This window comes from Staurois parvus, unplaced genomic scaffold (genome assembly GCF_062004578.1).
Source record: "Staurois parvus isolate SC_StPar_1 unplaced genomic scaffold, SC_StPar_1.0 ptg000503l, whole genome shotgun sequence".
In the NCBI taxonomy this organism is placed as follows: domain Eukaryota; kingdom Metazoa; phylum Chordata; class Amphibia; order Anura; family Ranidae; genus Staurois; species Staurois parvus.
The window spans coordinates 3,073,171-3,145,259 of NW_028318299.1; the positions used below are offsets into that span (position 1 = coordinate 3,073,171).

The 72,089-nt window shown below is 43.4% G+C and overlaps 1 long non-coding RNA gene across 1 annotated transcript; it reads right to left on the reverse strand.

Annotated features, from left to right (window-relative positions):
- Positions 1–15,838: 15,838 nt before the first annotated feature.
- On the reverse strand, positions 15,839–30,980 carry LOC149452010 (uncharacterized). Its single transcript, XR_016314956.1, has 4 exons — positions 30,940–30,980; positions 20,897–20,938; positions 19,563–19,601; positions 15,839–16,145 (listed from the first exon to the last, which is right to left on the reverse strand). It is a non-coding gene; the product is annotated as an uncharacterized LOC149452010 (long non-coding RNA).
- Positions 30,981–72,089: the final 41,109 nt, after the last annotated feature.

Here is a 72,089-nt window from a genome sequence, read left to right on the forward strand (position 1 = left end):
AAAACTCCAAATTTCAGAGAAATCCATCTGAAAGACATCAAGAGAAAAATATATGTAACAACTCATGTTCAATATGTTCTAGCAGATACTAAATGTTCTCCAAATATTAGAAAGCTGCAACCTGATAGAAATGTGAGGCTAGAATCATGTGCTACGGAGGTGGATGACAACCCCCCCCCCCCACACACACACACACACACACACTTTCCCCAGGGAGGATCTTCTCCAGATCTTCCATTTCTGATCTGTTGGTGGAGTGAGTTCTGTTACTGAGAAGACACCAAACTGTGACCCCAATTATTACAATGTAGCAGCCCCAGGGCTAAATAGAGACCCCATCTGTTTTTCTTGATATGAGATATGAAGAGATCCCTGTACAGATTTATCACCAGTAACTCAACCATAAGTTTAGATCACTGAGGGTCAACTTACTTGAAGTAGAGGGCTTCAAATATGGTGCCTGACATCACCAAAGGGCCACAGATAATATTCAGTAAATGTAACTATACAAAGAACTATCAGAGACTTCAGACTGTTCTGCCTTTAGCAGGGAAATTCATTATGTTTGTCCTCCCTGCAATATTAAGTGTGGCCACTAGATGGAGCCCAAATTAAATTTACTGTCTTGCAGAAACTGTTTAGGTAATAAAAGCTCCCATAATCCTTCAATCTAAAAAATGGAAACGGGTACATCTTGGAAGCTCAGACTCCATCTTAAGAACTGAGGCAGAGGAAATCAGTCATCATCCCTGATGCACATGTTGTGCAATGAACTTACAATCCCTGCAGGCAGCATCGCAAGAGAGCATGGACCTATTGCCAACCGCAGCCTACTTATTTCATGGTGTATTGTATGTTTCATACATTGATTGTATGTATTTCTCATCTGTTTTTTTCCCAATAGTTTCACCCCACATTGTTTTGTCAGAAAGCTTCAAGATTACATTCATCCTGGCTTTTTGCAGAATAGGAGGGTTTAGCTGTATATCGAGTTACACACAGGGAAATGTGTAGCGAGTACAGAACACAGACATACTACAGGAAATGGTCAGAGACTGCAAACATACTACAGGAGATGGTCAGAGACTGCAGACATACTACAGGCGATGGTCAGAGACTGCAGACATACTACAGAAGATGGTCAGAGACTGCAGACATACTACAGGTGATTGTCAGAGATTGCAGACATACTACAGGAGATGGTCAGAAACTGCAGAAATGCTACAGGAGGTGGCCAGAGACTGCAGACATAGTGCAGGAGATGGTCAGTGACTACAGACACACTATAGGAGATGGTCGGAGACAGCAGACAGACTACAGGAGACGGCCAGAGACTGAAGACATACTACAGGAGATGGTCAGAGATTGCAGACATACTACAGGAGATGGTCAGAGATTGCAGACATACTACAGGAGATGGTTAGAGACTGCAGACAGACTACAGGTGACAGGGTCTGCATTCCTCTAATGTTAATTCCCTTTGGGAGTATCTCACCCAAAATCACATTCTTCGGATATCAATAAACCAATCACACAAGAAGGAATTTAGATACCTGGAGGGCGTTCTGTATACTATCTGTGTACAGAACTCCTCCAGGTTGCCATATTGAATTTTACAGAAATTTACGGCAGCTGCAGATTGACAAGGAAGGGGAATTTTTAATAGTATTTGATTTAAATATGACTTGTGTCGCAATTGTATTTGCTATATATATAATTTTTTAATTTGCTATTTTTTCCCCCAAGAACATGGAGGTACCATTTAAATAACCTGGTTGGAGGATATCTTCTACCTACACATGAAGTTGCAGAGTAGTAGGACGTACACCTTTATAAGTGACTTCTTTTTACAAACAGTGGCCAGGGAACTGCCATTTATCAGTGGTAGCACTTCCTGCACTAAATGACAGATCCCTGCCAGATAAACAAATGGGCCGGGGATCCTGGGTGACGTCACGGATCAAATATCATCAAAACTGCAAAACTCAACCTAATTCCTCTAAATAAAGCCCTACAGATCAAATAACCAACATTCCTCACCTTGAATATAAAACTCCAGATTATAAAGAAAGCCATCTGAAAGACAAAAAGAGAAATATATATATAACAATTCATGTTCAATCTGTCCAGCAGATACTAAATGTTCTCCAAATATTAGAAAGCTGCAACCTGATAGAAATGTGAGGCTAGAATCATGTTCTACGGAGGTGGATGACAACCCCCCCCCACACACACACTTTTCCTGGGGAGGATCTTCTCCAGATCTTCCATTTCTGATCTGTTGGTGGAGTGAGTTCTGTTACTGAGAAGACACCAAACTGTGACCCCAATTATTACAATGTAGCAGCCCCAGGGCTAAATAGAGACCCCATTTGTTTTTCTTGATATGAGATATGAAGAGATCCCGGTACAGATTTATCACCAGTAACTCAACCATAAGTTTAGATCACTGAGGGTCAACTTGCTTGAAGTAGAGGGCTTCAAATATGGTCCCTGACATCACCAAAGGGCCACAGATAATATTACGTAAATGTAACTATACAAAGAACTGTCAGAGACTGCAGACTGTTCTGCCTTCAGCAGGGAAATTCATTATGTTTGTCCTCTTTGCAATATTAAGTGTGGCCACTGGGTGGAGCCCAAATTAAATGTACTGTCTTGCAGAAAGCAGAAACTGATTAGGTAATAAAAGCTCCCATCATCCTTCATTCTAATAAAAGGAAACTGGTGCATCTTGTAAGCTCAGACTCTGTCTAAAGAACTGAGGCAGAGGAAATCAGTCATCATCTCTGATGCACATGTTGTGAAATGAACTTACAACCCATGCAGGCAGCATCACTGGAGAGCATGGACCTACTGCCAACCGCAACCTACTTATTTCATGGTGTATTGTATGTTTCATACATTGATTGTAAGTATTTCTCATCTGTTTTTCCTCAATAGTTTCACCTCACATTGTTTTGTCAGAAAGCTCAGAAAGCTTCAAGATTACATTCATCCTGGCTTATTGCAGAATAGGAGGGTTTAGCTGCATATCGAGTTACACACAGGGAAATGTGTAATGAGGACAGAACACAGACATACTACAGGAGATGGTCAGAGACTGCAGACATGCTACAGGAGATGGTCAGAGACTGCAGACATGCTACAGGAGACGGTCAGAGACTGCAGACATAGTACAGGAGATGGTCAGAAACAACAGACACACTACAAGAGATGGTTAGAGACTGCAGACATACTACAGGAGATGGTCAGAGACTGCAGACAGACTACAGGAGATGGTCAGAGACTGCAGACAGACTACAGGAGATGGTCAGAGACTGCAGACAGACTACAGGAGATGGTCAGAGACTGCAGACATATTACAGGAGATGGTTAGATACTGCATACATATTACAGGAGATGATCAGAGACTGCATACATATTACAGGAGATGGTCAGAGACTGCAGACATACTACAGGACATTGTCAAAATTGGACTTCTGGGACTTGTGGTGCACCCCTGACATGAGTTTGATACTGGAGGAGCTTCTGGGGCCACATTAGCTCCAGCAATGGTTACTTTCATGTCAGGGGAGCACCACAAGTCCCAATGTCCAGATAGCTGGAATGGGACTACCAGTTTACTATGTTTCAGCTATAAATGAACACAGTGAATGATTAGCACTGGTCACTCGCTGTGTTCATTTAGAAAAGGAAGGGATTGTAAATTTAATATTTACCAATCCCTTCCCCCATTCTACATCCTGAAGGGGGCACACAGAGGAGCTCAGACAGCAGGAGAATCACATGTAGACAGGAGGGGGTGATCTGTGTGCCAGGCAGGGGACATTACTAGAACTGATCTTTTGTGGCTCTCCTGGCTTTCAGGTGTTGCAGTGAAAGCCACATAGAAGATTGGTTCCAGTAATATCTCCCACCTACTGCACTGATTGCCCCCTCCTGTCCACATGGGATTTCTCCTGCTGGGAGGGACTGTAGGGCCCCCCCATGTACCTGTGGCCCCTTGACAGTGCCCAGGGGTGCCTGTGTAAAAATATGGCCTTGGTTGGCTGACTCTAGCTGTCATTAAACCAGAACAAAGTCTATGTGTAAGTCCAGTAGATTTTATTTCCCTCCAACAACAGAAGATCAGAAGAAAAAGCCAACATATGACAGGAGGTCTTCAGATAAAATGGAGAGCAATTTCAACTTACCAAATAAACAATTCCTTTAATGCTTGATCCTGATACAAACAAAAACAAATTAGAATCATTATTCCAGTATCAGTATTATTTATCCTCATTCCATGGCCAGAACCACACCCAGAACCACTGGTGTATAAAGCCAATATAGCTCAACATTATAAAGCTCTTTATTCCAAACTGCATGCGGCTTTGTGGCCATCATCAGTGCAGTGTATGGGAACCATGGCTTCTATGGGGATGGGCTTGGTGCCCAACAAGACAGAACAACAATACCGGTCATGGTGAGAAGGCAATACATGAATCCAAAAGCCCTCCAACCAATTCAGTGTATAGTACAGTAAAGACTTCTTAGAACTGAAGGCATTTTCATGTCTCATTCCCAAAAATTAAAGCATTATTACTCATTTCATGAAAATCAGCAGAGTTTGTTTTTTTTGAAAAAGAGGAATACTCCTTTTAGTTGTATGAAGAATTATTATAAAATTTTTGGGATATGTGAGGCATGTGAATATTTCTGTTGTAAGGAGGCTTTACTGTGCTACATACAGATGGAGGTCTTATTGATTCCTTCAGTGCCTTCTCACAACAAACTGTACGCTTATACACTTTTCAATAAAAATATTTCCAACTCATATCCTCTGTCACTGGCATCTTGACCACGCCCACTCCTGCCTTCCCGCTCACCTACCATTCAGTAGTAGCATGCATACTCCTAGCAGCCAAGTCAGATATAACTAAACACTGGAATAGAGACTTAGCCCCAAACGATTCCGAGTTGTAGCTTCAATTGAGCTTACCTTTGAATATGAAAGAGCTTTATCATTAAGGTTTGATTCATACACCAAATGTGATTGTTTTTTGAAACCCTGGATTATATGGAGCAACACCTGAATTCAAGCCAAGTATTCTAGAACACTTATGTTATATGTAGACCATACTGTACATGGCCCCAGTACTGCAAATTCCTTTATTGTCATTGTGAGATGGGGAAACAGCTCTCATTGTTTTAACACTGTTTGTGTGGAAGTAAATTATTGTGTGGAGTAAATTAAATGTGTTGACTGACATTCTGCGGTTTAGGCACAAGATGTCACTGTTTTTCTAACACAGCCTCGGACTGCATAGATATTTGTATATTCATGAAGAGGTTGAGTTTTGCACACAGAGTTGAGAGAGAACAGGAAGAAGGGAGAGAAGCCATGTTTTGGAGCATGGGGAATAAGGGGCCTTGTGGGCTGAGAATCTGATGACATCCAGGTGTGAAAGCATCCCTCAGTAACCAAAGCTGCAGCTAGGTGAAGCTGATCGTATTCAAGACCCTGATCCTGTTCAGAGAAAGGAAGATTGCTGCCAGAAATTCTGATGAGAGCAGAGGAACTAAGCAGCATATACTGCGATATCGCATGCTTGTTGGAGAGACATTTTTTCTGCTCAAAGTCACCAGTGGATGAAAAGCAGACCCGGGTCAGTAAGATGGTGCAATCACCTCATTTCAGTGTTGGCACCTTGAGACTGAGTCCAGGCCTATAGTTAGATAGTTAGGGTCTCTGTTTGTGTCAGGCTACAAGTGTTGTTACTGATTATTGGAAGAACTCCACAACTTAAAGTGACATTTCACATTGGAGAGCTGATAAAATCCTACAAACTCAAGCCGGACTGGCGTTTTGCTCAGAAGGAATACTCAGGCACATGCTACAGGACCAGTTATAGGAGGGGGAATACTGTAGATTTGTGTAAGATTGTAAGCTGTTGTGCTGCACCGCAGGCTAGCCCATACCATACACCCATACACTGATTCTTGCTCTTTTAGGGTAATAACAGGTAAGGTGTGGCAGCTTAGTTGTGCCCCCAGTAGGTAAATTACTACACCTTCTACCTTCATCCATCAGAAGGCGCCGTGCTGTGCAGCACAAGGGTCTCAGCCTTTGGGCTGGGTGTATGTAAATATATTGTATGTTCCCAGAGCATTTGTGGTTTTGTTTATTTGCCACATCTAAGTAAAATTCTGTTGTGACAAAAGCTGGTGTTGGGGTTGCTTTCCTTGTTCGTGACTTCACTGTATCCAGGGGAGCCCACCCTCAGTAACCAAAGCTGCAGCTAGGTGAAGCTGATCATATTCAAGACCCTGATCCTGTTTAGAGAAAGGAGGATTGCTGCCAGGAATTCTGATAAGAGCAGAGGAACTAAGCAGCATATGCTGCGATATCGCATGCTTGTTGGAGAGACATTTGTTCTGTTCAGAGTCAACAGCGGATGAAAAAGAGATCCAGGTCAGTAAGATCGTGTACACACCTCATTTCAGTGGTAGAGCCAATAGGGACTGGGGGACCATAACATGTTGAGGCGTTGTAATTTTGATGAACCAGTGTGCGCGGAGGGGATGGCTCCTCCTGCTCAGAGTACAGAGCAAATCCCCTTAGAGGAGGGGGAGGAATGGTGGGTTGTCCCTGCCCCGGTACCCAAAGAGGCTCCAACCATAGCAAGTTTGCCATCGAGGGAAAGTGTTGAGCGGTCAGCAGCTCCTCTCCCATTAAATGTGCCTGACGTCCCCAGTGTTTCTGAGCCTGTCACTCTACGAAGGTCAACAAGGCCCAATGCTGGTGTGCCCCCACAGCGTTATGGCCAGAATGAGTTTGTATGGCGAGGGTTGCCGAGGAAGACAACCTCTACTGGGGTGGCATGTGAGATGGGGAAACAGCTCTCATTGTTTTAACACTGTGTGGAAGTAAATTATTGTGTGGAATAAATTAACTGTGTTGACTGACATTCTGTGGTTTAGCCACAAGATGTCACTGTTTTTCTAACACAGCATAGATATTTGTATATTCATGAAGAGGTTGAGTTTTACACACAGAGTTGAGAGAGAACAGGAAGAAGGGAGAGAAGCCATGTTTTGAAGCATGGTGAATAAGGGGCCTTGTGGGCTGAGAATCTGATGACATCCAGGTGTGAAAACATCCCTCAGTAACCAAAGCTGCAGCTAGGTGAAGCTGATCGTATTCAAGACCCTGATCCTGTTCAGAGAAAGGAGGATTGCTGCCAGGAATTCTGATGAGAGCAGAGGAACTAAGCAGCATATGCTGAGATATAGCATGCTTGTTGGAGAGACATTTGTTCTGTTCAGAGTCACCAGTGGATGTAAAAAGAGATCCGGGTCAGTAAGATCGTGTACACACCTCATTTCAGTGTTGGTGCCTTGAGACTGAGTCCAGGCCTATAGTTAGTTAGTTAGGGTCTCTGTTTGTGTCAGGCCACAAGTGTTGTTACTGATTATTGGAAGGACTCCACAACTTAAAGTGACATTTCACATTGGAGAGCTGATAAAATCCTACAAACTCAAGCCAGACTGGTGTTTTGCTCAGAAGGAATACTCAGGCATGTGCTACAGGACCAGTTATGGGAGAGGGAATACTGTAGATTTGTGTAAGATTGTAAGCTGTTGTGCTGCACCGCAGGCTAGCCCATACCGTACCCCCATACACTGATTCCTGCTCTGTAGGGTAATAACAGGTAAGGTGTGGCAGCTTAGTTGTGCCCCCAGTAGGTAAATTACTACACTTTCTACCTTCCTCCATCAGAAGGCGCCGTGCTGTGCAGCACAAGGGTCTCAGCCTTTGGGCTGGGTGTATGTAAATTTATTGTCTATTCCAGCATTTGTGGTTGTGTTTATTTGCCACATCTAAGTAAAATTCTGTTGTGGCAAAAGCTGGTGTTGGGATTGCTTTCCTCGTTCGTGACTTCACTGTATCCTGGGGAGCCCACCCCGGTACATGGCTTACATCATCTCAGTCACTCTGATGTACCATTTACTGTTTTCCTCTATTTTACTCTGAAAACATTTGTAAAAATTACTGACATAAAAGTTGCTGTTGCCCTCAAATCTACCTTGCACTTAAAACAATATAAATACAAGGAACTTACTGCAAAAGAAAATGATTAATAAAAAAAGAAAGAAAAAGAAAAAAAACAGTTAAGGTATTAACTGATCAAAAGCTACAAATGATTCACTTGCTGATAGTTATTAGACCTTAAAAAGACATTTTTGTTCAACAAAGCTCTGTGAACAAAGGCAAGGGAGGGCAGATGAAGAAGAGTCCTTCAACACCACATTACACAGAACTGCTATATAGACCCTGGGATATCTATCTAGCACTGGATTTGATGTACAGCCCTGTTTAAACACAGCAAGTTCCGGAGTATATTTCCATAGACACAAATGGAGCCATTATTTCAAGAACTGAGATTTACCTTTACAAATGTTGGTGGCTATCTGTGATATTATTTCCATTATCTTCTCTGCTGTCTCTTCTTTAAATGTAATCTTGTCTTTTCTGAAGAGAATGAGGTCTCTGGCATTTTCCCGGATGAGAGGTTGGCTGTTGAGTATCTTCTCCTTGTCTTTTGGAGTGTTGGAGTCCAGGTCATCGACCACCACAAGCACATTCTCCTTACCTGCAAGAACACAATGGACATCTCACTATTATAGACCAAATCAATAACTGAGAATATCTTTAAAGCTAACCCATCATCACAGATCAATGGGTTCTGCCATTTCTTACCTTCTTTTAAAAATTTTAGTTACTTGGGTCGTATGCTAAACTACTAGCTCCACTACATTATAGCTACCTGACCCAAAACAAGAATGCCGATCATCATGCAGGAAAAGAGGCAGAGTCAAAGTATCATCTTGTCCCCCTTTGTAAAGTACAGCGCTGAGTGAACTATTGGCACTTTATAAATACTGTATAATAATAAAAATAATAATCTTGGGATTTATACGTTTGGAAATAAGGTCATTTTTAGGTGTTTTGGGAAGTGTTCCTACTGTTCTGGCATTTTTAACAGAAAGTGAAACCTTTGTTTTTTCCACAACATTTGGTCTGTTTTCCTTTTCTATAGTAGAAAATGAAAAACCCAACAGCTATTAAATACCATGAAAAAAAAGCTCTATCTTTACCAAAATATTATATAAAATGTAGTGGTTCCAGTGTTGCATGACCGAGAAATTGGAGCATAGTGGAGATCTTTTGGACAGCTTGACACAGAATCCTCAGATATGATACACTGGAGACTGGGAAGGCTTAACTTTTAAAAGGCCCCTGGGTTTTCCTTGCCATTGCAGACACTGGATCCACTGTTTAGAAAGTCCTCCTTTCCCTCTCCCTTACTTTTTTTTCCCTCATGGTTCCTCTCCTGAGAAGGGGTATGTTTTTTAGCCTGTAGATTGCAGCACCTGCCACATGCATGGTATGACTATATGGAAAGTACTCTCGGTTCCTGAAGAATCTTATACGTGAAATGCGCCAGCATGGTGGAGATCTTTGGGGCAGCTTAACACAAATACATTGGACATTATATATTGGCTACTAGGAATGCCTAACATTTAAAAGGCTCCTGGGTATCTTATTGCCACTGTTGATACTGGATCCCCTGTTTAGCAAGGCCCCCTTTCTCTTTCACTCTTTCGAGCTTCTTTTTCCTCCTCTTCTCCTCATGGTTCATCTCCTGGGGAGGGGTGAGTTTTGTTTAGCCCCCTTTCCTCTCTCTGATCACAACCTCATCACCTTCTCCGTCTCCTCGTCCTCAAACACTTATCCCTCCAAATGGCAAACAATTACCAACAGAAACCTCCGGAACTGGAACCCGGCTCCCTTCCACTCTGCAACTGACTAACTCTACAACACCATCCATCCCCTGTCCTGCCCTGACCTAGCCACTACTGCCTACAACAACTCGCTTTCAGCCACTCTAGACTCGCTCGCACCCCCAACACTAAGCATTAGACCCCGACCGCTACAACCCTGGCAGACCGACCACACCAGAAACCTCAAATGACATAGTCATGCACTGGAGCGACTATGGCATAAAACCAAATCCCAACAAGCGTTCACCCGCTACAAATCTTCCTTCTTAGCGTACACTTCCTCCCTTCACGCTGCCAAACAGGCCTACTTTATTACCCTCATCAATACCTTCTCCTCCAATCCTCACCGGCTCTTCTCCACTTTTAACTCCCTACTTTCTCCGCCTCCACCTCCGCCCAGTACCTCACTTACTGCCCATGAGATTGCCATCCACTTCAAAAACAAAATTGACGCAATTCGTAGGGACTTCGCCACTGCTCAGACACCCATCCCACTTAGCACTCCTCACACAATAACACCCTCAACACTTTGCTCCCTTGACCTCACTACCACTGAAGAGGTCACTAAGATTTTCTCCGGCGCCCGTTTTACCATCTGCCCCCTGGACCCTGTCCCCTCACAACTCCTGCGGCCCCCCTCCTCTTCCATCCTATGCTCCCTCACTCACATCTTCAATCTTACCCTCTGTACTGGTGCCTTCCCCTCCCCTCTAAAGCACGCACATATCACTCCCATGCTTAAGAAACCCTGCCTGGACCCCACCAACCTGAACAACCTAAGATCCATCTCCCTACTGCCATTTACCTCTAAACTCCTAGAACGCTTAGTCTACAATCGCCTAAGCTCCCATTTCACCGATAACAACCTTCTCAACCCCTTACAGTCCAGCTTCCGTCCCCTACACTCCACCAAAACTACCCTACTCAAACTCACCAATGACCTGCTAACCGCCAAAACTAATGACCACTATACTATACTCCTACCACTTGACCTCTCTGTGGCTTTTGATACAGTTGACCATCCCCTCCTCCTCAAAAAAAAGCACTCTCTTGGTCTCAGAGTCTCCGCTCTCTCCTGGTTCTCCTCTTATCTATCGCAGCGCTCCTTCAGTGTTACCTATAATGCTGCCACCTCCCCTTCACTCCCCCTCTCTGTCAGGGGCCCTCAAGGCTCTGTCCTCGGACCCCTCCTCTTCTCCATCTACACCTCCTCCCTTAGCCAATTGATAAACTCCCACGGCTTCAACTGCCATCTCTATGCCGACGACACGCAAATCTATCTCTCTACTCCTCACCTCACCCCTTCAGTCTCCAAATGCATCACTAGCCTAATAAGTGACATATCGGACTGGATGTCACTCCACTTCCTCAAACTCAACCTTTCCAAAACTGAACTTCTAGTATTCCCCCCAGCCCGCGCCCCTCACTCCCCCGACTTCTCCATCAATAACACTACCATCAATCCCACCCCTCACGCCAGGGTACTAGGTGTAATCCTAGACTCCAATTTGTCCTTTCAGCCCCAGGTCCAATCACTGACAAACTCATGTAGACTTCACCTCCGCAACATCTCCAAGATACGACCGTTCCTAACCTCAGAAACCACTAAGCAACTTATTCACTCCCTCATTATATACGACTTGACTACTGTAACTCCCTCCTCACTGGCTTACCTCATCGCAGGCTATCCCCACTACAGTCCATCATGAATGCTGCTGCCAGACTCATCCACCTTACTAACCACTCTATATCTGCCACCCCTCTCTGCCAATCCCTCCACTGGTTTCCAATTGCCCAGCGGATAAAATTCAAAACACTAACACTGACGTACAAAGCCGTTCATAACACTGCGCCTAACTACATCACCAATCTTGTCTCTAAATACCACCCAAACCGTACTCTCCGCTCCTCGCAAGACCTCCTACTCTCTAGCTCCCTTGTCTCCTCCTCCCATGCTCTTCTCCAGGATTTCTCACGGGATTCACCCATCCTCTGGAACTCCCTACCTCAAGCTAACAAGCCTATGGTTCCACTGCTTGGGAGGGGGAGTTGTGTTAGCTTGTGGATTTCAGCACCTGTCACTAGCACGATATTTCTATATGGAAAATACCTTCTGGGTCTTGAAGAAGCTAAATGGCAAAATGCGTTGAACTGAACATTCTTACAATAGGATCTTTGTATCAATATAAGATGGTTATCTTCTGGTTATTGTTTTTATGACAATATTGGATGTGTCGCCGTTTTGATAACTTTTCAATCCAAATATTTTATGTAAAGGATGAAGTCATTGTAAGTTAAACTATCATAGAACTGGAAACTGAAAAATGTCCTAGTAATGAAGGGGAATTACAGGCGGGGGCTAAAGTAGTTAAACAGCCTCAGAATTCACACAATACAAACACTAGAGTGAATGGTAAAGAGTCAAGGTTTGACCCATTCTGAACAGAAACAATTGAGTCCTGTCCGTGATACTTTTTTTATTTGCACTAACATACAGTTTTGAGGACAAGCTTTCGGGGTATGTCCCCTTCTGCAAGGTCTAAGCAGTACTATTACAAATCACAAAGTTTAAGCAGAATGTTAGAAGGGATTGAGAAAAAAAAAAAAAAAAAGGGCTACAGATAAGATACATCAAAAGCGATGGGGGAGGGGGGGGATACTACACTCACACAGAGGGGGTCAAGCTTTAGCTAATAGATAGTCATAAAACTGTCGGATAATGGTTGAGGAATCCTATGTTCAAATTAAGACCGTTATCTTTTGTGTCAAATAGAATTACACGGTTGTTTATTTTGTTTCTCTTTGTACTGAAGCAGATTTTCCCTTCGGTTCCTCAAGGCTGTGTTTATGGCGGTGTTGATAGTATACATCAGGGATGATACGCTTCACACCTCAATATACAGGAAACCCACTGACAGATGCAACTACCTCCACAGTTCTAGCTTCCACCCCCAACACACGAAACGTGCCATCATACACAGTCAGGCCATTAGATACCACTGAGTATGTTCTGACCCAAGAGACAGAGATAAAGCTTGACCCCCTCTGTGTGAGTGTAGTATCCCCCCCCTCCCCCCCTCGCTTTTGATGTATCTTATCTGTAGCTCTCTTTTTTTTCTTAATCCCTTCTAACATTCTGCTTAAACTTTGTGATTTGTAATAGTACTGCTTAGACCTTGAAGAAGGGGACATACCCCGAAAGCTTGTCCTCAAAACTGTATGTTAGTGCAAATAAAAAAAGTATCACGGACAGGACTCAATTGTTTCTGTCGCAAATGCACTAATACAGCTACAATCACCTCAAGCACCCATTCTGAAGATATTTGTCAGGGATCTCCACGATCCCCGCAGCGATGGTCCCGGCGCAGGCGCAGTGCGCCGCCCTGTGCAGGGACGCGGGCACTAGGTCCGGGCCGGCCGCGGCGTTCGAGTTTGCGCATGCGCAGTAGAAGCCGCGGTCGCCCGCTGGGCACCAATGGCAGCGCAGGGCGGGATATTTAAATGGCCCTGAGCTGTCATTCAGTGCCTTCCTGGTCTTACCTGCATCCTGTATCCTGCGAACCTGTGCCCTGTATGTTTTGACCCGGATTGTACCTGACCTTGCTATATTCTCCTGTCCTGACCCTTGCTTTGTCTGACCTCTCTCCTGGATGCCCCCTATTGGATCTGACCTGCTGTTGCTGATCTGGCGTGTGACCTGACTATTCTCTGCCCGCTGCCTTGTACCATACTGTCCTCTCTGTTACCGACCCGGCCTGTCTGACCTTGCTCATCCATCCATCCCTCGCAGTGGGGTCTTCAGACCTCCTCATATCAGACTCTTTCCCGTGGGAGCCCTCGGCGCATACCACTACCACTGACAGACGTACCCAGTAGCCACGACCTGGTCTCGGGGTGCTCCAAGTCCATCCCCACCATCAGGGGCCCTGGTGAACAAGCACTCTGGGACTTAGATTCCGTGCGCTTGGGACGCCTATTCAGTGGAGTGCTAGTGGTATATATTCTGGTGATTCTGCCTTTTTGAGTCCTTTACCAACAAAAAATATACAGACCCTGATGAAGGGAGATTAAAACGCATTACTGTACATGTTTTATGGGACCATATAATTCATTCTTTAAGTTTGGACTCTTTCACCATTCACTTTAATGCTCCTGTTAAAGTAGAATTTCATACAAAACCTAAATACTCTTAAAATGCTCCCTCCCCCACCCAACAGCTAATCTGACTAATCTGTGTAAGAGAAATCTGTTACTTACCTATTTTCAGGCCACTTTTGGTCCAGATCCATCATGATCCAGATCCCCTGTGTCAGTCAGCGGCAATTGCAGGGGAGAGGAGGACATGTCATAGGAGCCTTTCTTTGGAGTCCAGTGGTGAAACACCAGGGCCACAAGAACATCCTTGCTGACCCTGGTAGTTCCAGCACTAGTGTCAGTAGGTGTTTATTTTTATTTTTTACTATTTTATATATTTATTTTTTTTTTACATTTTTTTGTAGGAGCCCCACTGGAGAGTTTTGGTGAGAGGGACGAAAGAAAGAAAGAAAGAAAGAAAGAAAGAAAGAAAGAGAGAAAGAAAGAAAGAGAGAAAGAAAGAAAGAAAGAAAGAAAGAAAGAAAGAAAGAAAGAAAGAAAGAAAGAAAGAAAGAAAGAGAGAGAAAGAAAAAGAGAAAGAAAGAAGAAGGGTGGAGAGAAGACAAAAGACTGCCGGTGAGTGTGGGCGGGGCAGACACAGGAGGAGGGTGGGGGGAGGAGGGGCAGAACCAGCTTTCTATCTCCTTTCCTGTCTGTGGTAGTGGGGGGAACTGTCAACACTGGGGGCAGTCTATCCTGACAGAACCTGACGGCACTGCTTCAGGAGATGAGGGGGGCTGGCCGCAAAGGGGCATACAGGAGCCCATGGCAGCAGGAGATGGATAGAGGAACCAGAGTGTGCCACTGAATGCCTGCAGGAGGGAGAGGAGGAGAGTTAGGCATTCAGTGGCAGCAGGTGAGAAATTCACAGCCTGGTTCCTCTATGTGCCGCCCGGCCACCCCTCCTATCCCCAGCTCACTTGGCAAATTCCCACTGTGCCCTATGGCCAGTCCGGGCCTAGCTAAGTATACAGGTCTTTGCTACACAGGTAAGTTATAAGTTATAATGGGTGTTAGGAGGGGGCATTTTAGAGAAGAATTTAGATTTTGCATTGAATTCTATTTAGGCAGGTGCAATCCAGTTTCTCCACTGTAGGGGGCACTAGACCCAAGCGGTACCACAGCCTGGAGAGTCAGGAGAATCCTGGTTCCTCTATGGTTTCCTGGTCCCTGAATGCAGTATGCTGATTGGCTTCACTGCATCCAGATGACTTCTAGCAGCCATCTTGCGTCAACAGAGGCTTTATACGTCCCTGCCCCAGGTTTTGGCACTCTTTAGCACTGTGGTTACAGTAGGACACCCATATGTGAGGGGAAGTATTAGCAGCAGGGAAAGGTTCCTGATGAGTAGGAGCAGGCTAGTGACACCCAATCCTGCTATGGAAGCCTCCCCTTTGAGATTAGGTCAGCCAGGCTGCATTCCACCCCCTGAAAACAGATGCTATCGGTACATCTTTACCCGCTGTACCTCTGCATTACACAGAACTGTGAGTCTCACCCAAAGCAGCGTTCTCCTGATAGGGTTGTTTGTAGCTGAGCATACTCTGCAATACAAGTGTTGAGGTATCTAAAACCAGACTGTGTGTCATTACCGCACCACACTGCACCTCCCTACATCTACTTTAAATATGTAATTTATGTATGTTTTAAGCCACTCTCTGGGTACCCAATGAAGAGGAGTCTTGTTTTACATGAGTTGCCTCACCGGAGCCAGTTAGCTCCATTTTACTAAAATAACTTTTGAAGCCCCAGTGCCCATTGGATGTTTACCTTCTGGAAGTTTAAACCGCCAAAAGGTTGCTACACCTCCAGGAATCCACCCAAAATAGTTTGCCCCTTAGGAATATAAGTGCCTTGGTCTTACCTAGTGTTTGGGAAAGATGGCAGAATTCCCGGTCATAGAGGGAATCTGTAACATCTGTGATGTTGATTCTCCCTTGGTTCTTGGAATGATACAAAATGGCAAAGTCACATCGGGATGCCTCCTCCCTGAAACCGGACCATCCATTGTTTGTTATGAGGGTTGTTCGAACTTCTCTGATCAGTAAATTGTGCAATCTGAGGTCATCATAGAGGAAACCGTAAGAGTACTCATCTTCCCAGGAAAATATACCGACTACTTTTCCCGGGCAGATTTTTGTAATCAAACTAAAAACTACATTTTTGGGTTGACTCCAGACCTGGGAAACAAAGTGAAATACAGCCATGGTAAGAACTCTGGGAGAAATAAATAAAAGATACACATGATGCAGTCTGTCAGTAACACTAACACAAAGGGTGCACTTATGAGGAATTTGCAATTTTCCCAGTGACAAATCAGGTACGTTTGTTCTTTGTGAGATGGGGAACCTCCCCCCCAATGTTATTAGGTTATTTCCTGTGTTGGACGGATGTCTTTTAATTGATTTAATATGGAAAATACCACATTAGGTCACTAGATGACAAAACATTGAAAGAACTTTCATAAGCTCTATCCAGGAGGATGTCAAACTCAATTACATTGCTGGCTACAATAGCATTAGGATTGCTCTCAAGGCGCCGGTTGTAGCTGGAAGACTAGATGTCCAGAGCTCCACCCCCCCTTACATCAGATGTCCAGAGCTCCAACCCCACCATCAGAAGTCAAGAGTTCCCTCACTTCCTTACATCACAGTGCACCCCTCTTACCTTCTGCTACTGCCAGGAAGAAGCTGGGGGTGGAGCTGGGAAGCAGAGTGCAGTGTCTGGAGGAGGACCACAGGAGTAAGGAGTCTGCTGAATGCTGAGACATGGGGTGACAGAGACAAGGGGGTGCTGTGTCTGTACAGAGACTCAGCACCTTTAGAGGAGCTCTGTCCTCTCTGCTGCTGACTGCTGGGATGGACAAGCCTCTTCATGGCTGCATTAAGAAGCACAGGATCTGGTGGAGGAGTTCTGTCCTCTTCTCTGCTACCGACTGCTGAGACAAGGTGGGGCAGAGACAAGGGAGGGGGGTGGGTGCTGCAGCAGCAGGAGAGGTGCTAGGGCCACATGAAATGACCTGGCGGGTCAGATTCCATGTATTTGACACAAGTGCTCTATCTACTGGACAAATGCTGTATTTTACTCTTTAAATTAATACAAATATTTGTCCATCACAGCAAACAGTATATTAATATTGATCTGTTACCCTGTTCACAGAGAACACGTACAAAACTTGAACTGCATGAACTGCTATGCAAATGATTGATAACCAATATATTGGATAATAGAGGTATTTTTAGATATAATGCTCCCTAATGTATCCTCCAGTTTTTAGGATTTTGTTCCAATGTTGAATAGGACTTTAAAGTTCAGTACTTTGGAACAAAACCCCCCAAAAGTACAACACATTTTAATTTATCAATATAGAAAATATATAAAACAAAAACAAATCAAACAATCTCCTGCGCTCAAGTGTGGCAACAATGTAATGGGAAGAAACTCCCTACTGCATGTATCTCAAGTCCATGGACGTGGTCTTGGTCCTCAAAGATGCACTGAGCCCTGCTGCCCTCCCCAGGCCATGGCAATATATAAGCACTAGATGCAGAAAGACAAAAGAGGGAGCACCAGTCCAGTGTGTTAAGGGACAATAAATGAAATATGTGTTGTGTTTATTCATTATATTCTATTCTTTTATTCATGCTGATCTATTATTCATTGTTTTATATGTTTTGCAGCCCTGATGAAGGCGGAGTTTTTCCTCCTGAAACATGTTGGCTGTCTATGTTTGCTCATATTCTGAATAATAAAAGGCATCTCTGGACTCTTTCAGTTTTGGTCTGGTGATTGTTATTTCTATAATATGCTTTACTTTTATACTTTGGGATGCCCCTGAAAGAAGGGGGGAGGGGCAATTTGATAGCTGACTTACCCAAGCCAGTAAATTTACTTGCAAACCTTCTTGCATTATGAACAAACATCGAACTCCCAGCACTAAGCTGAAGCTCCTTTCACGGCTCCTTAGAAATCTATGTATTCGCTGTGCTTTTCTATGCATGGGAGGGCATATTCTGTTGGTTATTTTTAGGGAGAGAACAGGACAGAGTTCTGTTTGCAGGAGGTTCAACCGTCTCAGCAAACAAATTGGTTAAGCCTGAATCCCAATATCATCTATGGGAGTGTTAGGACCAGGACCTGAACCCACAACCTCTGTTGCATCGGGCAGTAGATTTTTATGCTGAGCCACCTGAGATACTGGGCAGCTCTTCGCATGCTTCCTTAGGTAAAGGCACTTTCTAACTTGTTTCTTGAGAGCCTTGAACTCCTTGCTCCTCCCACAATCTTCCTATTTAGGCCATGCCTTTGCACTTCCTGTTTGCCAGATGATTGTGCTCTTCTCCAGCCAATATCTTGCTCCTTTTGCTGTCTGTATCTTTACTACAACTCATTACTGACCTTAGCTTGTTCCTCGGCTACACTTCTGCTTGATTCCAACCTGCAACCACTTGTTACTGACCTTCGGCTTGCTTTCTCACTGCTCTTCTGCTTGATCCTTACCTGCTATATCTGCTACTGAACCCCAGCTTGCTCATCTCCTGGTGGTGCGATCTTGAGGACCACAACCTGGTACTAACATGCAGTTAACCCATCTCCACCATCAGGAGCTCTGGGGCAAACCAGTTAGTGCTTAGATCCTGTGTCTCTGGTGAGCCCGCATCATTAGCCAGGGTGACCTGCTTGTTTACTTATCTCCACTTTTGTGGAGAAAAAAACCCTCCCCTCTGGGTGACCTGTGCACGTTGCAAGGTACATTGCAAACTTTGTTAAAGATTTCTACATTTTGTTATTCTGAAGAAAGGGATGTTTGTTTTTCTGTGTCCATGTGCAAAGTGAATCTGTATGGGAGTGACTTCATAATTATCAATCAGCTGCTGTACCTGCAGAGCTCTAATGAGGAAAGTGGCAGGGTCTGCATCCCTTTACAGTTGAATTCCCTTTGGGAGTATCTCACCAAAAATTTTATTTTTATTGCAGGGGATGTCCAAAATCTGATTTGAGCAGACTTCTGGGAAAATCAGTGCACCAATCACACAAACAGGAAATTGCATACCCGGGGGCGTTCTACATACTGTGTACAGAACTCCTCCAGGTTGCCATATTGAATTTTGCAGAAATTTACAGTGGCTGCAGATTGACGAGGAAGGGGAATTTTTAATAGCATTTGATGTAAATATGACTTGTGTCACAATTGTATTTGATATATATATATATATATATATATATATATATATAATTTTTTTCCACACTTTGTATTTTGTATTTGCTATATATATATTAGTTTGCTATTTTTTCCCCCCAAGAACATGGAGGTACCCTTTAAATAACATGGTTGGAGGATATCTTCCACCTACACATGAAGTTGCAGAGTAGTAGGACGTACACCTTTATAAGTGACTTCTTTTTACAAACAGTGGCCAGGGAACTGTCATTTATCAGTGTTAGCACTTCCTGCACTAAATGACAGATCCCTGCCAGATAAACAAATGGGCCGGGGATCCTGGGTGACGTCACGGATCAAATATGATCAAAACTGCAAAACTCAACCTAATTCATCTAAAAAAAGCCCTATAGATCAATTAACCAACATTCCTCACCTTGTATATAATACTCCAGATTGCAGAGAAGAAATCTATCTGAAAGACAAAAAGAGAAAAATATATATAACAACTCATGTTCAATCTGTACTAGCAGATACTAAATGTTCTCCAAATATTAGAAAGCTGCAACCTGATAGAAATGTGAGACTAGAATCATGTTCTACAGAGGTGGATGACAACCCTCCCCCCCCACTTTCCCTGGGGAGGATCTTCTCCAGATCTTCCATTTCTGATTTGTTGGTGTGGTGGATCGCTGAGGGTCAACTTACTTGAAGTAGAGGGCTTCAAGTATGGCACCTGGCATCACCAAATGGCCACAGATAATATTCAGTAAATGGAACTATGCAAAGAACTGTCAGAGACTGCAGACTGTTCTGCCTTCAGCAGGGAAATTCATTGTGTTTGTCCTCCCTGCAATATTAAGTGTGGCCACTAGATGGAGCCCAAATTAAATTAACTGTCTTGCAGAAAGCAGAAACTGTTTAGGTAATAAAAGCTCCCATCATCCTGGAAACGTGTGCATCTTGGAAGCTCAGACTATATTAAGAACTGAGGCTGAGGAAATCAGCCATCATTCCTAATGCATATGTTGTACAATGAACTTACAACCCCTGCAGGCAGCATCGCTGAAGAGCATGGACCTATTGCCAACCACAGCCTACTTATTTCATGGTGTATTGTATGTTTCATACATTGATTGTATGCATTTCTCATGTTTTTTTCCCCAATAGTTTCACCCCACATTGTTTGTTAGAAAGCTTCAAGATTACATTCATCCTGGCTTATTGCAGAATAGGAGGGTTTAGCTGCATATCGAGTTATCTTAACCCCTTCACACCTGCGCCTCCCGGCCCTTTAAGGGTTTCAGAAGTCGGGAGGCGGGGTGGGGTTTTAGGGTCATGTAAATGCCGTTATTCGCCGTCACGGTGGTCACATCATCAGGAAAGGTCCCGATCAAATGTGTGCTGGGAGCACGCAGGACACATGTTTTTCTTAATTGCACGCAAATGTTCAGCCGCTCGGCGTCAAGGCCCAGACACCGGGAGGCTGCACATTTGCATGCGGCTGGTGTGAAGAGGTTAAATTTACACATGATGTTGCAGAGTAGTAGGACATACACCTTTATAAGTCACTTCCTTTTACAAACAGTGGCCAGGGAACTGCCATTTATCAGTGGTAGCACTTCCTGCTCTAAATGACAGATCCCTGCCAGATAAACAAATGGGCCGGGGATCCTGGGTGACGTCACGGATCAAATATGATCAAAACTGCAAAACTCAACCCAATTCCTCAAAAAAAGCCCTACAGATCAATTAACCAACATTCCTCACCTTGGATATAATAGACTGGATTTTAGAGAAGAAGGAAACTGTCTGAAAGACAAAAAAGAGAAAAATATATAACATCTCATGTTCAATCTGTTCTAGCAGATACTAAATGTTCTCCAAATATTAGAACGCTGCAACCTGATAGAAATGTAAATATAAACACTCTACAGCGCAAAAACATATATATAAATGTGTAAAAAGTCCAAACAAAAGTCCAAAAGGTGTATACAAATGTGCTCCAATCCCAAAAATAGTGCTCAACAAATATTTTAATCAAAAAATAAAAATAAATACAAATAAATAAAACATTTTTATAAAATGTGATGATGTTTGATTCCAAACCATCAAAGGTTCAAATCTATTCTGGACTGGTAATCTAAAATAGGGTTCACACTCTTGATTATTAACCTCTTTAAATTTAGGCTTAAATGGTGATTTTTTTAAAATTATTTTAGCTTGACTGAGGGGTTCCTTATTTTTGGAAGGAGAAGCGACATTCATAGCTGGAACATCCCTTTCCTCTGCTGAAGCTCTAGATTCCATATTACCTTTTAAATTATCCTCTTGCCATTTATAGACCAAATTTTGTTTGTAGTCCTGTGTGTCTCCACAGTATTTTTTAATTTTCTTTTTTTGTGTATCCTCATCCACTTTTTTAATATATTCCTGTAACTGTTTCATTCTTTCTTTATAATCTGTTGTATCCTCAAATCTTATCATTTTCTCTTTCAGTATATTCATTTTTTATTCTATAGATCTTAATTTCTTTTTTCTCCTTTGGATGATGAGCTCCAAAAGTTTTTTCTCCACGTGATTAAAAAATAAAACCATTCATCTAATTCCTTACTCGTTAAATCATCATTGGGGGCTTCCCAATGTGTTACAATATCCCACCAAGCTCTAATCTGTTTATCTAAATGATTCCTCAAATTTATTTCATGTGGTAATCATCATGTAACTTATCCTCTGGAATGTCCTTATCACCTTCAATACGTAGGGAGAACAACGAGAAAGTTATCTGTAAGACTTGGTGAGCACATTAGAAATATTAGAAAAGGTTTTAGGCTTCATAGTTTGTCCTACCATTTTAGAAAGTGCCACAACAGGGATCCATCTTTGCTCAGGTCCTGTGGGATCAACAAAGTTGAGCCCCATTGGCGTGGTGGCAATATAACTAGGTCAATTTCACAGAATGAGACAAGGTGGATCCTGAAATTGAATACTTTTTCCCCTAAGGGGTTGAATATAGACATTGATCTTAATTGTTTCTAATCCAATTAGTAGTGTCTAAAAACAATAAAAAAAATTATTTTTAATTTTTAAATCTTGTGAATTTTTAATTTTTACTTTTATATTAATTTTAATTTTTAATTTTTTAATTTTTATTTTATTTTATTTATTTATTATTTTTTGTTTTATTTTTAATTTTTGATTTTTATTTTATATTTATTTTTATTATTTATTTTCATTTAAATTTTTTGATTAAAATATATTTCTTTTTTTTAGAGGTTTTTAAACAATGATTGCTGATTTTATTAAAGGTTGTTTACTTATATTATGATGAAGAGAGTCTTGTAGTGTTAGATGAATTAAACATTCAATATTGTATTATGAATGATGGCCTTTAGATTGTGATTGGGGAGGAGTACTGGGGAGGTATAAATGATGAGAGGAGCCGGAAAATAGTGTCTTGGATAACGCCCTGGAGGAGCGAAATGCGTCAACGTATTTCCGGTTCCGGTGGATGCGTAGTGACGTCACGTCTGGTGAGTGGAGCGCACGCTGGTTTGCGGCGCTCCGGAGTGACTTCCTGCTTTCCTTAAGGGGAGATTGTAATTCATATTATGTACTGTCAGTCCACTTCTGTAAAGGAGGAATTTATGGATTTTTGTCATAATGATGAGCCTCTCAGCTTATTATAGAAGTGTGAACACAATTTATATCCTGTGAGTGCAATAAAGGCAGCTTTTTGCAAAGAGTTTTTTATAGTATAGCACTATTTGTGTTCTTTATTTGTTTCTCATTGCCATTTAATGGTGGGAATTGTTTTTGGTGGATATGAAGTGCAGATGTATCTGGGAGGATACACCCCGTCTTTAAAGCTTGTTTGACTCTTTAGCCATACCAGCAAAGAGTCCACTGCATCTGCTGAGTGGGGATTGGATGGTCAATCACGGATGGTGTGAGCACACTTTGGTTGAAGATTTTGTTGAGCACTATTCTTGGGATTGGAGCACATTTTTATATACCTTTGGGACTTTTGTTTGGACTTTTTACACATTTATATTCAAATATTTTTATTGAAAGATTTTAACAAACATATAATAATATACGAGCATTGGCATAGGAAGGTTCAGAATTGGGAGGTACAGTGTAAGGAGAGAAGAAGAGGAGGGATCCCCACCAGTTGGCTGGGGAACCTGTACATTTATGTTACATTTACATGAGAGGTATACTCAGTATGTTGTGAACCGTATTGGTAAGTAAAGAGGGGAGGCACCAGTTCGATAAGGAAGGATCATACTGTGGCCAATAGTAATCAGTTTATTGAGCAATTAGGGTTTCTTAACCATCGAGACCACTGAATTTTAAATTTGTGGTAGGAGGAGTTGTTGAAGGCTGTCCTTTTTTCCATCTCACATTGAAGGTTTATGTCAGATATGAGACGTGATAGAGAAGGAGTGTTGATGGATCGCCAAAGTTTAGTGATGTTGATTTTTGCAGCTGCTGGAATGTGAATAATAATGGTACGTGAATCTGTGGGAAATTTGTCTATTCCGATATGGAGGAGGGCCAAAGCGGGATTGGGGGTTAGTGGTGTTCTTGTAATTGAAGAGATTATCTGGAAAACTTTGTTCCAGTAGGATTTGAGGGACTTACATGTCCAGAGTAGGTGAAGAAGTGAACCTGTTTCTCCGCATTGTCTCCAACAGGTATGTGAGTGTTGGGGGTAGTACTGTATAAAGACAGTTTAACAGGGGTTAGGTACCACTGATGTAGGATTTTCAGGTATGTTTCCCAGTGAGAACTGCATTTCGAAGCTTTGTAGGTGATGGTGAATATTCTTTCCCAGGTATGTGGGCTTATCGGTTGGAGAACATTTTTTTCCCAATTGATTAGGGAAGATGTATATGTGGTGAATTGTGCTTCCGTTATAATCGTGTAGAAGGTTGAGATTCCTTGCTTTGGATGTTTTGTTTTATGAAAAAAATGATTTGCGGTTGCAGGTATTGTTATTTCATGACGTATATTTGTTTTGTGCAATGAGTGGGCTATTTGCATGTAAGTAAAGTTTTCTTTGTCTGGGAGGTGGAATTCCTTTTGAATAGTGGAGAAGGAGTCTATTTTGTGCTCATTGTATATGTCCTGGATATGAAGTATGCCGAGATCTTCCCAACTTGTTAGGTTTAAATGAGGAGTTATGAAGTGTATGGCTGACAGAGGTGTAGGGATTCGTATATTGTTTTTATTTAGCTGGTTGTACACCAAAAAGTCAAACCAGGCACTTAGGGAAGCTTGTATGCAAGGATGTTTGTATAGGGATTTAGGTTGGGCCGATCGGGGTAGGAATAGCATGTTTGTCACTGTGTGTGGAAGGTGCATGGAAGTTTCCATAGTGGTCCAAATTTTCTCAGTGGTAGGATGCCACCAGAAATAGAGTTGGTCCAGCATGACGGCTTGGTAATATGATTTTAGATGTGGGAGGCCAGCTCCTCCCTTGGAGGGTGGACGTATTAGGAGACGTGTGGTACATCTGGGTTTCTTTGAGTTCCAAATTAATCTGTTTAGTATTGCTTGAAGTTTGGAGAAGAAGGTGCAGGGAACAGGGATAGGGAGTGTATGAAAAATGTAGAGAATCTTAGGTAGTATGCACATTTTTATAGTTGCTGTTCTGCCTAGTGTCGACAATGTGGATGTGCGTAGGTTCTTTATTTCTTGTGGGATGGTTTTGAATAGTGGTTTGAAGTTGGCAGTATAAAGTTGGTTAGTAGAGGCAGTGAGTTTGATCCCCAGGTAAGGGATGCTATGTTGTTCCCAGGTGAACGGGAAGTGTTTAGAGAGTAAATTTTTGGTTTTGATGGGTGTATAAAGATTTAATATAGCTGATTTGGGTTCATTGAGTTTGTATTAGGAGACTTCCACATACCTGTGGATATGCGTGCGTATTGATTGAAGCGACTTATAGGGATTTGTAATCATTAGAATGATGTCGTCTGCGAAGAGACTGATTTTGTGTTCTCTTTTAAAGAGATTAATTCCCGTGAAAGTTGGGTCATTTCTGAGGTTTGACGCTAATGGTTCAATAAGTAGGGCGAAAATTATGGGGGATAGGGGGCAACCTTGTCTGGTTCCGTTAGATATATAGAAGGGTTGTGAAAGCATACCATTTGTTAGGACTTTGGCAGAAGGGTTGGAATAGAGGGATAAAATTGCCGATAATATCCAATCTGTGATTCCAATTTTTTGGAGTGTAAGTTTCATGAATTGCCAGTGAATTCGGTCAAATGCTTTTTCCGCATCTAATGATAAGAGTAAGGAGGGTTGGTTATCGGATTCAAGATAGTGTAGGAGGGATACAATTCGTCTAGTAGCATCTGGAGCTTGTCTACCAGGTAAAAATCCCACTTGATCTGGGTGGATTAATGTGGGTAAATAGGGGAGTAGTCTTTGGGCAATTAGTTTGGCGTAAAGCTTTATATCGGTGTTTAGTAGCGAGATCGGTCTATAGTTCTGGACCAATTGGGGATCTTTACCTGGCTTTGGGATAGTGGTGATTATTGATTGTAGCATGTCAGCGGGAAATACCCTGTTAGAGGCGACATGGTTGTATAGGGCAGATAGATGTGGCGTAAGATTGGGTGCAAGTGTTTTGTAAAACTCATTAGTAAAGCCATCGTTCCCTGGTGATTTGTGTAAGGGTAGAGTTTTTATAATTTTTTCAATTTCTATGGGTGAGATCGGTATGGAGAGAGATTCGAGTTGAGACGGGGTAATTTGGGGCAAGTTGGTGTTAGCTAGAAAGTTTTTGATAGATATAGTCGTTGGTTGGGTTGTATTTGGGTCATCTCTTATATTGTACAATTTTTGGTAATAAGACGCAAAAGCGTTGGCTATGTCTTCTGGGTTTGTCAGTGGTGTGTGTGTAGTAGGGTGTTGGATTGTGGAGATTTTGGTCTTAAGTCGTTTTTGTTTAATAAGCTTAGTTAGGAGGGAGTTTGCTTTGTTACCCAGAGCGTAAAATTTAGATTTAGTTTTTTGAAGGTTAATGTCATAATTATGGAGTAAGATGGTGCGTAGTTTGTTTCTGTCTAGGGTTAGAGCCGCGGATGTGGCGGGATTTGGGTTCTTTTTGTTAGTTTCTTCGTTTAATTTGATGGAAGTTAGTCGTTGGTCGATTTGTTGGGACCGTTGTCTATTGATACGGGAGTTTAGTTGTATGAGGATACCTCTCATGTAGGCCTTGTAGGTTAGCCAAAGTGTGGTAATAGAGATATCAGGGGTAGAGATAGTGTCAAAAAAGAGATTGTGCGCTTCTAGTAGATGTTTCTGATTTTCTGGATTTTTCTGGATTGAAGAGTTTAGTCTCCATATGGGCGGGATTGCTGAGCGTCGGTTGTCGTCTAAGGATATGTTGATTGAAGCGTGGTCTTATGGTGTTTGATGATGTGACATGATGTGACATGTTGTAATGTCCATTTGTCTGTGATGAAAAAATTGATTCTTGAATTATGGAGAATAGTAGGTGTAGTCTCTCTCGGTACCGTGCTGACATCTCCAGATGTCGTAAAGATCATGGTCGTGCAGAAAGTGGTTGAAGTGGAGTTTGGTGGATCTTTTGCTGGATGACGAATCTAGGAGCGGATTGCCAATAACGTTAAAGTCACCACCAAGGATGAGTCTACCTTGTTTATGATTTGAGATGGTTTTGTATAGATTGCGGTAAAATCGCATCTGATTGCTGTTAGGACCGTAGATGTTTGCTAATGTATATGTAATGTCATTTATTTGGCACACTAAGATGCGATAATGTCCATGTGGATCGGCTATTTCTGGTATGGTTCGGAATGAGATAGAGTCATTGATGGCCGTAATGACTCCATTCTTCTTCTTTATATTGGTCGCCATAAATATTTGGGAAAATCGGTGAAGTTGAAGTTTGGGGGATTTTTTTGTAGCAAAGTGGGTTTCTTGTAGGAAAAGTATGTCAGCCTGGGATTTCCGGATTTCTTTAGAGAGCATCGATCTCTTGAAGGGGGAGTTTAGGCTGCGTACGCTGAGAGATGTGATGTTTATCATTGATAGATTTTCTTTTCAGGTGTATATATAGTTGAGCTGTTGTTTGGAAGGATCGTGGTTCAGTGCGTGTCGCTGTGAAAGGGCAGGTGGTATTGTTGCTGTGGTAAGGATTAGGCTCGATTGAAGAGTCAGGGTGAGTATTCCAGGAAAGTTCAAGGATGCTGAGTATTGGGGTGTAAATGATTTGCTGGTGGTGCCGTGGCAGGAAAGAGGTAGGGACACAAAAAAGAGTAAAAAAAGCTTGCATACTATGCAAGCAACCTGAGTAGCTCGAATTGCTACTTCAGAACTGGGGGGTTTGAACAGGCTTTGACCGTAGGAAGGGTCATGCCAACAGATTTCATGTAGAATGAATATTGTCGGGACTAAGCCGATCGCCAGAACATAGTAGGTCAAAATATGGCCTCTAGGGAGAGGTGTACAGTTGTATTAGCATTGAGTGTGCTGCGCTGTTGATTATGATGCTTCCATGTGTTGGATAGAGGTAGATGCATTTTCCTGTATGTCCACGGGTGGAATATTCCAGGTTTTGAGTAGGTCGAGGCCTGCTTCCAAGGTTTTGATCGTATAGATCCTGCCTTGTTGCCGCACTGTTAGCTTTGTGGGGAAACCCCATTGGTAGGGTATGCCGTGGTTTCTTAGGGCTTTGGTAATAGAGATAATTTTCTTTCTGTTGAGAAGTGTGGCTTTTGATAGATCCGCGTATAGTCGGAGATTTGCGTGTGATGGCGGGAGCGGAGGCGGGTTTCTAGCTGCCGTCATAATTTTCTCCTTAATGTGGTAGAAATGTATGCGTGTCAAGACATCTCTTGGAATAGATGCTGACAGAAATGAAGGTTTAGGAAGTCGGTGGGCTCGATCGATCGCAAGCTCTATGTCAGAGAGTGATGGGATGAAGAGTTTGATGTATTGCTGTAAGTAAGGTAGCAGTGTCTCGTTAGTGACCGATTCAGGGATCCCTCTGAATTTAATGTTGTTACGGCTTGATCGATCTTCTAAGTCGGCTAATTTCAATTTGATTTGTTCTATGTCAGATGAATGATCCGCGTGTGCGTCGATCAAATCATTATGTGCCGTGATTACATCTCCCATGTTAGCTTCAATTTGGATTATTCTGCGTTCCTGTTGTTGAACCACGCTGCTGATTTGAGTTAGTGATGTGGAGATGTCTTTATGCAGGGTTTGACGGAGTGAGGAAAGCATGTTTCTCATGCATATTTCCGTTAATGGCTGGTCTGATACAGCAAATGTATCTATGTCAGGCAGGGCTGTGTTAGGTAGCTGAGGTGGGAGATTTAAGGCCTGGTATGAAGGGCCCGGGTCAGGGTCGAGCCGTGGCCAAGACTTAGCTGGGCTGCTAGTGGTGGGGGACAGTGGGGGTGACAACTCACCAGGGTCCCCTGGATATAGTGATTGTCTCAGTCTGGGGTCCGTTTGCTGGGCCATGTAGTCCCCCTCATGATTGCTGCTGTCCCTTTGTCTGTTGCAGCCGGCGCCATCTTGGATTCCCGGCATGACGGCCGGGAAGAAGTGTGTGAGTTTCCCTGGCTGCCCCGGGGTTTTTCTCCTGCGGGGCATGTCTGGAGAGGTGCGGGCACACTACAGGAGGGTAAGTGTGCAGTCGGATTTCCCCTGGGCCGGTGTGAGCCGGGTGGACGGAGCTGCTTTCAAAGCACGTCCATCCGATAGACGGCCGCTCATGCGCCCCCTTTTTACACATTTATATATATGTTTTGCGCTGTGGAGTGTTTATATTTATATTTGATTGTTTTTTTGTTTTTTTTCCTTTCATGAGCAGCAGCATTTAGAATGTGATTATATTATATTTTTTTTTTGTGGCGCAAGTTTTTTTATTTTTATTGATAGAAATGTGAGACTAGAATCATGTTCTATTTAGGTGGATGACAACCCCCCCCCCCCCCCCACACACACACAGACACACACACTTTCCCTGGGGAGAATCTTCTGCAGATCTTCCATTTCTGATCTGTTGGTGGAGTGAGTTCTGTTACTGAGAAGACACCAAACTGTGACCCCAATTATTACAATGTAGCAGCCCCAGGGCTAAATAGAGACCCCATTTGTTTTTCTTGATATGAGATATGAGGAGATCCCTGTACAGATTTATCACCAGTAACTCAGCCATAAGTTTAGATCGCTGAGGGTCAACTTACATGAAGTAGAGGGCTTCAAATATGGTCCCTGACATCACCAAAGGGCCACAGATAATATTACGTAAATGTAACTATACAAAGTACTGTCAGAGACTGCAGACTGTTCTGCCTTCAGCAGGGAAATTCATTATGTTTGTCCTCCCTGTAATATTAAGTGTGGCCACTAGATGGAGCCCACATTAAATTTACTATCTTGCAGAAACCAGAAACTGTTTTGATAATAAAAGCTCCCATCATCCTTCATTCTAAAAAAAGGAAATGGGTGCATCTTGGAAGCTCAGACTCCATCTTAAGAACTGAGGCAGAGGAACTCAGCCATCATCCCTGATGCACATCTTGTGCAATGAACATACAACCCCTGCAGGCAGCATCGCTGGAGAGGATGGACCTATTGCCAACCGCAGCCTACTTATTTCATGGTGTATTGTTTGTTTCATACATTGATTGTATGTATTTCTCATCTGTTTATTTCCCAATAGTTGCACCCCACATTGTTTTGTCAGAAAGCTTCAAGATTAAATTCATCCTGGCTTATAGGAGGGTTTAGCTGCATATCGAGTTACACACAGGGGAATGTGTAGCGAGGACAAAACACAGACATACTACAGGAAATGGTCAGAGACTGCAGACATACTACAGGAGATGGTCAGTGACTGCAGACATACTACAGGAGATGGTCAGAGACTGCAGACATAGTACAGGAGATGGTCAGAGACTGCAGACATGCTACAGAAGACGCCAGAGACTGCAGTCATTCTACAGGAGATGGTCAGAGACTTTAGACATACTACAAGAGATTGTCAGAAACTGCAGACATGCTAAAGGAGATGGCCAGAAACTGCAGAAATGCTACAGGAGATGGTCAAAGACTGCAGACATTATACAGGAAATGGTCAGAGACTGCAGACATACTACTGGAGATGGTCAGAGACTGCAGTCATTATACAGGAGATGGTCAGAGATTTCAGACAGAATACAGGTGGCAGGGTCTGCATTCCTTTAAACGTTAATTCCCTTTGGGAGTATCTCACCAAAAATGACATTCTGGGGATATCAATGAACCAATCACACAAGCAGGAATTTACATACTTGGAGAACGTTCTGTATACTATCTGTGTACAGAACTCCTCCAGGTTGGCATATTGAATTTTACAGAAATTTACAGCGGCTGCAGATTGACGAGAAAGGGGAATTTTTAATAGCATTCATTTTAAATATGACTTGTGTCACAATTGTACTTGCTATATATATGTTTTTTAATTTGCTATTTCCCCCCCCAAGAACGTGGAGGTACCATTTAAATAACTTGGTTGGAGGATATCTTCCACCTACAGGTGAAGTTGCAGAGTAGTAGGACGTACACCTTTATAAGTGACTTCTTTTTACAAACAGTGGCCAGGGAACTGCCATTTATCAGTGGTAGCACTTCCTGCTCTAAATGACAGATCCCTGCCAGATAAACAAATGGGCCGGGGATCCTGGGTGACGTCACGGATCAAATATCATCAAAACTGCAAAACTCAACCTAATTCCTCTAAATAAAGCCCTACAGATCAAATAACCAACATTCCTCACCTTGTATATAATACTCCAGATTACAGAGAGTAAAGCCATCTGAAAGACAAAAAGAGAAAAATATATAACAACTCATGTTCAATTTGTTCTAACAGATACTAAATGTTCTCCAAATATTAGAGAGCTGCAACCTGATAGAAATGTGAGACTAGAATCATGTGCTAATGGAGGTGGTAGACAGCCCCCCCCTCCCCCACACACACACACACACAAACTTTCTCCAGGGAGGATCTTCCATTTCTGATCTGTTGGTGGAGTGAGTTCTGTTACTGAGAAGACACCAAACTGTGACCCCAATTATTACAATGTAGCAGCCCCAGGGCTAAATAGAGACTCCATCTGTTTTGTTCTTGATATGAGATATGAAGAGATCCCTGTACAGATTTATCACCAGTAACTCAACCATAAGTTTAGATCACTGAGGGTCAACTTACTTGAAGTAGAGGGCTTCAAATATGGTCCCTGACATCACCAAAGGGCCACAGATAATATTCAGTAAATGTAACTATACAAAGAACTGTCAGAGACTGCAGACTGTTCTGCCTTCAGCAGGGAAATTCATTATGTTTGTCCTCCCTGTAATATTAAGTGTGGCCACTGGATGGAGCCCAAATTAAATTTACTGTCTTGCAGAAACCAGAAACTGTTTTGATAATAAAAGCTCCCATAATCCTTCATTCTAATAAAAGGAAATGGGTGCATCTTTGAAGCTCAGACTCCATCTTAAGAACTGAGGCAGAGGAACTCAGCCATCATCCCTGATGCACATGTTGTGCAATGAACTTACAACCCCTGCAGGAAGCATTGCAAAAGAGCATGGACCTACTGCCAACCACAGAATACTTATTTCAAGGTGTATTGTATGTTTCATACATTGATTGTATGTATTTCTCATCTGTTTTTTCCCCAATAGTTTCACCCCACATTGTTTTGTAGAGTTACACACAGGGAAATGTGTAGCAAGGACAGAACACAGACATACTACAGGAGATGGTCAGAGACTGCAGACATACTACAGGAGATGGTCAGAGACTGCAGACATACTACAGGAGATGGTCAGAGACTGCAGACATGCAACAGGAGATGAGCAGAGACTGCAGACAGACTACAGGAGATGGTCAGAGACTGCAGACAGACTACAGGAGATGGTCAGAGACTGCAGACATACTACAGGAGATGGTCAGAGACTGCAGACGTAATACAGGAGATGGTCAGAGACTGCAGACATAGTACAGGAGATGGTCAGAGACTGCAGACATACTACAGGAGATGGTCAGAGACTGCAGGCATACTACAGGAGATGGTCAGAGACTGCAGACATACTACAGGAGAGTTGAGTTGTTGTTGTATATTATGCAATTGCAGATAGAAGATCGGTGATATGTTATGTTCATTACATCTTTTCCTATATTTGCATTAGAGAGCATCATTGGGGTTTACATCTATGTTAACTAGTTGCCGACCGCAGATAGCCAAATGACGGCTGCACTGTGGCCGGCCAGTTCTGGGTGGACGTCATATGACATCCTCCCAGAACGCGCTCTCCTGCGCGCCCCAGGGGGCGCGCACCCGGTGATCTCCGTGATCGCTGTGTCCTACGGACACAGCTGATCACGTGATGTGGTAAAAGGCCAATCACAGCGGCCTTTTACCACGTGATCAGCCGTGTCCAATGACACGCTGATCACAGGGAAATGCAATTGCCGGTTCTCGGCTGCACTTTCCTCACGCTGTCAGATCGTGAGGAAAGTACTGCCGAGAACCGGCAGTTGTCAGAGCGGGGATCGGCACCGATCATCAGGGCACTGATGATCAGTGCCCTGATGATCGGTGCCCAGCAGTGCCACCCACAAGTTCTGCCCACCTGTGCCCAGCAGTGCGCCCACTAGCTCCGCCCACCTGTGCCCAGCAGATCACCCACCTGTGCCCAGCAATGCACCCACCTGTGCCACTCTGCAGTGTCACACACCTGTGCCCAGAAGTGCCACCTACCTGTGCCCAGCAGTGCCACCCACCTGTGCCCAGCAGTGCCACCCACCTGTGCCCACCCACCTGTGCCCACCAGTGCCACCCACCTGTGCCCACCCACCAGTGCTGCCCACCAGTGCCACCCACCAGTGCAGCCCAGCAGTGCTGCCAGTCAGTGCCACCAGTCAGTGCACAGCGGTTGTGCCAGTCAGTGCCGCCAGTCAGTGCCCAGCAGTGATGCCAGTCAGTGCCGTCTATCAGCACCCATCATCAGTGTCGCCTATCAGTGCCGCCTATCAGTGCTGCATATTAGTGCCGCCTATCCGTGACACCTCATTAGTGCTGCCTATTAGTGCCGCCTATCCGTGCCACCTCATTAGTGCTGCCTATCAGTGAAAAATTTTATAATAGAAACAAAGAAACTTTTTTTTTTTTTTTCAAATTTTTTGCAATTTTGTTGTTTATAGCGCAAAAAGTAAAGCGCCCAGTGGCAATTAAATACCACCAAAAGAAAGCTCTATTTGTGAGAAAAAAATTATCAAAATTTCATATGGGTACAATGTTGCATGACCGCGCAATTGTCAATCAAAGTGCGGCAGCGCTGAAAGCTGAAAATTGGCCTGGTAAATAAGGGGGTATAAGTGCCTGGTAGGCAAGTGGTTAATCGTGTTTTGAGTGGATTTCACTCATAATACTCACTAGTAGCAGTCATGGATAGAGTTTGGGAACTTTTGGAACACAGGGAGGTTAATTTAGAAGAGATTTGTTTGGATAAGAAGAATAATGAGGGCGATTTACCCACTTTGTTCAAAAGATTAAACACATTATGCATAAGAAAATTAATTTATGGTGGGATTTGGTTACCTTGGAGCATTATATTAAGGATTATATTGTCCCTAGACAATTGAGGTGGGATGTCTCCATCAATGATGGATTGATAGAGGAGGATGATGTTGAGGAATGGTATACATTGTAAAAGGAAAAGAGTTATTGGAATTTTTAATTAAGAGAAAACAAAGGAAGGTGTGCAAAATAGAAATTATCATTAAGGATTATAAAGATAAGATAGACCCATTCAGAAATCATGCATATTTTGACAAATTGACCAATGAGCTGAATAAACATTTGGAGAAACAGGATCAGGATAATAAAATCAAAAAGAAAAAAATATCATAGAGATGCGGGGGATTCTCAGGCCAAGCAGGTCTATAGGTGGCAAAAAATGCACCTGGAGAATGTGGGTGTCTCAGCTAATACCTCGCCAGATAGAAGAAGTTACGTAGACACCCCGCAAGGAAAAAATGTTTTGTTCAGAACCCCCATGGAACAAACATCAAAGAAGTAAATAAGGGGTGCAATCAAACACCACAAAGAGAATACCAAAATGGAGAAAAGGAATATATATCACGGAACTTCTAAACCACCACCTTATAATGGGGTAGACCGTAGTATAATAATTTTAGAAATGAGCAATTTAATTACCAGCAGATAAATCAATATCAGTATGGTCACCAACAAAACCATATTGCAGATTATCATGGACCCCAGAGACCTAGATTCAAGAAACCACCGTACATGCGCAATGATATACCAATTTACAACAGGTTTGCACCATTACAGCAGGGGGAGCATGATGAATACTATTATTCACTGAAACCGTATTCCCCAAGACCTTTTATAGGTCCAAGATGGGGCCCCCAACACAGTAGTAAGATATAGGGAGGGCCATAATACAGCAATAGGATACAGGGAAGAGGAAGGAAGAGAGGCCGTAAGGCAGGGAGGAGAGTCCAACATCAGCAAAAGGAGAGAGTATTAGGAGAAGGTATCTTCAGTTTATGTGGTGTGCCACTTTTGAAGGAGGAGTTGGAGGTTCTTGATAAGGGTCTGAAATATGCCCCTAAAAAGGGTTAAATAAGTTTGAAACATATATAGGTCTACAAAAACTAGTTAGAAATTTGAGCATTAAGAAATTGTATGCACAGAATCCTAGTAATGCGATGAACTTGGTTGATGAAGGGATGCAGTCAAACCTCAGGAACCAATCGAACTTCTATCCTAAAATCGATGATAATAGATATATTGATCTGTTTAAGAAACTGGTAATTGAGGAACTAGTTAATTACCCATTAAAAAAATATCTTGATGAGCGGGTCATTAAAAAAGACGTTAAGTCCCTAGAGACAAGAAAGAATTTGGTGATCCATCCAGTCGAAAAGGGGGGGGGGGTTGTCATTATGAATAAAGAGCAATACACTAATGAAATGGAAAGGCTATTAAGTGATAGCAATACTTATGAGGTGTTGCAGAATAATCCTACTATACAATATAAGAAAAAATTGGAAACAATTATTAACTATGGGGGTTAAGAAAGGAGTATTGAATAAACAAGAGGAAAGATATCTAATACCATCTACATGACGGATGCCAGTAATGTATTGTGTCCCTACAATACATAAAGATAGTCAAAATCCACCAGGGAGATCCAATATTAATGGGATAGATTCCCTGTCTGCACGTTTAGAGGAATATACCAGTTTTTTCTTACAACCCATAGTACAAGGTATGCAGACTTATTTAAAAGACACTAAGCATATACTTCAGCTTTTGCAATCAGCAGAGGTTTCTAATGACACAATCATGGTCACAGCGGATGTATCATATCTTTACACCAATATTAATCATGATGGAGCGGTAGAAGCCATAAAATGGATATTGAATAAGAATACTGGGCTTTCTCGGGCACACAAAAAAATCATTATAATTATAAAACATTTGGATTTTTGTTTAAAGCACAACTATTTTTGGTACAATCATAAATATTATTTACAGAAGGAAGGAGTTGCCATGGGTGCAAAATGTGTGCCCAGTGTTGCCTATACAGTATATATGACAAAATGGAAGGAGGAATGTATCTTCCATTCTCTCAGAGCAGAAATTAAACTATACAGAAGGTTCATTGATGATCTGATCCTCTTCTGGAATAGTAGGCACAATGAGCTTAATACATACATTGATGGTCTTAATAATAATAATAAGAATATTCAGTTAACAGCGGATATTAGTAGGAATAACACACATTTCCTTGATCTGGAAGTAATGGTTAGCGAGAATAAAATTATTACTAAAACGTATTTTAAAAATAGAGATAGAATTCTTATATACTGAACAATAGTCGTCACTATAAGCCATGGTTAAACAATATTCCAAAAGGACAATTTGTAAGAAATAGGAGAAATTGCACTCGATATGAGGATTTTGAAGAACAAACCTATAAGCTCATAAACATGTTTGCCAATAAAGACTATGACACATCGCGTCTTAAGAAGGAAAGGCAATTAGTGAGTAATATGAACAGAATGGACATATTAAGAGATAAAGAAAAAATAAATGAAGATAAAGGATTAGTAGTGGTAATTAATTTTAATGTGAAGTACAGACAAGTAGAGTGGATTAGACATAAATATTGGCCCATTCTTCATTATGATAAACATTTAAAATCTGATATACCCACCAACCCAAGCTTAGTGTATAAAAAAGCACCTACACTTCAGGATGGGCTGGTTCATAATATAATAGATCCTCCTAATAATAATAAAAAATATACTATTTTTGATGGAAATGCCTTTTAAGTTTGTGGCCATTACTATAGTTATATTAGGGTTAAAAACAACAACAAGAGAAGAAAGACGTTCAGTAATCCTAGTACAGGATGAGAGTACATGATAAAGGATTTTATATTTTGTCATACTAAAGGAATAGTTTATGTATTGATGTGTCCATGTGGATATTTTTATGTAGGTATACTATCTGTGTACAGAACTCCTCCAGGTTGCCATATTGAATTTTACAGAAATTTACAATGGCTGCAGAATGAAAAGGAAAGGTAATTTTTAATAGCATTCAATTTAAATATGACTTGTGTTGCAAATGTATTTGAGATTTATATATATATATATATATATATATTTCTATTTGCAATTTTTTCCCCATTAAATAACATGCTTAGAGGATACTGTATCTTAAACTCTTAAACCTACACGTGAAGTTGCAGAGTAGTAGGACGTACACCTTTATAAGTGAATTATTTTTAAAAACAGTAACCAGGGAACTGCCATTTATCAGTGGTAGCACTTCCTGCACTGAATGACAGATCCCTGCCAGTTAAACAAATGGGTCGGGGATCCTGCATGACGCCACGGATCAAATATGGTCAAAACTGCAAAACTCAACCTAATTCCTCTAAAAAAAAGCCCTACAGATCAAATAACCAACATTCCTTACCTTGGGTAAAAAATTGCAGATTATAGAGAGAAACATCTGAAAGACAAAAAGAGAAAAATGTATATAACAACTCATGTTCAAACTGGTCTAGCAGATACTAAATGTTCTCCAAATATTAGAAAGCTGCAACCTGATAGAAATGTGAGACTTAAATCATGTTCTACAGAGGTGGTAGACAACCCCCCAGTTTCCCTGGGGAGGATCTTTTCAAAATCTTACATTTCTGATCTGTTGGTGGAGTGAGTTCTGTTACTGAGAAGGACATACTACAGGAGATGGTCGGAGACTGCAGACATACTATAGAAGAAGGCCAGAGAAAGCAGACATATTACAGGAGATGGTCAGAGACTGCAGACATAGTACAGGGGATGGTCAGAGACTGCAGACATAGTACAGGGGATGGTCAGAGACTGTAGACATACTACAGGAGAGTTGAGGTTGTATATTATGCAATTGCAGATAGAAGATTGGTGATATGTTATGTTCATTACATGTATTTATTTCAGGTACTTATATAGCACCATCAATTTACACAGCGCTGTACATACTGTATATATTGTACATTCACATCAGCCTCTAACCCTCAAGGGGTGTACAATTTAAGGTCCCTAACTCACATTCATACATACACATACTAGGGACAATTTTAGACAGGATCCAATTAACCTACCAGCATGTCTTTGGAGTGTGGGAGGAAACCGGAGTACCCGGAGGAAACCCACGCAGGCACAGGGAGAAATTGCAAACTCCAGGCAGGTGGTACCATGGCTGGGATTCGAACCAACGACCCTAGTACTGCCAGGTGCAAGTGCTAACCATTTAGCTACTGTGCTGCCCTACATAATTTCCTATATTTGCATTAGAGAGCATTATTGGGGTTTACATCTATGTTAATCGTGTTTTGAGTGGATAGTAGTGGTATACATCCACATGGTGATCGATATATGAGGGGGGTGATATTTTACATTAGGTCTAATCGGCAGAGGTAATTTACATGGGGGCTACAAGAAAATGGCCGTGGGTGTGGCTAATTGGCAGACATTAATCACATGGGAGCTACAGGAAAATGGCTGTGGGTGCAGCTAATTGGCAGAGGTAATTCACATGGGAGCAACAAGAAAATGGCCGTGGATGCGGCTAATTGGCACAAGTTAAACACATGGGGACTACAAGAAAATGGTCACGGGCGGTTATATATACTCCTTGAGCGTGGTGATGGCCAATCATATCCCCCTGAGAATGCCACATGACCCTGTGGCGTAGCGCGTAGGGGAGGCTCTTGATGACATTACGATGTTCATGATACACCAATTCACCTACATTGTCACATCAGAGGAGTGGAGGACATTGTTGGATTTATAAATTCAAAAAGAAAAAGAAATATCATAGATATGGAGGATGTGGGGGATTGTAAGGCCAAGCAGGTCTTTAGGTGGCAAAAAATGCACCCGGAGAATGTGTTTGTCTCAAGTAATACCTCGCCAGATAGAAGACGTTATGTAGGCACCCCATATGGAAAAAATGTTTTGTTCAGAACCCCCATGGAACAAACATCAAAAGAAGTAAATAAGGGGTGCAATCAAACACCACAAAGAGAATCCCTCAATGGTCCGATGCACAACACACAGAAAGGTGAAAGGAATATATATCAGGGACATTCTAAACCACCACCTTATAATGGGGTAGACCGCAGTATAATAATTTTAGAAATGAGAAATTTAATTACCAGCAGAGAAATCAATATCAGTATGGTCACCAACAAAACCATAATGCAGATTATCATGGACCCCAGAGACCTAGATTCAAGAAACCACCGTACATGCGCAATGATATACCAATTTACAACAGGTTTGCACCATTACAGCAGGGGGAGCATGATGAATACTATTCATCGAAACGGTATTCCCCAAGACCTTTTTTAGGTCCAAGATGGGGCCCCCAACACAGTAGTAAGATATAGAGAAGAGGGCCATAATACAGCAATAAGATACAGGGAAGAGGAAGGAAGAGAGGCCGTACGGCAGGGAGGAGAGTCCAACAGCAGCAAAAGGAGAGAGTATTAGGAGAAGGTATCTTCAGTTTATGTGGTGTGCCACTTTTGAAGGAGGAGTTGGAGGTTCTTGATAAGGGTCTGAAATATGCCCCTAAAAAGGGTTAAATAAGTTTGAAACATATATAGGTCTACAAAACGTAATTAGAAATTTGAGCATTAAAAAATTTTATGCACAGAATCCTACTAATGCGATGAACTTGGTGGATGAAGGGATGCACTGAAATCTCAGGAACCAATCGAACTTCTAGCCTAAAATCGATGATAATAGACATATTGATATGTTCAAAAAAACTGGTATTTGAGGAACTAGCTAAATTACCCAATAAAAAATATCATGATATCATAAGGGGGTCATTAAGAAAGGCATTAAGTCCCTACAGACAAGAAAGAATTTGGTGATCCATCCAGTCGACAAGGGGGGGGGGGGGGATTGTCATTTTGAATAAAGAGCAATACACTAATGAAATGGAAAGGCTTTTAAGTGATAGCAATACTTATGAGGTGTTGCAGAATAATCCTACTATACAATATAATTATTTCTCGGGCACATAAAAAATTAATGAGAAAAAGTTGGGATTTTTGTTTAAAGCACAACTATTTTGGCTCAATCATAAATATTATTTACAGAAGGAAGGAGTTGCCATGGGCGCAAAATTTGCACCCAGTGTTGCCTATATATATTGGAAAATGGAAGAAGGAATGTTTCTTCCATTCTCTCAGACCAGAAATTAAACTATACAGAAGGTTCATCGATGATCTGAACCTCTTCTGGAATGGTAGGCACAATGAGCTTAATACATTGATGGTCTTAATAACAATAATAGGAAAATTCAGTTAACAGCGGATATTAGTAGGAAGAACACACATTTCCTCGATCTGGAAGTAATGGTTAGCGAGAATAAAATTATTACTAAAACGTATTTTAAAAATAGAGATAGGAATTCTTATATACTGAACAATAGTCGTCACTATAAGCCATGGTTAAACAATATTCCAAAAGGACAATTTGTAAGAAATAGGAGAAATTGCACTCAATATGAGGATTTTGAAGAACAAACCTATAAGCTCATAAACATGTTTGCCAATAAAGACTATGACACATCGCGTCTTAAGAAGGATGTTCCCAAAATCTAATTTCTTTACCCCTCTGCTCCACCCCAAAACTTGTATATCTCACCCACACTGCTACCATCTCCCTACTACTGCTCTCATCACCTGCTCATAATTCACTCTTCTGCTGACCCAAACACCAGGCCTGGAAGGCATGTGCGCTCGTGTACATCCCGCTCCCATGTCACTTTCCTCACACTTCTTCTTCTCCTAACCTCTGGAGATATTTCCCCAAACCCTGCTCCTTCACCACCTCACTCACCCGCTAGGCAACCTCCTACCCCCACGAACCGCTGCAACCCCCTCAACCTTATACCTGTCCCCCTCCTCCCCGCATCCATCCCTCCACTCTCGGTTGCACTCCTGAATGCCCGTTTGCTACAAGCTCACTGCCATCCATGACCTCTTTATCTCCCACTCCCTCAACCTCGGTCACTGAAACCTGGATCCAAGCCACTGACTCCGCCTCCCCTGCGGCACTCTCCTATGGAGGTCTTGTCTGGTCCCATTCACACAGACCAAGCGGTCGTAGAGGTGGTGGGGTCGGTGTGCTCTTGTCACCGCTGACCACCTTCCAGGTCCTCCCAAACCACCCCTCTCTATCCTTCTCTTCCTTCGAGGCCCACTGCATCCGACTCTTCTCCCCCACCCCCTGAGGATTGCAGTAATCTACCGGCCTCCTGGACCCGTATCCCGCTTCCTTGACGACTTTTCCATCTGGCTGCCCTTCTTCCTCTCCTCTGAGCTACCCACCATCATCCTTGGAGACTTCAATATCCCTATCAATGTCAACAATCCGGCTATATCCCAACTCCTCAACTTAACCTCTTCTTTTGCACTCAGACCTCCACCCACACCAATGGAAACACCCAGGACCTCGTTTTCTCCCATCTCTGCACCCTCCACAACCTCACAAACATCCCTTTCCCTCTCTCTGACCACAACCTCATTACGTTCTCCGTCTCCCCGTCCTATAACGCCTCCTCCCCCAAACGTCAAACCATCACCAGCCGTAACCTCCGCAACCTGAACCTGGCCCCTCTCCACTCTGCAGCTGACCGTCTGTATGACAATATCCTTCCACTGTCATGCCCTGACCTGGCCACTACTGTGTACAACGACTCGCTGTCAGCTGCCTTAGATTCCTTAGCACCCCTAACCACACATAGCATTAGACCCCGACCGCTTCAACTCTGGCAGAACGACCACACTAAAAATCTTAAACGACGCAGTCGTGCGATGGAGTGATTATGGTGCAAAACCAGATCGCCTTGAGTGTTCTCCCTCTACAAATCCGCCTTCCTCACCTACACCTCCTCCCCCCATGCCACCAAACAAGCCTACTTCGTAACCCTCATCAACACCCTCTCCACCTGTCCTCACCGGCTCTTCTCCACTTTCAACTCCCTACTCTCTCCCCCCCTACCCCCACCCAGTACCTCACTCACTGCCCATGAGATTGCCAATCACTTCCAAAATAAGATCGACGCAATCCATAAGGACATCGCCAATGCTCAACCTACCTTCCCACCCAGCCTCCCTCCCACCATAACCCCACCAACTCTCCCCTCCTCTGACCTCGCAACCGCCCTGCCCCCCACCACACCTAACGTCCCGCACACTATAACCTCCCCAACACTCCGCTCCTTCAGCCTTGCTACCACTGAGGAGGTCACTAAGGTCTTCTCAGAAGCCCACCTCACCACTTGCCCCCTTGACCCTGTTCCCACACAACTCCTCCGGTCACCCTCCTCCTCCATCCTACGCTCCCTCACCCACATCTTCAATCTCTCTTTCTCTACTGGCGCATAACCCTCCCCCTAAAGCACGTGCACATCACCCCCATACTTATAAAATCCTCCCTGGACCTTACTGACCTGAACAACCTTAGACCCATCTCCCTGCTGCCATTCACTTCTAAGCTCCTTGAGCGCCTAGTCTACACCCGCCTAAGCTCCCACCTCACTGACAACAACCTCCTCGATCCACTACAGTCTGGCTTCCGTCCCCTACACTCCACCGAAACTGCCCTACTCAAACTTACTAATGACCTGCTAACCGCCAAAGCTAATGGCCACTACTCAAGTCCTCTTACTCCTCGACCTTTCCACGGCCTCCTCCTTAACAAACTACACTCCCTCGGCATCAGAGACCCCGCTCTCTCCTGGCTCTCCTCCTATCTATCCCAACGCTCCTTCAGCGTTACCTATAACGCTACAACCTCCCCCTCTCTCCCGCTCTCTGTTGGGGTCCCCCAAGGCTCGGTCCTCGGGCCCCTTCTTTTCTCCATCTACACCTCCTCCCTCGGAAAACTGATACACTCCCATGGCTTCAACTATCACCTATACGCCGATGACATGTAAATTTACCTCTCCACCCCTCGCCTCACCCCCTCACTCTCCGCCCGTATCACCCACCTACTGAATGACATATCAGACTGGATGTCGCTCCATTTTCTCAAATTGAACCTTTCCAAAACCAAGCTTCTGATTTTCCCCCCAGTCCGTGCCCCCCTCCCCCCCACCCTCTCCATCATGACCAACAACGCCACCATCAGTCCCACACCAGAAGCTAAAGTCCTAGGTGTCACTCTAGACTCAAACCTGTCCTTTTAACCTCATGTCCAATTGTTGGCAAACTCATGCAGGCTTCACCTCCGCAACATCTCCAAAATACATTTGTTCCTAACCCCAGACACTACTAAACAACTCGTTCACACCCTTATTATCCCACGTCTGGACTACTGCAACTCCCTTCTCACCGGCCTACCCCAACGCAGGCTATCCCTGCTTCAGTCTATCCTGAAGTCAGCGGCCAAACTCATCCACCTTACCAACCGCTCCGCTTCTGCTCCCCCCTCTGTCATTCCCTCCACTGGCTCCCGATTGCCCAACGCATTGAATTCAAACTACTAACACTGACATACAAAGCCATTCATAATGCCGCCCCAAACTACCTCACCGACCTGATACCCAAATACCACCCAACCCGCACTCTTCGCTCCTCACAAGACCTCCTACTTTCTAGCTCCCTGGTCTCCACCTCCCACGTCCGACTGCAGGACTTCTCCAGGGCTTCGCAGGGTAGTGCAGATACAAGAAACTTACTCAGCTGCTTGGAAAGACCTGCTCAGTCTATGCCAAATTAAAGCAGGACATGTTTTCTGGCCATTTATGCAGACGGCCTTCAATGATGCCTAACTGACAAGTGTTATTTCCTATTCTTCAGGCGTGGAGTTCTGTGCCTAGCTCCATGACTGGGCAAAGGAGAAATTGGCGGATCAGACTACCACGATTCAAGACATCACCCAAGATAAAGGGGAGTCTGTGGAGAAGTATTATGCCAGACTCATACAGGCCTTTGATGATCTGGGCTTCACTCAATATGAAAAGGCACACACACACATGCTCTCAACTGCTTTTGTCTCAGGGTTCAAAGAGGATATCAGGAAAGGTCTGATGGTGGCCCGCCCTGAATACCGCTCTATGAAGATGTCTGACTTACTGTTGGTGGCCAGAGGCATAGAAAACTAAAAAGGGAAAAAACCAGCGCCCCTCATGGTGGTCAATGACGAAGATCCCACCTACACTCGTCCACCACCATTGCCCAATATCAGGGAAAGGATCACCTGTTATAACTGTGGGAAACGGGGACACTTTAGAAGAGAATGTAGAGCCCCAAGATATCCCAGACAAGACAGGGACCCCCGGGAAGGGCAGCGCGAACATCAACCACCACGCCCCAACTCTCGTTAGGAAATGGGCAAACCCGTGTCACCCCTTATGGTAGTATCCTCAAACAAGACTTGGGGACCGTGTAGCTGTATTCCAGGATATTCCCCAACCTAATGCTGCTAAACAACTGTATGTCTTTCTTGGACTCATATCCTACTGCAGGGCATGGATCCCTGATGCATCGGTCCTTATGCAACCACTTTATGATGCTCTCAAGTCTGTGCCATTAACCTTGTCAAGCGAGGCCCTGGACAATTTTATTCTGCTAAAGCAAGCAATATCCACCGCTCCTGCCTTGGGACTTCCAGATTATGAGAAACCTTTCAAACTGTGTCAGAAAAGCAAGGCCACGCCACGGGGGTCCTAGCTCAAGAACATGGAGGGCAAACCAGACCCATTGCGTACTATTCTTGCCATTTGGACCCCGTAGCTAGGGGTGGTTCTTCATGTCTAAGAGCTGTCTTCGCTGCTCAAGCTCTGCTGGATATGACCTCTGATATTGTTCTGGGACATGAACTTGTCCTCCTGGTGCCTCATGACATTGCTGCCATCCTGAATCAGGTACAATCCCGACACCTGTCCACGGCCAGACATCTACGGTTGCAAATCTCCCTCCTCATTCCTGACAATGTGACCCTCCAAAGGTGTCTCACCCTCAACCCAGCCACCCTTCTGCCATTTTTTGAGGGGGGAGAAGAAGGCGAAGGTGAAGAAGGAGACCCCTGCACTACTCCACATGACTGCCTTGAAATGATGCGCATGGAAACCAGACATCTTCCTACAGTGAGTGAAATTCCTCTGGAAAACCCTGATTACACACTTTTTGTGGATGGCTCCAGATATGCAGATGAAGGAGGCAAGTACCACACAGGTTATGCTGTGACCTCCGAATTTGAAATTCTACAAGCAGGAGCATTATCACCAACTGTATCTGCCTAGGAAGCAGAGCTTCAAGCCCTCACTACAGCGTGTAAGATGGCAGAAGGTAAAAGAGCCAATATTTACACAGACTCAAGGTACGCCTTTGGAGTAGCTCAGGACTTCGGTATCATCTGGAAAGCCAGAGGGTTTCTGACAGCGGCTGGAACACCGGTAAAACACAGTCCAGCCATCAAGGATTTAATAGATGCATTGCTCCTGCCTGACCAAGTGGCTGTTTTGAAGGTTAAAGCACATGGTAAACTGAATTCTCAAGAGGCCACCACTGAATTCTCAAGAGGGAACCACTTGGCGGATATAGCTGCCAAAGAAGCAGCGAAAAACCAATGAAAAACGTCTGAGGTGGCCGAAGAGGAGAGTGAGACCTCAGCACAGATACTTTTGGCGGTGCATGTGCCATCTGACAAGAAATACCTGATCTCTATGCAAATGGATGCTTATACAGAAGAAAGGCTGGAATGGATTGATAAAGGAGCAGACTACGATGGAGAATTGTATTCGATGAAAGGAAAAGCTTGTTTACCAAAACATTTGTATCCAGCAGTTGTCCAATGGGCGCATGGACATGCACATCTCTCTAAGAACTTAATGAACTCACTGATCAGCAAGTATTACTGGGCTCCAGGGATAACCACTTTAACCAGAAAGTACTGCGCCTCGTGTGTAGTATGTGCAAAATGCAACCCGGGGAGGACGGAAAAGACACCGCAGAAACATCTGGCAAAACCCCTCTATCCATTTCAGAGGGTACAGATTGATCATATACAGATGCCAAAAAGTGGACGATATGAATATGCCCTAGTGGTGGTGGACATGTTCTCTGGTTGGCCGGAAGCCTATACTGTTACAAACATGACAGCCAAGACCACGGCTAAGAAACTACTGAGTGAGGTAGTCTGTAGATTTGGGGTTGAAGGGAAATGTATGTCTTTTAGGTCTGTCATTTTGTTTTCCCCACTCCATTTTGTACCAACATGTTGATTAATTGTTTTGTATTATAACCAGAATGAGTTAATGAAAATATGCTATGTCAGTTATGTATTACAGAACTATACTCACAACATTCTTCTATATTTTATCTTAGCTTAGCCTTGGTAGAGACGGTGATAGTATTCAATTATTTCTTTGTATTAACAAGCACCTGTTTCTGTTATGATACAATTAAATGTCAAATATTTCTGTTCCATGAGAAAATAATTGTTTGTTACTTATAACTAATTACAAATGCCTGAGAAAGATCATGTTCACAGCCTTGAAAAGTATCTAGCGAGATTCTATTGTATGTAGCAGATAAGTTTTTATGAAATAGACATTCCTTAAATTTTGCTTCTCATCATTATTCAGGATTGACGTAAATGTTTGTATTCTCACTTGCACGTTATATTGTACTATAAAAGAGAGCTTTCGTTGTGGAATAAATTAGAAGTTTTTGGTTACTGACAAGACGGTGTCATGTGTGATTACTTGTAACCAATGCTTCTCCAGGCCTGAGGAGACAGAACGAGTGACAGAGAACTTAGACCAGGGGTCTAAAGGGTCAACAGAACCAACAGTTTTGGGGGCTCGTCCGGGATATTGGTATCATCCGCTCAGTGACCATCCACTTGTCCGGTAAGTAGAATTATTTTCTATATAACCTGTACAAGTTGGATACAAGGAAACTGGGAGGCTCTGATTAGTCCGATATCCATTTAAGCCAAAATGTGTTCAGGGAACACAACACTCCGGGAGTGTTAGAAAAATAGTCTCAGGGAGACTAAGAAATCTCAGGGAGATTGCCAATAAAGTGTTCAGGGAACACAACACTCCGGGAGTGTTAGAAAAATAGTCTCAGGGAGACTAAACAATCTCAGGGAGATTGCCTATAGTCACTCATTCTGTGTCTAAAGTTTATTATTTTCCACATATAGAAGTATAAGATAATTTGTTTTGTATGAGTAATAAGTCTGAGGTGGTAAGTGTACAGACCGAAATCACTGAAGACCTATTGTCAGAAGGTGTAAGACGCACCACCCTCTCAGCTAGACCTTATTGGTTGTTGACCTGAGAAAGGTGAACGCATGGTGACACCAACTGGGAGGTCTATGTAATGACATGTACATTGTGTAAATGTGGGTTGCTGATACATTATAAAGGTCGTGATAGTAATAATCACGTTATTGTAGATGTTGTAAATAGACCTTATAATCAAGGTGAAGTATATACCAGAAGGGGTCAGTTGTATAAAATTAATTGTCATATACCAGTGCCGCATATGTTTATAGGCCAAACGTTGGGACAATTAAGATCCTTTGAAAGAAGGTATTATCTGTAAATGACTTGTAAATATTGTGTCTGTGGGGTGATTTTTCAGAAAGACAGTCAGGGAAAGGACTCTGATCTCATTTTGACAGTATCCAACTTGAGAGATTGATTTTACCTATCACTGTGTGTATGTGTATGTCTGTTGTCTTTCTCTTCTGAGATGAAGTCAATCTCCCCAACGCGTCCGTACCTGAAACTGACTATAAAGACTGATAGCCAGGGGCTATGGACAACCTTTCATTGAGTCTCCGGGAGACTCAGATAAGGAAAGGTGATTTATGTAGACGGGGTCTACATTTGAAATACCTAGACAGGGTCTAGGTTAATTACAGAGTCTTAACTAGTCTGTTGGGGGTAATCAATTTTCTTTTCTTTGCTTCTACTATCAAATGTATAGAGTAATAAGATAATTTGTTTATGCAAATAAGTGAACCTGGTTGGTAAGTGAACGGGTCAAAGTAATTGAAATAGAGTCAATATTTAAGTTCTTATTGTCTATCTTTTGTTGAGAGTGATAAGTGGTTATGTGTTACTAGACCCGCTCTGTACTGTCAGCTCCGAACTGTCAGAATATATCTTTCCTTCTCCAAAGAGGACGTGATTTTTTTTATTGCAGCGCAGCAGCAAATCCAATCCACAGCCTCATCCACTGTCCCAGTCCAGGACGCTGTGGAAGATCAACCTAAACCCCCACCCAAGGAATTCCTGATTCCATACAGAATGAGGAAACTTTTTTTTCCTGCTGAAGGATTAAAAGAGATATCAGGGTCCCTATTAGTAGACTTGGCAAATAAAGCAGGAATAGATAAAATTTTCAGTCCTGGAAAGGCAGGTAGAACCAGATACAAGGTGGCGATATAAACCAAGCAATATCAATTTCTCACTGTAGGAGACACATTAATAATTAAATGTTTAGAAATAGAGGACATTGACTGTGTTATAAAACATTGTTCTGTTGGTGTTTGACATTCTTTTTTTTGCAGTCATACCGTCTGATGCTGAATGTTTTTCAATAATTGATTTAGCAAATGCATTTTTTAGCGTCCTTGTTGATGCAGAGACACAGCCCATTTTTGCTTTCTGTTTAATGCCTCAGGGTTTTTGTAGATTTTTCTGTAATCTACACAACTGTTCTCCAAGCCACTCTGAGGGAATGGACACCGGACTATGGGTCAGTCCTGCTGCAGTACGCAGATGTCATCTGCCTCTGCAGTCTCACTAAGGGGGCCGGCCTGAGGGATGGGGAGAGTTTGTTGAAATGTTTCTTTGAAAGTGAATAAGAAAAAAACTACAATGGTGTAAAATAAGTGTTGAATATCTGGGTTTTGTGTTTACAAAAGGAGGAAAGGAAAGTCAGTCCAAAGAGAGCTGTGGCTCTCCTGAAACTTGCCCGCCCACAAACCAAGAAAGACATGCTCACCTTTCTTGGAGCCATTGGTTACTGCCGCCAATGGATACCTGACTGTTCCTATTATGATAAGTCACAACCCAGCAAATGTCAGAAATTGTTAAGTGGTCAGATGACATGGTTGATGCATATGTGTATTTGAAAAATGCAATGGTAACTGCCCCAGGCCTTAGCCTTCCTGATTATGTAAAAAAGTTTCATGTGTATGCAAGGGACAATTGTAAGACCATGGCTGGTGTACTCGCCCAGGAGCATGGAGGCAGACTTTGCCCTGTAGTTTTTTTTTTCTCAAAAATGGTGCCAGTTCAGGTCCAAGGCATGCCTGCGTGTCTCAAGGTGTTGGCATTTTACATTATGACTGTGGAGATGTCTATGTCATTCACCTTAGGACACCCTATGATATTGCACACTACACATAATGTAGCTATTTTATTAAGAAATATACACACTCAGCACATGTCCTCCCAACAATTCAGCGGATATGAGGTTATTTTGATGAGCAACCCCATGTTGCATATCAAGTATAACAACTCAGGTCCAGCCATGATCCTAAATGCACTGTTGGGTCTCAAATTGTCAAACGATCTGGGACCCAAGGCTCATGACTTCCTCAAATCCATTAAGGCTAATATTTCATCCAGACTAGATTTATTAAAGATTCCAATCCCAAATGCTGATGTTGTTTTCATAGATTTCTCCTGCACTAGGCCAAATGACATATCCTTTTTCAATCAGCCCAGGCTGCTGAATTGATTGTTTACACTAAAGCATGTGAATTGTACAAAGATTAGTCTGTCACTATTTACACAGATTCTTAATATGCCTATGGAACAGTATATGACCATGGTGTATTATGGTCTCTCAGAGGCTACATAGGAGCGGAAGGGAAAAAGATTGCCCATTCCCAACTATTAGCCAATTTGCTCAAGGTTCTCACACTTCCCAAGGAACTTGCTGTCATACACTGCAGAGCACATACCAAAGGGGACGATGATATAACAAAAGGTAACGCTCTAGCAGCTTATGAAGAAAAAAAGGTAGCTCAGTAATAATTTGCTTTACTGCAGATGCCCATTTTATGCCCCATTCTCCCAGATGATTTTCAATTGATCACAATTTTTTAGCAGTCAGCTTCCACAAAGGAGCTCGAAGACTGGTGCTACCCTATTTTACAGAAGAATCCAAGGACTGGATTAATCTGCAAAGAGGGGAAATTATACATCCCACGGTGTAATGTCCTGATATACATTGCACAATACCACAGGATAGGACATATAGGATGAAAGGCAACCCTAAAACAACTCCAAAAAGATTTTTATATCACAGAAGTGGTGGAGTTAGTACAAGATTTTGTGAAAAGATGCATCACATGTATCAGGAGTAACCCAAACAACCCAAATAAAGCCATGCATCAACACCTGCCTTACCCCACAACACTTTTTTTACACATCTTCAAATTGACTTTACACACATACCCCAACAACAGGGAAGACAACAACCAGCTTGTGTGGTCACAGATGTGTTTTCCCAATGGCAAGAAATGTATCCCACAAAAAGAGAACGATGTTATCCGCAAGTTTCCGTTTTTTTTACAGGAAAATACCTACACGTTCCAGGCCGGAGATCGTATTGTGGTGAAACAGCTGATGAGAAATAGCAGGATTTAGTCTATGGACCAGAAATTACAGTCGTAGCAGTAACTAGAACAGCAGTTCTCACTGAACATAGTTCCATCTGGATCCATGCTTCTAGAGCGAAGCTGGTCGAGAAAGGCCCAGGACCAGACCCAAGGAAAAAAGGAAAGGAGGTACTAACGGGGGCAGAAAGCCCTGACCTCGAACAGGACAATCAAGGAAAGAGGGTACTAACGGGGGTAGAAAACCCTGACCCTGAAGAAGATGAACTGCTTCCCCAATTTTGGACCATGGTTCTGCCACTTTCTCCTGATCATACTGATTTTGTTGGCATCTAGCCATGGTGAAGTGGTGATAATACAGGACTCAGGCCACACTATATTGTGGTATAATTCATCAAATACTGAGGTTGCTACCTTTATTATTGATTATTGTCAAAGTGTACAATGTCCCCATAACTCCCACTTACTCTGGTTGTGTAATATGTATCATACTGCACATGATGTTAGCCATGTATATATAGATGCCATAGGGGTACCAAGAGGGGTTCCAGACGAATTCAAGGCCAAAAAACCAAGCAGCAGCAGGATTTGAGTCTATATTTCTCATTGTCACCGTAAACAAGAATGTTGATTGGATAAATTATATATATTGCGATCAACGGAGGTTTGTCGACTGCACCAGGGATGCATTGAAGGGGATAGCGGAGCAGTTGCAGGCTGATTCCACCATGACATTTCAAAACCGCATGGCCCTAGACATGATTCTTGCTGAAAAGGGGGGTACATGTGTATACATTGGTAAAACCGAAGGATGTTGTACCTACATACCTGATAATACTGGGCCTAATGGGAAGATCACGTTGGCCATAAAAAGTTGGAGGACCTTTCTGAAGAGCTAAAAACAAACTCAGGCATTGATAACCCTTGGGACCAGTACTTTGGATGGTTTACTAGTTAGAAACAAGCATTAGTGCAATTTTTCATTATTATCGTTATTATCATGGTAATCATAGGTTTAGTTGTATGTTGTGTAATCCCTTGTTTCCGTAAAATGCTTAGCAAAGGCATTGAAAATGCCTCCATGCTCTCCATAAGTCTTGAACACACACGATTATTTGATAAAAAGCCCAATGACTATTCTGTTTATGTTGCGAAACACAAAGAGAGGAAGAAAGGTAGCCCAGTTATTTGACGGATGGGGGCGGCCCTTATGCCACCTGGGATTCCAAGGATGCTAGCATCGCCATACCCATTGTATGTAGCCAGAGAGTTGCCAAACCTCTGATGACGTCAAGGTAACTGTGGATTGAAGTAATAAAATCACCCAATTAGAAATAGTTGATTTTAAGAGGGGATTGAAGGGAAATGTATGTCTTTTAGGTCTGTCATTTTGTTTTCCCCACTCCATTTTGTACCAACATGTTGATTAATTGTTTTGTATTATAACCAGAATGAGTTAATGAAAATATGCTATGTCAGTTATGTATTACAGAACTATACTCACAACATTCTTCTATATTTTATCTTAGCTTAGCCTTGGTAGAGACGGTGATAGTATTCAATTATTTCTTTGTATTAACAAGCACCTGTTTCTGTTATGATACAATTAAATGTCAAATATTTCTGTTCCATGAGAAAATAATTGTTTGTTACTTATAACTAATTACAAATGCCTGAGAAAGATCATGTTCACAGCCTTGAAAAGTATCTAGCGAGATTCTATTGTATGTAGCAGATAAGTTTTTTTGAAATAGACATTCCTTAAATTTTGCTTCTCATCATTATTCAGGATTGACGTAAATGTTTGTATTCTCACTTGCACGTTATATTGTACTATAAAAGAGAGCTTTCGTTGTGGAATAAATTAGAAGTTTTTGGTTACTGACAAGACGGTGTCATGTGTGATTACTTGTAACCAATGCTTCTCCAGGCCTGAGGAGACAGAACGAGTGACAGAGAACTTAGACCAGGGGTCTAAAGGGTCAACAGAACCAACAGGGGTCCAAGAGGTGATAGGGTCCAGCCTTCACAGCAACCCTTACAAAAGAGATTTGGACAGCACTGGGGGTCGAATAGGCCCTACACACCCCATATCACCCTCAAAGCAGTGGGAAGGTGGAAAGGATGAATGGGACTCTAAAAAAACAGGATGCTAAAGATGGCCCAAGAGATTAACATGAGTTGGCCAGACAGTTTGCCCATTGCTCTGTTTAGTGTCAGACACACCCCCCGGGGGAAACATGCCCTGTCCCCTTATGAAATTTTGTTTAGCTCAGCCCCCAACTTGGCTGTTACTTTCCACAACAGTTGCAATTACAATCTGATGTGTTAACTGATTATGTGACTGTATTATCACGTGAATTAACCCATATCTATGTCCAAGTGTTTTCTCCATTCCAGATTCTGAGTCAGATACAGGAACTCACAGCCTATTACCCGGAGATTGGGTATTAGTAAAGATATTTATGAGGAAACATTCCCTTGAGCCAAGATATTATGGTCCATTCCAAGTTCTGCTGACCACAGCCACTTCTGTCAAGGTGGCCGGGAAGAACACTTGGATACATGCCTCCCACTGCAAGAAAGTCCCAACCCCTGAGGAAAAGGTGTCATCTACACCATGACAACTATGTTGTATATCCTTTTTTTATGAGTCTGACAGAGGCTCAACAGGTGGATATCACTGAAATAGGTGACACCACTATATTTTGGTACAACTCATCCAACACTCATGTAGCTATTTTCACCTTTGATTTCTGTAGTATAGATCCCATGTGGTGCTATGACCATAATCTATATGATCTTGACACAACGAGCATGTTCCGATAGTAGTGACCAGGTATACATATGTGTCATGGATGATTACTGGGGGCCAAAGATTAGAACCAGATTGGAAGGGATTTGGACTGGTGAGTATGCTCTTGCAAAGGTCATTATGCCTCTCCATATCCTAACAGAAGATACCCCTGACACATACACTGAAACAGCATCTAGGCACAGGAGGAAGCGGACAGCTCCCTCCGGAAGTTTTGACCCACATGTGTATATAGATGCCATTGGAGTCCCAAGGGGGGTGCCTAATAAATTAAATAATAAATAAAGCCAGAGACCAAGTAAAAACAGGCTTCAAATTTCTGATCCCCATAATAATTGTTAATAAAAATGTAGATTGGATAAATTACATATACTACAACCAACAGAGGTTTGTGAATTACACCAGAGATGCCCTCCAAGGAATCGTTGACCAGTTAGCCCCTACATCCTACATGACATTCCAGAATAGGATGGCTCTGGACATGATTTTAGCGGAAAAAGGAGGTGTCTGTAAAATGATAGAAGGAACCGGAACATGTTGTACATATATTCCTGACAATACTGGTTCGAATGGTAAGGTTACTCTGGCTATAAAGAAATTAGAAGATCTGTCAGTGGATCTGAAGAAGAACTCAGGTATCACAGACCCGTGGGATCAATATTTTAGCTGGATGAGTGGGTGGGAAAAAGTGCTCGCCCAAATAGGTGTAACAGTATTAATAATTCTAGTTCTTTTAGCTCTGATTGTATGTTGTATTCTACCATTTGTAAAGAAGTTAATAAGCAAGGCTGTAGACAACAGCACACCTATATCTCTCCATCAAGAAGAGGAGGACCCCCTTGCGATGGAAGAGGATAAACCTTTCACTCCTCTACGGTTCCTCCCCGCCAACAGCAATTTCACAATTTTGTAGGGATAGCATCTGACTTCCTTATGTACAAAGTCTGTGGCAAGGGAGGTGATGAAATAGTCATCACCTGTCTAACGTACAGCATAAAAGAGTTCCAAGGTACATAAGGACAGATGAGCGAGGTCTTATAGGGACAGAGGAAAATAATCATTTTAAGGTGGGACTGTGATGGATTTGGTAAAATGCCTATTCTGTTTCCTGTTTAAAATATACATTTTATACATATTTACTTTTATACTTTTTCATATTTCTAAATATATGTGTTGTGCGTATATTTCTTTGTCTGCTGGGCTTTGCAGTCCTCCTTAACTTGTTTTGTTCAGAGTGATGTTCTCAACACCTCCCTTCGCACTGAGAGAACCTTATACTTGGGCTTTGGGAATGTGAGGGGGAGTGAAAAGATAACGGGAGAGAAGCAAGCATCAAGTTTCTACATTTCTCCCATATTTCAGCCAAGCAAAATGTGCCTTTTAGAATATGACTGTATATACGTAATAGTGACGTGTACTCTATTGTTTTCTATGTATAAAAGGTTAAGCACCGCCCTGCAATAAACAGAGATGAGATGATGTGAAAGTGGTTGTACTGGACAGTTGTCCGTGTAATTATTTTCCGGCGTGCACGCAATCCATATCTCAAAATTAGGAACAGCAGCAGAAATCCTACCCTGAGCCCGATTGTGGTTCTCACAACCTTTTTAGTGATCAAGTGGATTTTAATTTTGGGTATGAGAGATTGTTAAAAGCAAATCTTTTTTTCCATTTCGCATTGGAAATTTAAGTCATTAGTCAGCATGGTAAAGGATGGTGATGTGGTGGCGTTCCACAGTCTAATGATATTGTTTTCGGCTGCAAACAGTATATGGATTATGTTGGTGCACGAATCATGATGAAAATTTTCAATACCAATATGTAGTAGTGCTAGTGAAGGATTGGGACTGAGTCGTCACTGGGTTATTTCAGAAATTAGGTGAAAGACACTATTCCAGATGGATTTCAGGGATTTACAGGACCACATTATATGTAATGTAGATCCTGGGTTGCCACATTGTTGCCAGCATAATGGGGAGTGGTTGGGGTAGAATAGCAATAGTCTGACAGGGGTTAGGTACCATTGGTGAAGGATTTTAGATATGATTCCCAGTGTGTGCTGCAGTGTGATGATTTATAGGTGAGGGTGAAGGATTTTTTCCATGCTTGTTCAATGATGGGTTTGGAAAGAATATGTTCCCAGTTTTTTAGAGATGATGTTTGTAAACCAAATTTACTATTGGTTATGTGTGTATAAAAAAAAGGATATGCCCTTACCCAGATATTTGTGGTTGGTGAAAAATTGGTTGGCTCTATTAGGTAGTTGGGGATAGGTTATTGTGTTTTAAGGGAATTCCCGTGAGACGGCTGGCAAATAGACATGCGTATGCACACAGAAATGTGCGATCGTGCACGTGCACGTGCACACACACGGCGAAGATTGGCTCCAGATGGACTATTTAAAAGGTGCCTCTGCCTGTGCTGAATGCTGACTGGTCTTCAGCTGTTCCAATGTTTCCTGCTCGTTCCTGTGTGTGATTTCCTTGTTGCTGACCCGGCTTGTTCCTGACCTGACTCTGATTTCTCTCCTGCTTGATACTTGTTCCTGACTTCGGCTCTGCTCCTGACTTTGGCTTGCTTATGATTTGGTACCTTGCTGTTTGCCTGTTGATGACCCCAGCTAATCCTATGACATTGCTCCTGTCTCCCATCCCAGCTTCCTGCCTTGCTCTGGTGCCCACCTGTCGACCTACCATACCAGCTCTGCATATCACTACTGTGCCTGAATTGGAGGTTCATCAGTCTTCCAAAGTCTCCAACTGCAAGAGCTGCAAACAACATCTTCTGGCGCTCTTGTCCCCCTGGTCCCTAGACACCCTCTGTTCCACTTCCAGTGGGGTCAGGGCTAGTGACACAAGTGAGACTGACCTTGTAATTTCAGTCTCCAATCAGGTAAGTTACAGTACCAGTCAGCCAGTGATGGAGTCTGAAAGGGAGGCCTCTGCAATGGGGGACATCTGTCAATCAATCTCTGCCTTGTCTTACATGGTGCAGAGTTTGCAAAGAAACCTTGAGCACATGGAAAACCAACTAACAACCAAATCAGATGTCTCAACAGCCATGGGTCCCTCTGCAGTCTCAAACATAATTACCCAGACAGAGCTCAGCAAGATTCATGGAACTTCTCCTCTACCGGAACCTTGGGTGCCAATACCTGAGTATTTCAGGGGAGACCGCACGAAGTTCCGAACCTTTCGTAACTCTTGTGAGCTACCGTATTTTTTGCTCCATAAGACGCACTTTTTCCCCCAAAAAAAGGGGGGAAAATGTCAGTGCGTCTTATGGAGCGAATACGGAGAGGCCGGTCCGGTATTTCCACCGCTCAACTCTTCAGCTCTTCTGTGCAGCAGGACCTTACCTGTTCCTCGGTCCAGCGCTGAACAGTCTTTTTGCGCTGGCTTTGTTAGTGTGGGCACCCGGCTGTCAGCCTGGTGCCCACACTAAAGGGAGGACAACGCCGCAGAAGTGGGAGCGGGTACCTGTCAAATGCAGGTACCCGCACCCCCTCCCTCCCCAAAGGTCTGCAGTCTCTTAGTCATCTCCTGTACTGTCTGCAGTCTCTGGTCATCCCCTGTACTGTCCGCAGTCTCTGGTCATCCCCTGTACTGTCTGCAGTCTCTGGTCATCTCCTGTACTATGTCCGCAGTCTCTGACCATCTCCTGTACTGTGTCCGCAGTCTCTGGTCATCTCCTGTACTGTGTCCGCAGTCTCTGGTCATCTCCTGTACTATGTCTGCAGTCCCTGGTCATCCCCTATACTGTCCGCAGTCTCTGGTCATCTCCTGTACTATGTCAGCAGTCTCTGACCATCTCCTGTACTGTGTCCGCAGTCTCTGACCATCTCCTGTACTGTGTCTGCAGTCTCTGGTCATCTCCTGTACTGTGTCCGCAGTCTCTGGTCATCTCCTGTACTGTGTCCGCAGTCTCTGGTCATCTCCTGTACTGTGTCCGCAGTCTCTGGTCATCTCCTGTACTGTGTCCGCAGTCTCTGGTCATCTCCTGTACTGTGTCCGCAGTCTCTGGTCATCTTCTGTACTTTTCCGATATCATTGCACCAGTCACGCAGTTAATCAGGCAACATGTTGCTTTCAAATGGACTCCCGAGGCTCAAGCAGCTTTTGAACAATTAAAGACCTTATTCATTTCTGCTCCTGTCCTGAAGCATCCAGATCCTGCTTTAGCTTATGTCCTTGAAGTAGACGCTTCTGAAAATGCTGTTGGAGCTATATTGTCTCAATGACAAGGACCCAAGTCCCTCCTTCACCCTGTTGCCTTCTTCTCTAGAAAGTTAAGCTCCCCTGAAAGGAACTATGACGTAGGAGACAGGGAGCTGTTAGCCATCAAGGCGGCCCCCTAGGAATGGCACTACTTGCTGGAGGGAGCTTCACACCCTATCCTCATTTTTACAGATCACAAAAATCTGGAATTCTTGAGAACTGCAAAATGCCTAAGGCCATGGCAGGCAAGATGGGCACTTTTCTTCTCCCGCTTTGTGTTTCACTTGACATACCGTCCAGGATCAAAGAACAGCAAACTCGATGTGCTCTCACGCATGTATCATGACCCAATAGTACCATCTGAGCCTTACAAGATCCTGCCAGCTAAAAACGTTTTACTCCTGCAAGCAGACCTTGTATCATAAATAAAGGAAGTGGTTGATGACCCCCCTTGGAAATGCCTCTTCAGCTAAGCCTGTAGCTGCATAAAGAACAGATTTATATACCGGAACAACTCAGGACTCTCATTCTTAAAAGATGCCATGACCATCCTTTAGCGGGTCACTTCGGGATCAACAAGACCTCAAATTTGGTCTCCCGTTCCTTCTGGTGGCCGAACTTAATGAAAGATTGTAAAAATTATGCTAGATCTTGCTCGATATGCCTCAGAAACAAATCTGATAGAGCCAAAACCTGGGGCCTGTTGGAATCCCTACCAGTACCTGAAAAGCCATGGAGTATGATTTCTCTGGACTTTATTGTAGAGCTTCCCCCATCTGAAGGGTTCACCACCATCTTTGTCGTGGTTGATCGTCTGTCAAAAATGGCCCATTTCATACCCCTGAGAGGGACTCCTTCTGCTGTTGAGACTGCTTCTGCTTTCACTAAAGAGATTGTGAGGTTACATGGTATTCCCAGCAATATCGTATCCGATCGGGTAATGCAGTTCACCTCTAAGTTTTGGAAAGCTCTGTGTGAGGCACTAGAGATCGAACTTCGCTTTTCTTCTGCGTATCATCCACTAACGAATGGGCAAACTGAGAAGACAAACCAGACCCTTGAACAATATTTACGATGTTTCTCTTACTCACAGGATGACTGGGTGTCTCTCCTTCCATTGGCAGAATTTGCATATAACAATTCCATCCACTCTGCTACCAAACAGTCCCCTTTTTATGCCAACTATGGTTACCATCCTTCCTTCCTCCCTGAAATGCCGGGGGAACCCGCTATTCCGGCGGTACAAGAAAGGCTCGATTTCCTCAATAGGAATGGTCAAATGTTGCGAGAAACTATTTTGGAGGCTCAGGCAAATAACAAGAAATTTTTTGACAGAAAAAGAAGGGGGAATCTGAATCTGAAACCAGGAGATAAGGTTTGGCTATCCACAACAAACTTGAAATTGAGCTGCCCTTCAAAGAAGCTTGGTCCAAGGTACCTGGGATCATTTACAATCAAAAGAAATGTTAATCCTGTAGCTTTGTAATTAATGTTACCAAAGAATATGAAGATCCATCCGGTATTCCATGTCTCTTTATTAAAACCAACAGTCCCAAGTCTATTTCCGGATCGAGGTCTAGAATCTCCTGCTCCACTCCTGGTCGAAGGTAATGAGGAATATGAAGTAGAAGCCATCCTGGACTGTAGAAAGAGGATGGTCAGACCCAGTTCCTCATCAAATGGAAAGGCTACGGTCTAGAGGATAATTCCTGGGAACCATCCGCTAATGTCCATGCTCCACGGTTAGTGCAGGCTTACCTTCATCTTCATCCCGAAAAACAAGCTTTAGTAGGCATCCGGAGGCTGCCCCTAAGGGGGGGGCAATGTAAGTGAATTCCCATGAGACGTCTGGTGAATAGACATGCGCATGTGCACAGAAATGCACGATCATGCACACGCACGTGCACGTGCACGGTGAAGATTGGCGCCAGATGGACTATTTAAAAGGTGCCTCTGCCTGTGCTGAGTGCTGACTGGTCTTCAGCTGTTCCCCGTTTCCTGCTTGTTCCTGTGTGATTTCCTTGTTGCTGACCCGGCTTGTTCCTGACCTGACTCTGATTACTCTCCTGTTTGATACTTGTCCTGACTTCGGCTCTGTTCCTGACTTTGGCTTGCTTATGATTTGGTACCTCACTGTCTGCCCATTGATGACCCTGGCTATTCCTATGACATTGCTCCTGTCTCCCAATCCAGCTTCCTGTCTTACTCTGGTGCACACCTGGTGACCTACCATACCAGCTCTGCATATTACTACTGTTCCTGAATCAGAGGTTCATCAGTCTTCCAAAGTCTCCAGCTGCAAGAGCTGCAAACAACATATGCTGCCGCTCTTGTCTCCCTGGTCCCTAGATACCCTCTGTTCCACTTCCAGTGGGGTCAGGGCTAGTGACACAAGTGAGGCTGACCTTGTCATTTCAGTCTCCAATCAAGTACGTGACAGTGTTGTATGCAGTGAGCGATCCTCATATTTGTAAAGTATTCTGTGTTGGGCAAAGAGAATTGTTTTTGGAGTTCATGGAATGGAGTTAGTTCGTTATTGGTAAAAAGGTCTGCTAGGGTTAGGAGATCATGTCTTTCCCATTGAGTTAGGTCTAGGCATCTGTGACGAAACGTCACTTTTTTTCATAACATTTTGTCCTTTCTGTTCTGGTTTTATCCCCTTTGTAAAGCTGTATATGTTTCACAGACATTCTACACTGTTTGTTTAGGGAAATGTGGCCTTGTAGTCTTTCACTTCTAATAGAGTTCATACTGTATTGTTGGGTTGTAGGGTTTGTTGTGGGTGGGGAAAACCGGGTGCCAGGCTGTCTGGTGGGGGTGGGGTTGAAGCTGTATATACTGAGCTGTGTTTAACTAGTAGCCGACCGCAGATAGCCGAATGACGGCTGCACTGCGGCCGGCCAGTTCTGAGTGGACGTCATATGACGTCCGCCCAGAACGCGCTCTCCTGCGCGCCCCAGGGGGCGCACACCCGGCGATCTCCGTGATCGCTGTGTCCTACGGACACAGCTGATCACGTGATGTGGTAAAAGGCCACTCACAGCGGCCTTTTACCACGTGATCAGCGGTGTCCAATGACACGCTGATCACAGGGAAATGCAAGTGCCGGTTCTCGGCTGCACTTTCCTCACGCTGTCAGATCGTGAGGAAAGTACTGCCGAGAACCGGCAGTTGTCAGAGCGGGGATCGGCACCGATCATCAAGGCACTGATGATCAGTGCCCTGATGATCGGTGCCCAGCAGTGCCACCCGCAAGTTCCGCCCACCTATGCCCAGCAGTGCGCCCACTAGCTCTGCCCACCTGTGCCCAGCAGATCACCCACCTGTGCCCAGCAGTGCACCCACCTGTGCCACTCTGCAGTGTCACACACCTGTGCCCAGAAGTGCCACCTACCTGTGCCCAGCAGTGCCACCCACCTGTGCCCATCCACCTGTGCCCACCAGTGCCACCCACCTGTGCCCACCAGTGCCACCCACCTGTGCCCACCCACCAGTGCTGCCCACCAGTGCCACCCACCAGTGCAGCCCAGCAGTGCTGCCAGTCAGTGCCACCAGTCAGTGCCCAGGGGTTGTGCCCAGCAGTGATGCCAGTCAGTGCCCAGCAGTGATGCCAGTCAGTGCCGTCTATCAGTACCCATCATCAGTGTCACCTATCAGTGCTGCATATTAGTGCCGCCTATCCGTGACACCTCATTAGTGCTGCCTATCAGTGCCGCCTATCCGTGCCACCTCATTAGTACTGCCTATCAGTGCCCTTTAGTGCTGGCTATCAGTGCCCATCAGTGCCACCTATCAGTGCCCATCAGTGCTGCCTCATCAACGCACATCAGTGAAGGAGAAAAAATACCTGTTTGAAAAATTTTATAATAGAAACAAAGAAACTTTTTTTTTTTTTTTCAATTTTTTTGCATTTTTTTATTTATAGCGCAAAAAGTAAAGCGCCCAGTGGCGATTAAATACCACCAAAAGAAAGCTCTATTTGTGAGAAAAAAATGATCAAAATTCCATATGGGTACAATGTTGCATGACCGCGCAATTGTCAATCAAAGTGCGACAGCGCTGAAAGCTGAAAATTGGCCTGGTAAATAAGGGGGTATAAGTGCCTGGTAGGCAAGTGGTTAATAAAGAGTCATTCATTTTTCACCCTACACGAAGTTTCAACTCGTGGTTTGGGAGAGCAGGGAAGGGAGTGTTTGGAGCTATACCTGCCTTTGCAGAGCACTGGAAGCCTTGCTGGAAAAGGGGACCATTGGCTGAGATGCACTGCTCTGCACGAGGAAACCCAGGCGGAACGGTTCCACCACAGCTTGGTATCAAGGAGTTTAGTGTATTTAGAGGGAGTATGACCTTTTTTGGATCTGTAAATTTGTTTCCCAGGAGATCTTGCCATGCTTCCAGAGAAGCTTGGATGCTTGGATGTTTTAAAGAATGATAAGATTGGCTGGTAGGTTGTAGAAGGAGTAAGTTCTGAATTTTTAGTGGATGTAGTAGTGGGGTTTCCATTGTAGATCAGATTTTTTCTTGTGTCAGGTGCCACCAGAAGTATATCTGATTTAGTAGGGTAGCCACGTAATATGATCTTAGATGGGGTAGTCCAGTGCCCCCTCTGTTCATTAGACGTATTAGTAAGTTTGCAGCACATCTGGGTTTCTTTGATTCCCATATAAATTGGGAAAAGTATTTTTGCATCTTGGAGAAGAATTTGTTGGGGATCGGTATGGGAAGAGTTTGAAAGATATAAAGGAGTTTAGGTAGTTTAAACATTTTTAGAGCTGTTACTTGGCTTAGTTTGGACAGTCCAAAGGTACGAAGGTTGAGGAGGTCTTTTGGTATGGTTTGGAGGAGCAGTTTATGGTTTAAAGTGTATAGTTGGTCAGTCGTTGGGGTTAAGTTGATCCCTTGGTATGGGATAGATTTATTCTCCCATATGAAGGGATAATGTTTAGTCAGAAATTGTTGGGTTTTAGTGGGTGTATAGTTTAGGATTCATGTGGATATTTTTATGTAGGCATACTATCTGTGTACAGAACTCCTCCAGGTTGCCATATTGAATTTTACAGATATTTACAGCGGCTGAAGATTGAAAAGGAAAGGTAATTTTAATAGCATTCAATTTAAATATGATTTGTGTTGCAAATGTATTTGCTATATATATATACAGTATATGCATTTTTGTTCCCCATTAAATAATATGATTAGAGGATACTGTATCTTACACCTACACGTGAAGTTGCAGAGTAGTAGGACGTACACCTTTATAAGTGACTTCTTTTTACATACAGTGGCCAGGGAACTGCCATTTATCAGTGGTAGCACTTCCTGCTCTAAATGACAGATCCCTGCCAGATAAACAAATGGGCCGGGGATCCTGGGTGACATCACGGATCAAATATGATCAAAACTGAAAAACTCACCTCGGATATAACACTCAAGATTGTAAAGCAGAATAAAACGATCTGAAAGACAAAAAGAGAAAAATATATATAACAACTCATGTTCAATCTGTTCCAGCAGATACTAAATGTTCTCCAAATATTAGAAAACTGCAACTGATAGAAATGTGAGACTAGAATCATGTTCTACAGAGGTGGTTCACAATCCCTGCCCCCACTTTCTCCGGGGAGGATCTTCTCCAGATCTTCCATTTCTGAACTGTTGGTGGAGTGAGTTATGTTACTGAAAAGACACCAAACTGTGACCCCAATTATTACAATGTAGCAGCCCCAGGGCTAAATAGAGACAATATCTGTTTTTTTTCTTAATATGAGATATGAGGAGATCCCTGTACAGATGTATCACCAGTAACTCAACCATAAGTTTAGATCCCTGAGGGTCAACTTACTTGGAGTAGAGGGCTGTTTTACAGAAACCAGAAACTGTTTATGTTAAGAACTGAGGCAGAGGAAATCAGCCATCATCCCTGATGCACATGTTGTGGAATGAACTTACAACCCCTGCAGGAAGCATCGCAAAAGAGCATGGACCTACTGCCAACCGCAGCCTACTTATTTCATGGTGTATTGTATGTTTCATACATTCATTGTATGTATTTCTCATCTGGTTTTTTTTTCAATAGTTTCACCCCACATTGTTTTGTTAGAAAGCTTCAAGATTACATTCAGTCTGACTTATTGCAGAATAGGAGGGCTTAGCTGCATGTTGAGCTACACACAGGGAAATGTGTAGCGATGACAGACCACAGACATACTACAGGAGAAGGTCAGAGACTGCAGACATACTATAGGAGATGGTCAGAGACTGCAGACATGCTACAGGAGATGGTCAGAGACTGCAGACATACTACAGGAGATGGTCAGAGACTGCAGACATACTACAGGAGATGGTCAGAGACTGCAGACAGACTACAGGAGATGGTCAGAGACTGCAGACATACTACAGGAGATGGTCAGAGACTGCAGACATACTACAGGAGAGTTGAGTTGTTGTTGTATATTATGCAATTGCACATAGAAGATCTTTGATATGTTATGTTCATTACATCTTTTCCTATATTTGCATTAGAGAGCATTATTGGGGTTTACATCTATGTTAATCGTGTTTTGAGTGGATAGTAGTGGTATACATCCACATGGTGATCGATATATGAAGGGGGTGATATTTTACATTAGGTCTAAGCGGCAAAGGTAATTCACATGGGGGCTACAAGAAAATGGCCGTGGGTACAGCTAATTGGCAGAGGTTAATCACATGGGGGCTGCAACAAAATGGCCACGGACAGCTATATATACTCCTTGAGTGGTGTCCAATCATATCCCCCTGAGGAAGCCACGTGACCCTGTGGTGCAACATGTAGGGGAGGGGCTTGGTGATGTCACGACGCTCACGGTGCACCGATTCACCTACATTGTCACATCAGAGGAGTGGAGGTTTTCTTTGTTTGCTTGTCAAAGGACAGTGCTGGATTTATATGCTCATAATATCTGGTGTGATCAAGCACCTCTACAATGTGAGTAGCCATTTTTTTATGTTTTTAATAAAGTAGTGTTTTTTAAAAGGATAAAGCACTATTGTGTTTCACATTTTTTTTACCATGTATGCTGAGTGGAGGAGGAAAGTTTAAAGAGATTGGCGATCTTTAGAGGAAGAGTCCACATCCAGGATACACCTGCCATTGTATGTCCACTTCAAGGGACACATGCGTTTTATGACCTAACTTTATGTGAGATGAAAACCTCCAGGTGAGGCCAGATCTGGTGATTTGTGGTGGAGGATTAAGTTGTATGAAGATATGGAATTATGACATTTATTCAAGTGGAAGAAGTCCTTATTTAGAGACTTTCAACCACACATGTTCACTACATTTTTTTAATATAATTTTGTTCGTATTTATGTATATTTTAGGAAGCGCAGCACTGTATGTTTATATATTTGAATTCATGCACATGTTATGAGTATGTGGTAGTGTGAGCTGCTTTCAGTGTCGTAGTTATAGATTTGGCACACACTGTAGACTGCTCGTGAGAATCTGTTGATTATATTGGTGCACTATTTCACTTATAATACTCACTAGTAGCAGTCATGGATAGAGTTTGGGAATTTTTGGAACACAGGGAGGTTAATTTAGAAGAGATTTTTTTGGATAAGAAGAATAATGAGGGCGATTTACCCACTTTGTTCAAAAGGTTAAACACATTATTAATGTGTTTAACAGGGCAGCACAGTGGCTTAGTGGTTAGCACGTCTGCCTTGCAGTAAATGGATCATGGGTTCGATTCCCGACCATGGCGCCTCCTGCATGGAGTTTGCATGTTCTCCATGTGCTTGTGTGGGTTTCCTCCAAGTACTCCGGTTTCCTCCCACACTCCAAATATATGCTGGTAGGTTAATTGGCTCCTGTCTAAATTGGCCCTAGTATGTGTATGTATGAATGTAAGTTAGGGACCTTAGATTGTACACCCCTTGAGGGTTAGGGACTGATGTGAATGTACAATATATATGTAAAGCACTGCGTAAATGGACAGCACTATATAAGTACCTGAAATAAGTAAAAATAAATAAATTATGCATAAGAAATGTAATTTATGGTGGGATTTGGTTACCTTGGAGCAGATAATTAAGGATTATATTGTCCCTAGACAATTGAGGTGGGATGTCTCCATCAATGATGGATTGATAGAGGAGGATGATGTTGAGGAATGGTATACATTGTAAAAGGAAAAGAGTTATTGGAATTTTTAATTAGGAGAAAACAAAGGAAGGTGTGCAAAATAGAAATTGCCATTAAGGATTATAAAAATAAATAGACCCATTCAGAAATCATGCAGATTTTGAAAAATTGACCAATGAGCTGAATAAACATTTGGAGAAACAGGATCAGGATAATAAAATCAAAAAGAAAAAGAAATATCATAGAGATGTGGGGGATTATCAGGCCAGCAGGTCTTTAGGTGGCAAAAAATGCACCTGGAGAATGTGTTTGTCTCAAGTAATACCTCGCCAGATAGAAGACGTTATGTAGGCACCGCACAAGGAAAAAATCTTTTGTTCAGAGCCCCCATGGAACAAACATCAAAAGAAGTAAATAAGGGGTGCAATCAAACACCACAAAGAGAATCCCAAAATGGTCCGATGCACAACACACAGAAAGGTGAAAGGAATATATATCAGGGACCTTCTAAACCACCACCTTATAATGGTGGTAGACCACAGTATAATAATCACAGGAATGAGCAATTCTATAATGGGGTAGACCGCAGTATAATAATTTTAGAAATGAGCAATTTAATTACCAGCAGATAAATCAATATCAGTATGGTCACCAACAAAACCATATTGCAGATTATCATGGACCCCAGAGACCTAGATTCAAGAAACCACCGTACATGCGCAATGATATACCAATTTACAACAGGTTTGCATCATTACAGCAGGGGAAGCATGATGAATACTATTATTCACTGAAACCGTATTCCCCAAGACCTTTATAAGGTCCAAGATGGGGCCCCCAACACAGTAGTAAGATATAGGGAAGAGGGCCATAATACAGCAATAGGATACAGGGAAGATGAAGGAAGAGAGGCCGTACGGCAGGGAGGAGAGTCCAACAGCAGCAAAAGGAGAGAGTATTAGGAGAAGGTATCTTCAGTTTATGTGGTGTGCCACTTTTGAAGGAGAAGTTGGAGGTTCTTGATAAGGGTCTGAAATATGCCCCTAAAAGGGTTAAATAAGTTTGAAACATATATAGGTCTACAAAAACTAATTAGAAATTTGAGCATTAAGAAATTTTATGCACAGAATCCTAGTAATGTGATGAACTTGGTAGATGAAGGGATGCAGTCAAACCTCAGGAACCACGCCTGCTAGTTAGGATTAACACTCACCACTAGCACCAACACAGGAGCAGGCTTGGAAAAGCCTTTATATTGTGTTTTTTGTGCTGCTATTTTTGACTATACTGGCTTATTACGGACATTGGCAAACATCACTATAATTAGATCACCTATATATGGTAGTTCATATCTCTTTATAGGGAATCACTGTGTGTCACTTGATTTTGGATGTTCACTTGGATATAGGTTCAATGTTGAACCCTCTTTGCACTAATAATCACTTGCACTTTTTAAGATCCGGTTGATCTAAACACTAATATCACTCTAAGTGTATTATCATATATTGTTCCATGTTCTATAGTAATCCAAACACCGCACCCTACGTCTCGTCCAGTCGCTGAGCCACTGTACCCACCGACGCCGTGCCACAGCACCCACGGACGCCGGCCTACAGCACCCACAGACTACAACTAGCCAGCTGCTGACCCAGCCGCCCACCACTCTCACTCTCTACCTACAGATGGACACAGATGAACTCTGCCATGACGTGACAGACACTGCATCATCACGTCCTGATTGAAACCTCTCACCTCCCCGATCTAACCAGCCCACACGCCACCACTAACAGATCCACATGCTCCTGCACATCCCGTTCCCATGCCACCTTCCTCACCATTCTCCTCCTAACCGCCGAGGACATCTCCACGAACCCTGGCCCCCCACCAACCCATTCCCCCTCTAGGCACCCCCCTGCTCCCGCCAGCGCTGCAACCCTCTCAACCTTATACCCGTCCCCCTCCTCCCAGCATCCACCCCTCCTCTCTCGGTTGCACTCCTGAACGCCTGTTCGGTTTGCAACAAGCTCACCGCCATCCATAACCTCTTTGTCTCCCTCTCCCTCAACCTCCTAGTGGTAACCGAAACCTGGATCCAAGACACTGACTCCGCCTCCCCTGCAGCACTCACCTATGGAGGCCTCGTCTGGCCCCACTCACCCAGACCGAGTGGTCACAGAGGCGGTGGGGTCGGCATGCTCCTGGCACCGCTGAGCACCTTCCAGGTCCTCCCTAACCCCCCCTCCCTATCCTTCTCTTCCTTCGAGGCCCACTGCATCCGGCTCTTCTCTCCCACCCCCCTGAGGATTGCAGTAATCTATCGGCCTCCTGGATCCATTTTCCTCTTCCTGGATGACTTTGCCCCCTGGCTTCCCTTCTTCCTCTCCTTCGAGCTACCGACCATCATCCTCGGGGATTTCAACATCCCCATCAACGTCAACAACCCGGCTACTTCCCAACTCCTCCTCCTAACCTCCTCTTTCGCGCTCACACAGCACACACAGTCCTCCACCCACACCGATGGGAACACCCTGGACCTCGTTTTCTCCCACCTCTGCACCCTCCACAACTTCACTAACACCCCCTTCCCCCTCTCTGACCACCACCTCCTCACGTTTTCCATCTCCACCTCCTCTAACTCCCCCCCAAAGCGTCAAACCATCACCAGTCGTAACCTCAGCAACCTGAACCCGGTCCATCTCCACTCGGCAGCTGACCGTTTGTACGACAGTATCCTTCAACTGTCATGCCCTGACCTGGCCACTACTGCGTACAACAACTCACTGTCAGCTGCCCTCGACTCCCTGGCACCCCTAACCAGGCGTAACATCAGACCACGACCGCTTCAACCCTGGCAGAACGACCATACAAAATGCCTCAAATGACGCAGTCGCGCGCTGGAGCGATTATAGTGCAAAACCAGATCCCCTCGTGCGTTCTTTCTCCACAAATCCGGCTTCCTCACCTACGCCACCTCCCTCCACGCCACCAAGCAAGCCTATTTTGTAACCCTTATCAACACCCTCTCCACCTGTCCTCGCCGGCTCTTCTCCACTTTCAAATCCCTGCTCTCCCCCCCCCCCCCCCCACCTCCACTCAGTACCTCACTCACCGCCCACGAGATTGCCAATCATTTCCAAAACAAGATTGACGCAATCCGTAAGGACATTGTCAATTCACAATCTACCGCTCCACCTAGCCTCCCTCCCTCCATCACCCCCTCAACTCTCCCCTCCTCTGACCTCGTAACCGCACTGCCCCCCACCATACCTAACACCCCGCACACTATCACCTCCCCTACGCTCCGCTCCTTTAACCATGCTACCACTGAGGAGGTCACTAAGGTCTTCACTGAAGCCCGCCTCACCACTTGCCCCCTGGACCCCATCCCCTCACAGCTCCTCCAGTCACCCCCCTCCTCCATCATTCACTCCCTCACCCACATCTTCAATCTCTCCCTCTCTACTGGCACATTCCCCTCCCCCCTAAAGCACACACACATCACCCCCATACTCAAAAAACCCTCCCTTGACCCCACTGACCTAAACAACCTTAGACCTCTCCCTGCTACCATTCACTTCCAAGCTCCTTGAGCGCTTAACCTACAATCGCCTAAGCGCCCACCTTACTGACAACAACCTCCTTGATCCACTACAGTCTGGCTTCTGTCCCCTGCACTCCACCGAAACCGCCCTACTTAAAATCACTAACGACCTGCTAACTGCCAAACCTAATGGCCACTACTCAGTCCTCCTGCTCCTCAACCTCTCCGCGGCCTTTGACACAGTCGACCGCCCCCTCCTCCTTACCAAACTGCACTCCTTTGGCATCAGGGACACTGCTCTCTCCTGGTTCTCCTCCTACCTATCCCAACGCTCCTTCAGTGTCAGCTATAACGCTGCCACCTCCCCCTCTCTCCCCCTCTCTGTTGGAGTCCCCCAAGGCTCTGTCCTCGGACCCCCCCTCTTCTCCATCTACACCTCCTCCTTTGGCAAACTGATACACTCCCACGGCTTCAACTATCACCTCTATGCTGACGACACACAAATTTTCCTCTCCACCCCTCACCTCACCCCCTCACTCTCCGCCTGCATCGCCCACCTCCTGAACGACATATCAGACTGGATGTCGCTCCATTTCCTCAAGTTAAACCTTTCCAAAACCAAGCTCCTAGTTTTCCCCCAGCCCACGTCCCCCCCCCATCCTCTCCATCATGACTAGCAACGCCACCATCAATTCCACACGCCAAAGTCCTGGGTGTCACCCTGGACTCAAACCTTTCCTTCCAACCTCATGTCCAATCACTATCAAAGTCATGCAGGCTCCTCCTCCGCAACATCTCCAAGATACGTACATTCCTCACCCCAGACACCACTAAACAACTCGTACATTCCCTCATCTCACACCTGGACTACTGCAACTCCCTTCTCACTGGCCTATCCAAATGAATGCTATCCCCACTCCAGTCTATCCTGAACTCTTCCACTCATCCACCTCTCCAACGGCACCACATCTGCCACCCCCTCTGCCAATCCCTTCACTGGCTCCCGATTGCCCAGCGCATTAAATTCAAATTACTAACTCTGACCTACAAAGCCATTCACAACGTCGCCCCAAACTACCTAACTGACCTGATACCCAAACACCACCCTACCCATGCCCTTTGCTCCTCACAAGACCTCCTACTCTCTAGCTCCCTGGTCTCCTCCTCCCACGCCCGACTGCAGGACTTCTCCAGGACTTCCCCCATCCTCTGGAACTCCCTACCCAAATCCATCAGACTGTCACCTACTCTCCTTACCTTCAGGCGCACCCTGAAAACCCATCTCTTCAGGGAAGCCTACCCCACCCTCACCTAACAACCAATCTCCTCCACTCCTCCCACCACTCCATCCCCCACAGCCACTTCCTCCTGTACCACTATCCCCTCCCTCCTAGATTGTAAGCTTGAAAGAGCAGGGCCCTCGAACCCTCGTGTATTGTACTGTTACTGTCTTGTCTCATGTTCTGTCCCCCTCGCTAATGTACAGTGCTGAGCAAACCCTTTGGCGCTATATAAATACTGTATAATAATAATAATAATCTTGTATCCACCTAGTTGATATACAGCGCTACATCAATTTTATATAATTTGCCTATTTATCCAACCTGAGGTGAGGATTGGATGTCAGCTGCTGTAGTTTAGAGCTTGTTTTTTATAGCAGCGCAAGAGGATTTTATTTAATATATTATATAAAATTTGAAAACTCAGGAACCAACCAAACTTCTATCCTAAAATTGATGATAATAGATATATTGATATGTTTAAGAAACTGGAATTTGAGGAACTAGCTAAATTACTCATTAAAAATTATCTTGATGAGCGGGTCATTAGGAAAGACATTAAGTCCATAGAGACAAGAAAGAATTTGGTGATCCATCCAGTCGAAAAGGGGGGGGGGGTTGTCATTATGAATAAAGAGCAATACACTAATGAAATGGAAAGGCTATTAAGTGATAGCAATACTTATGAGGTGTTGCAGAATAATCCTACTATACAATATAAGAAAAAATTGGAAACAATTATTAACTATGGGGGTTAAGAAAGGAGTATTGAATAAACAAGAGGAAAGATATCTAATACCATCTACATGTAGGATGCCAGTAATGTATTGTGTCCCTACAATACATAAAGATAGTCAAAATCCACCAGGGAGATCCAATATTAATGGGATAGATTCCCTGTCTGCACGTTTAGGGGAATATACCAGTTTTTTCTTACAACCCATAGTACAAGGTATGCAGACTTATTTAAAAGACACTAAGCATATACTTCAGCTTTTGCAATCAGCAGAGGTTTCTAATGACACAATCATGGTCACAGCGGATGTATCATATCTTTACACCAATATTAATCATGATGGAGCGGTAGAAGCCATAAAATGGATATTGAATAAGAATACTGGGCTTTCTCGGGCACACAAAAAAACATTATAGTTATAAAACATTTGGATTTTTGTTTAAAGCACAACTATTTTTGGTACAATCATAAATATTATTTACAGAAGGAAGGAGTTGCCATGGGTGCAAAATTTGTGCCCAGTGTTGCCTATACAGTATATATGGCAAAATGGGAGAAGGAATGTTTCTTCCATTCTCTCAGACCAGAAATTAAACTATACAGAAGGTTCATTGATGATCTGATCCTCTTCTGGAATGGTAGGCACAATGAGCTTAATACATACATTGATGGTCTTAATAATAATAATAAGAATATTCAGTTAACAGCGGATATTAGTAGGAATAACACACATTTCCTTGATCTGGAAGTAATGGTTAGCAAGAATAAAATTATTACTAAAACGTATTTTAAAAATAGAGATAGAAATTCTTATATACTGAACAATAGTCGTCACTATAAGCCATGGTTAAACAATATTCCAAAAGGACAATTTGTAAGAAATAGGAGAAATTGCACTCGATATGAGGATTTTGAAGAACAAACCTATAAGCTCATGAACATGTTTGCCAATAAAGACTATGACACATCGCGTCTTAAGAAGGAAAGGCAATTAGTG